Source organism: Quercus robur, chromosome 12 (genome assembly GCF_932294415.1).
Source record: "Quercus robur chromosome 12, dhQueRobu3.1, whole genome shotgun sequence".
Taxonomy (NCBI): domain Eukaryota; kingdom Viridiplantae; phylum Streptophyta; class Magnoliopsida; order Fagales; family Fagaceae; genus Quercus; species Quercus robur.
The window spans coordinates 10,394,825-10,456,320 of record NC_065545.1 but is presented as its reverse complement, the minus strand read 5'-3'; the positions used below and the strand labels follow the sequence as shown (position 1 = coordinate 10,456,320).

Sequence of the window (61,496 nt, the reverse complement as noted above, 5' to 3'; positions counted from 1 at the left end):
CGATGATATCGATTCCCCATTGTGCGAATGGCCACGGGGAAACTATCGTCGTCAGTCTCTCTGCCAGAAGTCGCTGGACATTCCCGTATTGCTGGCACTTGTCACACTTCTTGACGAGCTCCACTGCGTCCACCTGCATAGTAGGTCAGAAATAACCTATTCGAATGACTTTGTTTACCAGGGACCTAGGGCTGGCATGGTCACCACAAATCCCTTCGTGGATTTCTTCTAGTATGTACCTGGCTTTTTCTTCGTCGACACACTTCAAGTAAGGTATAAAGAAGCCTCTCTTGTATAAGGTGTCATTGAGGATCGTAAATCTGGCCGCCCTCTTCTTGTTCTTTTTAGCTTCTTCTGTATTCTAAGGGAGGTGCCCGTCCTGGAGGAAAGATATTATTGGTGTCATCTAGCTGTTTGCGCTCTGGATTGTGAATGTTGGAACTTCTTCAATGCTGGGGTGTTTCTGGACTTCCATCGCCAAACCCATGCTAATCTCCCCTTCTTCTGACGATGCTAGCTTCGAGACTTCGTTTGCCCCCATATTCTGACTTCTTGGGATCTGTACGAATTCCACCTTATCGAACTCCTGAGTCAGATGTTTCGTCAGCCTGAAGTATTTCTGCTTTCTCTCTTCCTTTGCTTCGTACTCCCCCCTGATCTGCCCGATCACTAGCTTTGAATCATTTTGGACTAATAGGTTCTTAGCTCCAAGTGCCTTTCTGAGCCTTAATCCCGTCAGTATTCCTTCGTATTCAGCTTCGTTGTTGGTAGCCGAAAATTTTAGTTGAACTCCATACTTGAGTATCTCTCCGTCAGGGGTGGTTATGACAACCCCTACTCCCCCCCCTCCTTTGGGCTGACGAACCATCAGTCTGTATGGTCCATCACTCTACTTCGTCGGTGAGACTGTCCTTGTCCGGAAAGGTGAACTCTGCGATGAAGTCTGCCAAAGCTTGCACCTTGATGGCTGTTCTGGGATGGTACTCAATGTCGAATTGACTGAGTTCAATTGCCCACTGGATCATTCTTCCGGCTGCCTCAGGTTTGTTCATGGATTTTTTGATTGGTTGGTTCGTCATCACCAGGATGGGATTCGCCTGAAAGTATTGCCTTAACTTGCATGAGGCTACTATTAACGCAAACGCGATCTTTTCAATCCTTGGATACCTGGACTCAGCCCCTTGGAAAGCTTAACTGGCGAAGTAAACTGGGAGTTGTTTCTTGCCTTCTTCTTTAATCAGGGCTGCACTCACTGCTGAAGCTGATACTGCCAGGTACAAATATAGGTCTTCCCCTTCCTTGGACGGGCTTAAGAGGGGTGGACTACTCAGGTAACGTTTGAGTTCTTGGAATGCTGCTTCACATTCGTCGGTCCAGGCGAAAGCCTGTTTCAAGGTCTTGAAGAAGGGTAGGCACTTGTCCGTAGCTCTAGAGACGAACCTGTTTAAAGCTGCAATCCTTCCTATGAGCTTCTGGACTTTCTTGACGGTCCTGGGCGATGTCATGTTGATTATGGCTTGCACTTTCTTCGGATTTGCTTCTATTCCTCTTTGGGACACCATGAATCCCAAGAATTTCCCTAAAGCTACACCAAAAACACACTTACTAGGATTCAACCTCATCTGGTATTTTTTAAGGGTGGCAAACGTCTCATTCAGGTCGTCCAAATGTGTGAGTTCTTCCTTACTCTTGACGAGCATATCATCCACGTATACTTCCATATTTCTGCCAATCTGTTGGCTGAACATTTTGTTCACTAGTCTCTGATATGTAGTTCCGACATTCTTTAATCCAAAAGGCATTACCTTGTAACAATAGAGTCCTTGACTCGTGATGAAAGCAGTCTTCTCCTGATCTTCTTCAGCCATCCTTATCTGGTTATATCCCGAGAAAGCGTCCATGAACGTCAGTAACTTGTGTCCGGCTGTAGAGTCCACAAGCTGGTCTATTCTTGGTAGAGGGAAATTGTCCTTCGGGCATGCCTTGTTCAGGTCTGTAAAGTCTACGCACATCTCCATTTTCCATTTGCTTTCTTCACTAGGACAACGTTTGCGAGCCATTCAGGATAGTACACTTCCTGGATGAAGCCTGCCATCAACAGCTTGGTAACTTCATCTGTGATTGCTTAGTCTCGTTCTGGGGCAAAGACTCTTCGTCTTTGCTGGACGGGTTTTCTTTCCGGGTTCACATTCAACTTATGCTGGATGACTTTTGGAGCTATGCCCGGCATGTCCTCGTGGCTCCATGCGAAGACATCTAGATTTTCTTTGAGGAACTGGATGAGTCTTGTTCTCATCTCAGGGCTTAGCGTCGTCCCTATCTTCGTCGTCTTGTTTGCTTCTCCTCCAGCCAGTTCCACTGTTTCCAAAGCTTCCATTTTGCCTTCTTTCTTCTCTTCAATCATCCATGTATGGTTCTCCTTTGCAGCCAGGATGGCCTGATAACACTCTCTAGCTAAGACTTGATCTCCTTTTACTTCGCTGACACCATTATCTGTTGGGAATTTCACCTTCAAACAGTAGGTGAACGTGGCTGCTTTCCATTTGTTGAGCGTGGGCCTCTCAATGATGACATTGTAAGATGAGGGGCAGTCTACCACTAAGAAGTCTAATTGACAGGTCAACTGCATCGGGTAGGTCCCCACTGTTACTGTCAACGTCACTATGCCCCTAGGATATACCCTGTCTCCGTTGAAGCTGACGAGGGGAGAGTCAAATGAGCGCAGTCTCCTTGGATCTAGTTTCAGCTGCTGGAAAGCAGGGAGGTAGATGATGTCTGCGGAGCTACCATTATCCACGAGGATCCTTTTGGTATTGAATCCCTCTATATTTAGCATTATAACCAAAGGGTCATTGTGGGGCTGCCTCACTCCCCTGGCGTCCACTTCACTGAAGGACATGTCCCAGTCTGTTTGTTGCTGCTTTAATGGAGGTATCGTGTGGACGCTATTCACTTGCCTTTGGTACGCTTTCTTAAGGGATTTAAATGACCTTCCTGAGAAGGGCCCTCCCATAATCGTCTTTATCTCCCCGATCACATCCTGTGGAGGTTGGGACGGGCGATCGTCACTCCTGGAAGAGGACTCATGTTGGCTCTTATTGCCGTCTTTGAACTTACTATATTCCCCCTTCTTTACATATTTCTGTAATTTTCCTTTCCGTATCAACTCCTCTATTTGCTCTTTTAGGTCCCTACAATCTTCTGTGTTATGGCCGTGATCCTTATGGAATCGGCAGTACTTGTTCTTATCACGGACGTTAAGGGATGAGTGTAATGGTCTCGGCCATTTGAGATAGTGCTCGTCCTTAATTTACGTTAAAATTTTGTCAACAGGCATAACTAGAGGAGTAAATCTTACCATCCAAGGACCTTTATCATCCTTTCTTCTGTTCCCGTCATTGTTCCGACAATTTGGGCGCTCCCTCTTTTGACCCCTACGCTCGTCTTCCTTCTTTCCCTTGTCTCCTGGCTTCTTTACATCCTTTATGGCTGCTAAAGCATCTTCAACATTTACATACTTTTGTGCTTTCAGGAGCATCTCTGCCATCGTCTTTGGAGGATTCTTCGCGAGTGAAGCCACGAGATCTCTGGATCTCAGTCTCGTTTTGAAGGTCGTCAGCTGTACCTTGTCATCAGCTTCGTCCACCTCCAGAGTCTCCCGAGTAAAGCGTTTCACATACGACCTCAGGGTTTCCTTCTCTCCCTGTCTAATGGTGAGTAAGTGGTCTGCCGGCCTTTATGGACGCTGCCCCCCTATGAAGTGACGCAGGAAGGCATTGCTCAACTGCTCGAAGTTTTCAACGGACGATGTCGACAACTTTGTGAACCATTCCCTTGCAACTCCTTTGAGAGTGGTGGGAAAGGAACGACATAGTATCTCGTCGGGTGGCTGTTGAAGACCTAGCGTTGTCTTGAAGGTATTAAGGTGATCCTGAGGGTCTCTGAGTCCGTCGAACGACTCAAGTTGAGGTAAACGAAACTTTGACGGCACGGGGCATTCAAGTACCGCCGCGGTGAAGGGCGAATCCGTGGCCCTTACCATTCTGTCTATGTTTCGATCTGTCTTCTCCTTGATGGCGTTCCTCAATTCGTCCATCTCCTTCTTCATCTCTCGAAGGAGATCTGAATTCTGCTCGTCCGAAGTAGTTGGTCTTTGATGAATACTCCTCCTATGGCTATCCCCTTCTCCCTCCATGTTATCCTTGGACCGATTCTCCTCTTGTGGAGCCTGTTGAACCTGTTGAAGCCGTAGCTTCATTTCCTGATTTTGTTTGGTGAGTTCTTCAATGGTGGCCACAAGAGCTTAAACCTGTTGGGCCAAGGCTGCAGAATTTGGATTGGGTTCCATCTGAATGTAGAAGTTGATGGAAACTACATTTTCAAATATAAATCTGAAAATGTCGTTCCCACAAACGGCGCCAAACTGATGAAGCGTGAGTTCGTCAGTCAAAATAGGCAAATGGAACCAACCTCCAATCTGCGTGAATGTATCCTCAAAGATGGTCACCGGTGTGGTGCCTGCCACAACGTCTCCGATGCCAAAGTTAGAGTAGGAAAGCACTTTGTGAAATGAAACAAATTAGCAAGATAATAATGAGTGTTTCTTAGAGTGTGTATATGTACCTTCTGTTGATAATGTGAGAGCTTTATATATGTGGCTTTGGCTGCTAGCCGTTGTGGTCGTTAATGCCTTTCTCAGTAACGCCTCCTGCCTAATAATGGGGCTTTTAATAGGCTCCCAACGATCTGCATGGCTGGTTTTGTAACTGCCAAAGTCATTGATTGACTATATTGAATGATTTCCCTATCCTTGTCAGTGGTGGTCGGTTTCTTCGTCATTCAAGATGACTTCGTCATGATTGTTGGCTTTGTCTAGGAGACGTAATCTCGTCATTCCCATCAATAATCAAATTAAAATTTTATCAACTTAGAAATTATAGAAGAAGAAAAATTATTTATATATATATATATATATTAATCTAAAAAAATTTCTATAATTAAAGATGCATTAAAGCATGTAGTGTAGTAATTAAAAAAGAAGAAGAAAGTTGTTGCTTTTTTTTTATATAATACACTACATGTAAAAAAATAAAGATTAGATAAAGAATTTAGATTGTAATCAAATTAAGATTAAATAAGGATTAGATGGATTATATGAAGAATTTGAATTGTAATCAAATTAAGATTTTTATCAATTTATAATTATAGGGGTATTGGGCTCAGGAGCTCATTATCCATGTATGGATTGGGCTAAAGCCCAAGCCGAGGACTAGAGATCATTCGAGAATGAGTAAACATTATCGAAGGAGTCTGTGTTAGTAGATGACGAGGTCAGTTTTGGTTATAATGGCACAAGAGGGCAGGCCGAGGACAAATGTCACCTTGGATAACCAAAGCCAAACTCCGAATAGGTGGTCTGCCGTCCAGGGAGACGTTCCAAGAAGTTCTGCTGGCACGGATAAGTATTGCAAAAACAAAGTACAAAGGGGAGTCTTAAAATATATAAGGAGAAAGCTACTACCACCGCATTAATTGTTCTGTAGCTAACTTTCTAGCCGCATTAATATGGAGGTGATACCTGAACAATGGCTTTCTACCATACAGCTACTACCTAAAGATTTTAGGAAGGTGCTGATGGGACAAGTATCAAAACTAATCATTTAGCCAGCACGTGGAGGGTGGAGATGAATAGAGAAAAGGGTATAAAAGAAGAAGGAAGCAATGAGAGAAGAGATCGGAAATTTGTAAGAGAAAGCACTGTAGCAGCTTGAACTATATCTATAACCATTTTCAATCAATATATACTAGAACAGACCTCCTCGGATTGTGCCGAGGACAAATTTACTTAGATAACTCCAGTCCATTTCTGTTTGATTATCTTTTAAAATTCATTCTAACTGTTATCCCATTTATTAGAGCCTAATTTTTTAACTCACTCTCTACAAATTCATTGTATTGGGCTTATTAGGCTTGGATCCATTCATACTTTGGGTCTAGTGTCCAAAACACGTCTTTACAAGATTTATAGGGAAAAGAATTATATATATTTTTAAAATAAAAAAAAAATCTAAAAAAAATTATGCAATTTGGTGAAGCCACTTGGCGCAACCACCACGTCTAAACCCAACTTTTATTATATAATATTATGCCCGTGTGTTGCACAGTTTTAGTTATAAACTTTTAGTATAATTTTACTGAGAAATAATAAATCAATAATCACTTGAATCTAGATTATATAAATTGCATAAAAATTATTGTTCTTAAACGTATCAAGCAATGACACAACATATTTATATGAAAAAATTCCTAAATTTAATAATTAAAAACACATGGAAACTTAACCAAAGGTATTTCATTTGCAAAAAAAATTAACATAATTCTCTTCTAACTTATCAGTTGTCTTATAATGATATTTTTGTAGCGCACACGTTTAATATTACTAACAACAAAAATAAAAATGAGATATGGTAACATAAAAATTTTACTATTCAAGAAAATTAATTTAATCTAATAATGTACATATAAGCATAACTCAAATACAACCTAGAAATAATAATTAAAAAAGAAGAAGATGAAACCCTTGTTGTAGGAGGAAATACAAAATTTGATAATTCTTAAATAATAAATAGATAAAGCCTGTATATATATATATATATATATATATATATATAAGATGAGTACAAATAATTCATAAATGCAAAACCAAACAAAAGAAGAAGAAAAAAACTAAATATATTTTTGTAGGATAAAAATGAAGAATATTATAGAGATAGAAGGATAAATCTCCATACCTTTAAGTTTAACTGAAATAATAATTGATGCGGACAAATCATGAAACTGAAATATTTATAAAAGAAGGTGAAATATTTATAGAGATTTATATAGTAGATTTCATGGATTTAAATTACCTTTTAATGACTAATAAGCAAAACCATTAAAAAAAAAAAAAAACACACACACACACACACACTCAAAAATAACAAAGAAGAGAAGCATACCTGTAATAATATGGATGGTGGCCTTGATAAAACATTCTACTACAAACAAAACCAACTCAAATAATAACTAATGACGGACAGATCATGAATGTGAAATATGTATATAGGCTTATATATGAATTTCATGGATTTAAAATTGACTTTATGACTCAAACAAAACCATAGATAACAAAATCAAAGATAAGAAACATACCTTTAATAGTGTGCATGGTGGCTTTGATAAAATATTCTACTACAAACAAAACAAACTCAAATAATAATTGATGCCTGACAAATCATAAAGGTGAAATATTATAGAGGTTCATATAATTGATTTCATAGATTTAAAATTGCATTTATGACTCATAAGCAAAACCATAGAAACAAAAACAAAGAATAAAAACATACTTGTAATTGTGGTTTTAATAAAGTATTCTACAGTCTGCTGCAAACAAAAAGAGAGATACAAACTTATTATTAATAATGGGGAGAGAAAAAAATTGATGAGAACAATAAGTAGTGTTTCTACCTCCAAAAAAATCAAATTAAAAAAAAAAAAAAAAAAAGAAGAAAGAAAGAAGTCGTTACTGAAGAAGTTGTGCATATAAATATATAAGAATACACTAAAAAAACCGTATATATAGAGAATTTTCAATTGTGAAGATATTAGATTTCTAATCAATTTAGGAATTATAAGAGAAATAGAATTATTAGGAAAAATATATATGTATTAAAAAAATTATCACAATTAACGTTAAAAACAGAAAACAAAAAAACAAAACACAAAACGTAAACACTAAATTCATCACTCAAGATGCATGTTTATCCAAAAAACTTGGAAGTTAGGATTTGGGAGAGTTCTAATAGACATAGAATTCAAATTATATTGAAGTTAAATTATAAGAGAAATTATTAGATGGTTTGGAATTAAAGAAACACCCATCCTATATGAAATTCTAATCAATTATATATTGTTAAAAATGTTTCTATCCAAAAAAAAAAAATTATATATATACATATATAAACGTGTATTTTTTTTTCCTAAATTTAGTTAGTTAGTTAGTTAGTGGCATACAACTACTATATCTAAGAGAGACCAAACTAGTTTGAAAAACAAAAACAAAAACTATTTATCTATATCTTTTCTAATTTAACGTCTCATGGACTTTTTTTTAAAAGGGTCTAGAAAAGGAAGGATACGGGTTGTCTTGGAGTCCAACTAAGGAGGGATACCTTTTGAATGGCTCCAATGACTGCAAGATTTGTACTTTGGATGTGTCTGCTAATCCCAAAAAGAAGGTGCTTTTTGCATTGCATGTTTATAGGGTAATTTTCCTATCTCAAATTTTACATATTGGTAGTTGATAAATTCTTTCAAACTTATCATTTTCTCCTTGGTGTTTTAACAAAAAAAGCAATTTTTTTTTTTTGTCATATCAAACTATTTTTTTTCTCTACTTTTTTATTCTTTGGATAAACTTCAAAATTTAATATAGAATTATGATTAATGTTAATATAGATATAGATTTCTAAATACATGAGGCATAAGTTAATTGATAAACATGAGGCTTTTTAATCTAAGATTTTTCGGATTAAGTGCCTGAAATACAATTATTTTGTTTTTATCTACAGAAGAGTTCTGATTAATTGATATGAGAAATGATATGTCCACAACAATTTCACAACAAATCTTAAGTGGCAAGTTGTTAGTGGTTGTTATTGTTGAAGCAAAAAAGTAATCTTAGTGTTAGGTTCAATTCGAATCAATAATAACTAACCACCTATGATTTGTTGTGAAAATGTTGTGGACATAGTATTTCTCAATTGATATACGTGAGGTTTGCCTTAATTGATATAGGGCATTTCAACTAAAACTTTTCAGATTAGGTGTCTAAAATATTTTTTTTTATCTACAAATTTTATGTTAGACGTTGTTCGGGGGCCTTTTTCGGTTCCTCAGCCACGTGTGGTCCGTTGGAGGGATGGCCTTACTAGGCCCGGGTTCTTTTTGGGGAGTTGCCTCCGGAACTCAACATTGGGCCACGTGGTCTAATGGCTACCGATGTACTTTTAAGCCTACAAAACCATTAAAGCCAAAGTCTAAGAATCACGATAATGGTCGAATAAATATATAATATGTATTTGATATAATAGCTTTGATTAGTAGTTGTAACATTAGTTGAAATATAGTATTTATTCAAAAGTAAAGTAATCATGTACTTAATGATGTAAATTTAAAGATATGGAAGCAAAGTTACTTATTTCTAATGGTTTGCAACCCAGCTGTGTAGCATCCGTGAGGTGATGGGATTCCAGCAGAATGCTAGCAGCAGAGGCTAGTTAAGTTTGCCCCTCTTATCATGCATTTAAATGAGTTTAAGCCTTGGTTAATAGTTGTAATAGTAGTTGGAGTAAAGTAATATGTATTTAAATGTGAAATAATCATATACTCAATGATGTAAATTTAAGGATATTGAAGCAAAGTCACTTATCTCTGATGGTTTGCAGTCCAGCTGTATAGCATCAGTGAGTTGATAATATCCCAGCAGAATGACCCCAGTGGTAGAGAGGTAGTTTGCCATGATAACTTCAAGATTGAGGGGGGAAAATTGGTGCAACTGGAGGGAAAGAGAGTATGTCCAGCTGTGTGTATGGGCCGGCTGAGCTTGCCCCTCTTATCATACACTTAAATGAGTTTTCCCCTTTAACAATGTTCTTTTAGTTGTTGTGAAGTTATGAATAGTATTACTTTTCGTGAGAAGGGCTTTTGTAAGATGTAATTTGTGCCTTCTAAGAGAAGGGCTTTTGTAAGAAGCAGTTATGCCTTCTAAGAGAAGGGTTTTGATATGAGATCTTGATGCCTTCTAGGAGAAGGGTTTTAGTAGTAAAAGTTCATGCCTTCCATGAGAAGGGCTTTTAGTATGAGTGTTTGATATCTCTTGAGAAGTGTAGAAATGGTAAAAGATATAGATGTTTTGTGGGATGTAGTATTTGTGATATGTATGATATATGGAAGTATGAGAGATGTGGTGGTTAAAGACAGTAAAAATATGAGATTATAACCACTGGAGAAGTTATAGAGATTGCTTTCCAAGAGAAAAGATTTTGTAAGAGAAGAGTATGGAGATGCGTTTAGGTATTTGGAGATAGGAGCAGTAAGATAGATGTAGAAGAGTATTGAGATGTGTTTATGGGTAGCAAAACAATAAAATTTCAAAGTGAGAGAGTATGAGAGTGGAGTTTAGAAGAGTTGTGGTGTGTTATATGTAATGGTGTAGTAATTGTGTATAAGATTGTGTAAGAGAGGTGAAGAAAGAGATGTTTAGAGATATGGGCAGTAAGATATATATATTTTCAGAATATGGAGAGTGAGATAAAAAGTGTAAGAGAGTAATAGTATTGTAGTGTGTTTAGCAATGTTGCTGGGATTTTCTGCTAGGATTGTATGAAGGCTTATGAATGGCATTTATGAGCTAAGGGCTGAAGAGTTTACTTCCTAATTTAGAAACTAAAAAACTCAGAAACTTAGAACTTCATTAAGATCTTAAGAAGATCCTTAGAGGGAGAGAGAATAGAGAAGTTTTTTCGAGAGTTCTCCTCCATTGGTGTCCCCTTTTAGGTGTTGATGAAGGGTTCCATTTAGCTGAGTTTAAAGAGGTATTTTAGCAAATAATATCAGCCAAAATCTGTCTCAAATAGTAATAAATCTTCAGAGAATCCATCTTAAGATTTGGCCAAAAAAGGTATGTTTAGCTTTAAGGTATTCTTGCTGTTTCGGGTAAGAGCTGCTGGGGAAAAAGCAACAGAAAAGGAAGGTATTTTAACAAGAGAAAGGTAGTTTCAATAGTTGGTTTTGGTTTTAGCCAAATGTGGAAAAATCAGTAATGTTTAGGTTGTTGGGTCAGCTGTTACAGCTGTTCTGAAAAAGGCTGTCCTAACTATCAGGAAAAACTGTGATAGCTATGATGAAAAAACTATCCTAGCTGTCAGGAAAAGCTGTGACAACTATCATGAGACAGTTGTCATAGCTGTCATAAGATAGCTATTTGCTTTGGGCAGAAGCCAATGAGGTCAGATGGGTGATTTCAGACCGCTGGGGAGGTCATTTCCTGGATTTGGCTAAAAAAATTTAAGATCTCTATAAAGTGGTGGGTTGTGCTAGTAGTGTTGGGCTGCTTCCTGCTGCACTTAGGCCCAAGTTTTCTGGATAAGGGAGTTGGGACCGGTCCAACTGCAACTCAATTTGGTCTTATTGAAGAAGCCACTTGTTATGAGTGTAAGAGAGGTAATATGGGCCGTGAGTTTTGATTCATTGCTTAAGCTCAATTCATATGTTGATGTTGATGATGTCGTGGGGTTATGATCCCAATTGATGAAGAGGAAATGTGGACCATGAATCCGCCTCTTGAAGTAAGGATCTCGTGGGCCATGTGAGCCCAATCCATGTAGTTGAATGAGATATGAGTTTATTTTGGGTTTTAAATATATTTACCAAAAAAATCAATAATATGTTGATGTGGCATGGGTTCCTAATGAAGTAATGTCACATGGGCCTCAAAAATGGTCCTCAACAGACGTTAGTTTAGATTTTGCTATTTCCTCTCATCACACGACACAAAATTTTGTTCATATCAATTTCTTCAATGTGGAGGCGTTTTGTTCATATAACTTCTTCAATTATATATTGTTAAAAAATGTGTTTATCAAAAAAAAAAAAAAAAAAAAAAACAGTGTGTAATTTTTTCTAAAATTATTTTTTATCTATAATTTTAAATTTTAAATAAAATACTAATGGTTATACTATCCTAATCTAAGTAAATTAGTTATCTTATCCATGTTTCTAAGGTTTTTTATTTATTTATTTATTTATTTTTATTTTTTTAATACGTGTCTTATCATTTAAATATGAAAAAAATTCTACAATATTTATTAGACTTTTATTAGTAATACATTCTACAGGTAAAAAAATAAGGATTACATGGATAAGATGAAGAATTTGGATTGTAGTCAAATTAAGATTTTTATCAACTTAGGGATTATTGGAGAAGAAAAATTATATATATATTTTTTAAATCTAAAAATCTAAAAAAAAAAATCTGCAATTTGGTGAAGCCACTTGGCGCAACCACGACGTCTAAGCCCAACTTTTATTATATATTATATGATTTCACCAAATAAATTTCCTAATAAAATGTTTACTCTCAAAAGTTTTGACCTTTTAATAAGGGAAATTATTGATTTCATATACACCTGTAATTTTGTTTTGTCATTTTTACATGCAACAACATATTTCTAAAACACTTGCATGGAGTTTTTCCTCTTGTTTTAATGGAAAATATATATCCCTACTATGCTATATTTATGGGTAAAGAAAGTACTATTAAGAGTTTCATATCTTACAAACAGTATAAGCTTGTAAGGATAATTAACGAAGATGGCTAGACTATTGTATCTTGGGAGTGGCACGCAAATGTTTAGTCTACTACACTGAAAAAACCCGTAAATGCGTGTATCATCTCAAGATAGTGACTTGGTCCACTCCTCAATCCTGCCATCTAAAAATATATATGAACTTACGGTAATTTGCTTCTAATGTTATGAGACTACTTTGAAGCATCATCAAAGTAATATCTCTCATTGTTCTCTAATTTTATGGTAAATTATAATTTATACGATATGTGATTATTTAATTGATATTTTGAAGATTATTTATTTGTTAATTATTGTTCTTAGGAACAAAAAAAAGTAGTTCCTAGCAAAGACCCTCGCACCCCCTTTTGTCAAAGTGAGTTTTGATGCAGCCATTAGTGAGGATAGAGTTTTGCATAGTAGCAGTGGACAAAATCACACCCCACCCACCCCCCCCCCCCCCCCCCCCCCCCAAAAAAAAAAAACACTTATCTTTGCTTGTACCAAGATGATTCAAGACCAAAACCATCCAAAAGTATAAGCCAAACTTGAAGCAAAAAAGCAACGGAAATGGGGTTCGACCATGTGATATGTGGAGGAGAATCTTTCACACATGATTTTTCTGCTACAAAAATTTACTTCCGCTCGTCATTGCGCTATTCAGCATATTATAATATAGATGGAACTTTGTCAGTATTGAATTATTTTGATGAGTAGTTTGCTAGCCACACTTTTAGGGAGGTTAATTTTGTAGAAAGTAACAGATTTACAATTACTTCAACTGGTAAATTTTTTTATGGTTATATAAGAAATCTAGGGTTCAATCTCCTCGCCTACACTAAAAACTGATTGGTCTCTTGGTCTAATAATAAAGAGTTATTATTAGGAGTGGACGTCATAAGTTGAAACTCTCTAAAAAAAACATTTCGTAGAAAGTAAATACAAATGGAAGTAAGAAAAATTATTTTGATGAGTAGTTTGCTAACCGCACTTTTAGGGAGGGTAATTTTGTAGAAAGTAAATACAAATGGAAGTAAGAATAATCTAGTTAAAGAAGAATATTATGAAGACAAAAAAAAAAAAAAAAAAAAAAAAAAAAAATCTATACAAACTAAGAGATAAAATTATGAAAATATTTGCAAATTAATCATGGAAGATGTTTTAATGTATTCATTGAGTTCTTTCCTTCACACGACATTTTTCTTTTTTTCAAAAGACCAAATTAACAAACTATATATATATATATATATATATATATATATAAACACTCTTAAAATTATATAGGTAAATGATTTGGAGTACATTAAAAAACTTGAATTGTTTTAAAGAATCAATTTGGGTTGAACAAGGCATAAAGAACCCACTGGATTTGAGTAAATTTGACCTGATTATATGCTTAAACAATCTAGTTTTTTAATTAAATTGATCTAACAGAACCTTGTTGCTTAACCGGTACCTTATAATGTTTCAAACGAGATATCCATAATTCAATTATCCACCCCAACTATCCACACGCACACAAATTTGATCTAAAAGTATCAAATCATTAGTCTATTTGGCGAAAGGACTTATGAATTTACTAAGGATGTGTTTGAATACCGCTTATTTTGTTGAAATTGAAAAATTATTGCTGAAAGTACCGTAAATAAAGGTAAAAGTTAGTTGAAATAGTACAGTGGAGCCCATAAATAGTACAAAAAAGTGCAGTGAGACCATAAATATAAGTAAAAATAAGCTGAATAGTGAAATAATTTTTATTTTTAGTCCTAATCTAAACGCGCACTAAATATGTTCTAATGCAAATAAATAAGCCTCCACCTAAAAGGAGAAATAAATATTTCATTTAAGTCCATCCTAATAGAACATGTCGGTCAATATTCCTGTTCCTCTGCTACATTGTTTTCAATTTGTACAATATGCGCTGTGTGAGTACGGTGTTTTGCGACTGTCCATGTCCATCAACCATCATCAACGTAATCGTCATATTGATAAATTTTTGTTGAAAAATAGCGACATACAATACAATACCATTCACAACCTCAATTCTCTTACATGGTCTCATCTAAGCCTCAAATTAAAGACCAGTAATGTACTAAGTACTAGAGTGCATTAATAGACAGAATAGATAAGAGCCTTAGTACCTTTGGCTCCTCCTCATATCGAAATTGCTTGGAGGTTAGAGAAAAAAAATGCTAGAAATTTTTTTATTCAAGCAGAAATGATGTTCTTATATGAATCATAAATATATTTATTCACGACTTCATATGATGGAGATTTAAGAGAAATTTCCTAATTAAAATCACAGTTCATCATCGCATATTTTGTTAATTCGGTGCTCGCACAAAAGCAAGTGGAATTTCCAAAACAATTAGAATTTAGATGCATTGTTTGATTTATTTCTGAATAATGCCTCTTTATTGAAGGAAAGAAATACAAAAACCAAGAGACCTGCAAAAAGATTGAAGTAGAGGGAAGGGAGCAGTCGAGTCTAGATGCAAAAAAGAGCCCAGTTCAGCTTTTAGATCTACTGTTTACAAATTGCTTCATTTCCCAACACGATAAACTGCTTACCATGATACCATTAACTTTAATAACAAGAAATACGGATGGAGCCTGAACTTAAAGTTAGGGGACAGTTTTACTGTTAGTTGTGTGTGGTAGCTCTAGCTTTTAGGTCAGTTGCTTAACAGCTAATGAGTTTTTTTTTTTTTTTTTTTTTTGTGTTTTTTATGTGTGCATCCAGGTATGGACAAAATTATTTTGTTTAAAATTTTTTAAAGGGTCAAGTTGTTTGTTTTAGATAAAATTAGCTTTAATATTGGTAATTTTTGTTGTTGAATAATTTTTTTGGGCTTGTTTATTTTGTTTTAGATTTTAGATCTGGCCTTTAAAAGGAGGAAAATGCTAGAATTACAAACTTTTTTTTTACAAATTATTAATGTAGTGAGTGGTTATTAGTAAATAAAAATGCGATGTAAATGATGAGTCCATATGCAAACCAATAAAAGTTTACTACTAAAACAATTTGTAAAAATGTTATAGAAAATTTTGTGGGTCTCTAGTACTCCTAAAAGAATCAATGATAATATTAAAGGGGTAAAGTGTGATTTTATAGAACAAAATTGCTAAAATTGGTGACTATGTATATATTAATTAAAAAAAAATTTAGGGGGGGGCCATTGCCCCCTAGTCCAAGTCTCCCTCCATCCTTGACAAGAAATGTTACGTTTAGAATATTTTCATAATATATTTACAACAAATCTTAAACGGTAAGTTGTTATTGGCTATTGTAGAGTGATCATCACGCTTTTGGCGTGCACAAGGATTGACCCAAGAAGGCCCCTCCTCCCTGGTCCTAAGAAAAAAAATATTGTATTAGTTATATTTTTTCATATTTGCAGTCGGCCATTTTCCAAAACTTTAGACCCTACAGTGCAAGATTGTGATTGAAAGAAGATCGTGTAACTATTATAACACATAAAAGACATAACTAATCTTTTCAAACTAATCGTGTTAATTGTTCTCACCTATCAAATCACTCGTTCTATAAGAGGTCATCATCATTGTTGTATTCATTATAGCCATCAGTTCTGGCTTAACCAAATTATTTTCCTTAACTATATATCCTTGGATTTCCCCACTGAAACAGCTCAATATTTGTATATGGTACTAGAAGTCATTAATTCATCATTAATTTTGATTACAACTTAACCTGAAAGCAATACCATCCATCTTATGAAAAATGATGAGAAGTCATCATTGTCCCATAAACACAGAATTGTGAATGAATTTATTACCCAAAATTGTGACGGTGACTATCATTGTCAATGGCCCATTTTTGAATTGAGCATTAATTATTAGGTTCAAACATGGGTCCAAATTACAGACTAGAAACCAGTAGAGCCATAAATATGGTAAATTACCACTGCACCTATTTTTTTTTTTTTGGCTTTTAACTCACATTGAAAATTGAAAATTCAAAAAAAGGCAAATTTGAAGTTTGTCAAAAATCTAGTGTAAGGACAAATGTTCTTTTCAAAACGATACAGGCTTTAAGGTGTTAATTCATTCTAACCCGTTTTGGAATTTGGATTACCTAAGACGACAACGTTTCTGCAAAATCTTAGAAAAGGAAAAATCTTATATCACACTTAAAAACGACATTGGTGAAATGAAAACAAAATGGACATAGGCCTATCATGTTTCTTTTATCAAAAAAAAGTGTAAGCAACTAAACGACACGGTTCCAACTGTCAAACACCAAAACGAACACAGATGATAAGAGTTGGACTTGGACATGCAGGAAAGGAAGGTGAGAATTGCTGTAAGAGAGAGAGAGAGTCTGTGTGTGTGTCTGTGAGTGAGTGAGTGAGTGAGTGAGAGAGAGAGAGAGAGAGAAATGGGGAATCAAAGAGACTTTCCTTTGTGTTGAAAGCTTTTCCAATAGTAGTCATTGCTTTGTAATTCACTGGTCAATGTCACAATAACTCCTTATCACATCACACTCGTATTCTCTCTCTCTCTCTCTCTCTTTTTGTTTTTCATTTGTTGGGCTTCTCTTCCCTTACTTTTCTAAGTTTTCTTCCTTTCTCACTCTCTCTCTCTATATCTCTTCCATTTTTAACTCCTAGGCCTCTTCATATTCTTGTTCTTTCTTGATTGAGCGTTTTATATACTCTGCTTTTGTCACTTGGTTCCTGAAGATTATGGACGTACAGAAGATTAAACTCTTGGGATTTTTACTCTGACTAAAAGGGTCACTTTATTTTTCTTCATTTTCTGTGTTTTCAGTCCCAAGCATTAACCTTTGCTCAACCTCAAAAATCAAAATAGAGGTTTTTTATTACACGAGGTAACTCACTCACTCTCTCTCTCTCACTATAGTGGTCTTGTTTTCACAGCACTCAAGCTTGTATCTTTTTTACTTTTAGGTACAATATAATGATAGTGGTACCTGGGATACTTGGCATGGCTTACACAAATGACAAAACACTAAAATTTTGTTAAAAACCAAAGAAATTGTTCAAGATGTTTAATTTTAAGGTTGGAATATTTCATAGAAAGATATTCTAATTTTTCATTTTTTTTCTTCTTTTTTGGAAACTTTAGGCTCACTTCAATAAAAAAGAAATCATGATGTGTTCGGATAAGAGACAGGCAAACACATTTATTAATTATTGTTGTTTTTTGTTTTGTTTTGTCTTTGTCTTTGTTTTTTGGGTTTCTTGTAATTTATAAGTTGAAGAAATCTTATTGGGTATTGAAGTAGCTTACAATTTAAGATTTTGAATATCATGTCCACTAGTCTCCCTTGTTTTCATGTGTTTGGTACCACTTTCAAAATTTGCTCAACAGAAATGTTTGTCGTTTGCAGAGGCCAACCTATTCTTTAATATTATCACATTGTAAGTCTCCTTTATATTTTTTTGTTGTTAAAGAATTAGGTATACATACAAGAGTGTGTGTGTGTGTGTGTTTGTTTAAGAGCTCGCATACCTCTTTGTGCCTATCTATTTTGGATAAACTATTTTGTAGAGACAATTGGTATGCTCTTTAGGCGATCCTCTAGTTTCTCATTATTTCTTTTCATTCTAGAGATTTGATGCCATCATAACACTTTGGTATGTAATTGGACGAAAAAACGCATCACAGCTAAGCATGTCATTCACTCCCAATCATATGGCAAGGAAATCACCAAAGAGCCCTGTGCCAGTGGTATGTGAAAAAAATCATTCAGGATGCATGTATAAATGGGGTTTATATAGACTCTTTGAATTTCGCCAAGGTCATTCCAAGAGGAAGCTGCTATCAAATAGGAGGCATTTGAGCCGTCATCCAATCGGTAAGAATTCTTTCATCAAATTGTACAAAGAATAATTTGATGTATAAGTTTTTGTGTTTTACCATGGGGCATCATGTGAAAATTATATAACTGTTGTTTTTTCCTACAAGTAGCATATCATATCTAACTTCTTCACAACAACCCAAGCAAGCATATATGAATTGTTTTCTAGTCACTTACATACTGCGTTCAATAATCAGGAAGAACTGTATTAATATTTTCCAGTATTGAGGAATAGATGGAATAATTACTGGAGGACATTTCTCTTTTTAATTGGTCATTTTGCAACATGCTGTTAGTGATAGAAAAAAAAATGCTGAAATGTATAGGAGAAGTATTCGTTGAATTTTCTGTGCATCTTTTAAGTAACTCTATCGTTTTGGTGTTACATTTCCTTTCGAAATCATCAAATCATCAAATTTTAGTATTTATCTGCAGGCGATGTGAATTTAAGGAGCAAGCTTGACACGCATACCAAATTTAATGAGAAGTGCCAAGCCGTTGCTGTAAGTTCCAGCAACCTACTATTTTTTATCAAACCTTTCAAATATTTCTGTTTAACCATTTGTTCCAATTTTCTCAAGGCAACAAGAAGTAAAGAGTTAAGAAAATTTCGATATTGTTAGTTTTTATTTATTAAAGAATGTTGGAGTGAGTATTTAATTAGGCTTCTGTTAAAATAAACTTACTAGTCCTGTTTTTTCCTCTTCTTACATTTTGATTTTGTAAAATCAGATTTTCTTATGATTGAGTGCAAGAAAGTATAGATGCTGATTAGCAACTTTTAATTTATCCAGGATAGTAAAGACAGCGAAACTCAGACCATTAATACTGATAAGGCAAGTTTAAAGAGACTTATGGAAGAAGAGATACCCTCCGAGCAGCATTCAAATAAGAAAATTGCCACTGATAAAGTGAACCATTCACAATCTAATCCTAAACTTGTTGATGAATTAACAATAAACCATGGAAAAGCAAGCAAAAGTTGTCACAGGCAATGTCAAATGCCTGTTCATGGTTGGAAAGATGCAGAGAATAATGAGCATCATCAACCATCACATCAGAATGTTGTGGATAGATCTTTAAACAAGCATAACCCATCAGCATCAAAAAAGGTTTTCTTCAAAGAAGTGCACCCCAGAGATAGAAGATCTTGTGGTTGTAAAAATATCAATAGTGTGGAGCATGACCAGCTAAAGGAGATTAATCTCCAGCTAGTGCAGATAAATGAGGCAGAGGAAACTGGAAATCAGAAGTTCACTGATGGAAAATGTCTCAGCAGAAATGGGGTGGGCCACCAGTCTAAACAATTGTTGGGTGCATTGGAGATTTTAAATTCGAATAAGGAATTATTCATAGAACTTCTGCAAGACCCAAATTCCCTGTCAGTAAAACATATCCAAGACTTAAGGAATTCTCAGGCAAAAGGACAGCAGACTAAATCTTTCTCTGGAGCCAAATTGTCAGAATACCAGACAAGTGTTGCAAGACAACATGAACAGCCTACCTGTCCCAAAAGGTTGGAATCTTCTGATCGATACCTTTCTAAAGGCAATGGTGATCCTCAATCTTCAGACAGAATAGTCGTCTTAAAGTCTGGCCTAAGAAGCTTGCAAAATTCTTCAGACAGACTCAGCCCCCCCAACTCTTCTTTGCATTCTTCTTATTACTTGAGGGTTAAAGAACAGAGTGATAGGCCTACACCTTTTTCCTTTGATCATATAAAGAGGAAGTTGAAAGATGCTATGGGTGTTAACAGAAAAGAGCAGCACTGGATGTCAAGCAATGGTAAATTAGAAAAATATCCCTATGATTGCCAGGGCTCGGATGCTGGTGATAGGGGGATAAGTGTAGAGATAGATGGAAGTAATTCACCAAGTACTGACCTTGATATTGGCCATAACGTGAAATCTTCTCTTGGCGTCAAGACAACAAACAAGATAGGAAAGGCTAAAGACTGTGAATGTAGTGGACATGAAGCTGCTGCAACCAGTGGAAGTGGTTGTAGAAACTCAGAATTTTCAATTGTTGGCCATCCAATGCAACATGAATCTGACATATCTGCCACGGAGTGGGAACATCTCTCTGGGATATTAAACAATGGAAATGAGGATGTGGATCTTTTAAGAAAGCAGGTGCCAAAAGCCTGTGGGAGGATGTCATCTTTCCCTGAGCATGGTCTTCTGCCTACACTCAATCCTGGAAGGGACTGGGAACTCGGTTTTGCTACTAGACATATGAGCTTTTACCCCTATAGCAATCATCAAATGGTCTATGAGAACAAGTACAAGTTTCAAAAAGAAAAGAACAAAAGATGCTTAAGTTCATTAAAGCAAAACATAGAACCTCTATCATTTGCTGATACTGAGAAGCCCAATGATCCATTGCAAATTTTTGACACAAAGCCAAATATCTCAGAGAATAATTTTTCAGGCATGAAAATTAAAGATGATTTGAGCCCTACAGGTATGATACTGCTAACTTTTTAACTTGAATTTGGTCATATATTCTCTCTTCTTACCTGCTAATGATACTCCATAACCAGGTGAAACTAATGCTTTGGAGATGCCCTTTGAATCACTAAGCACACACCAGGCTGGCCCAAATCAAAGCACTGACGGAGCCAATGATTGTGGGAAAATTGGATCTTTGGAGTCCCCAAGAGAGGTAATTTGCTCTTAGTAATTTTCTTTCTCATTAAATTTCTTACTAGTGCTTCTATCTGTCACCTATAGTTTGTTGCCTTTTGTTTTACACTTCTCAGTCCTCATTAATGTGCTTAATTAACTTTGGCCTTTTTCAGCATTCACCTTCTGAGAATCAACCATCAAAATTTGTACCAGGAGAATTTTCTTTGTCTAGTCCTTCAAGCCTGCAGAGAGTGGAAGATTCTGAAAACCTGAAAGATCAAGTGGAGCAGCCTAGTCCAGTATCTGTTCTTGAGCAGAATTTCATAGAAAGCAACATAAGTCAACCTGGTAGGCTTTCATATCAAGAATTGTTATTAGTTCTCTACTTCCTTAATTCTGCATCTGAGATAACTGAGTTAAACTTCTGCAGCTCAGTTGCCCATTGAAGCACTACTAGTTAATGCTGAAGACCACTATTCTGCTACACTAGATAGTCCCCTTTTGGGCCCCACAATCAATATAAATACTGCTAAGGATGGGCATGTATCCTTCTCTGAGTACATAAGTGCACTGTTTGGAACTTCTGGCTTGAATTGGGATGAATTGTCAATGAAGTGCCATTCATCAGATCAACTGCTTGATCGATCCTTGTTTGACAAATTGAAGATGCCAGATAGTCAATTTTGTGGTGATTGGATGCTCCTATTTGACTTTATTAATGAAGTCCTAGCAGAGATTTGTCAGTATAATTCTGGATGCTCCCCTTGGGTGTCATGTATCAAACCAATAATTGGACCACTTCCAGTGGGCAAAACTATTATTCATGAAGTGATAAAACGTGTTGATTGGTATCTTCTCTCACAATCACCACTGCAGACATTGCAGCAGATTTTTGAGCAAGACCTCACAAGATCTAGAACATGGTTGGATATCCGAAATGAAAATGAAGATACTGCTATTGAAACGGCAGAAGGTGTTTTAGAAGAATTACTAGTGGAAATTGTATTTGAATTGGTTCTTTGAAGCATCATATATTTGTCCATATTACATCAGTGAGATTACACAGCTTGGTGAGAGTATGCTCAAGCTTTGTGTATACTGTATAGTTTACACTCAATCTCCAAAATCTATCAATTATAGGGTTCTGATGGGATTTCATCAACCGTTTCCTTTTTCGTACTCTAAAAGCATTGTTACAAGATGTAATACTTTTCATCAATATACTAGTATGTAAAATTTTTCCATTTTTTTAATGCTGATCATAGAAGTTCTGACTTCTGACTTGTTCTAAACATTGCTATGATATGATCGGTTTTTAAGTCTTAATTTACTGTTGTTTGTATGGAAAGAAACTTATGCATTAATTGTTAAAAAAAGTGTTCTAAGCTTTTGAGTGAGGTTGCTTATAAGCGATTATGGTATTTTCTTTATGGACTCTTAACAATCTGCTTTCAATTCTTTATTTTGCTTTCACGATTCATCATTGAAGTTGCAGTAGATATGCTAAATCTGCCACATATTTACTTTTCATTCATACATGCAGTAGGTGTAATGCAGAAATGCGTAGGGACTTCTTTTGCTGTGTATTAGTTGTATAGCAATAGTATGTTTCCTGGTAATTCTTGATAGAGCTGCTGTGTAGCTGTACAATAAGTAAGCTAGTCTTGATGGCATATGCTACTTTAAGTTAAGCATTCAAAATATCAACTGTCCATTATTTTAATATTTGATTTTTTTGTCCCAGGATTAATCCTTTGTAATGATCCGAATTGATTTGTATTTTGATTTTTTTTTCTAAACATGATGTTTCATTACTTGGTAGCACTTTTATTTCAAATTCTGCTCAGAGACTTTCCTGCAAGCCAATATAGGTCATAGCAAGGAGTAGGTGGACTGCTTTATGTGGAAAGTTTTAAGTGAAACATCTAGTGCATGGTCTCATGCTCTTATTTGTTCACTTGGATGTCTAGTCTAGTTGTTTTATTTTCTTTCTTTCCTTTTTGGGATCTCTTTTGGAAAGTTCAAGCTTTAGAAGCTGAATTTTTTTTTTTTTTTGGTTTCTCTTGTATACTTTTTTAAAGGGGCTTCTCTTGTATACTTATCATATACTAGCTATGTGCCATTTTCTTTTCTATGAATTTAATTTGCTTCTTCAGAAAAATAAAAATGAAAACATAATATATTACTTTTTTGTAGGTTATTTTGGTAGGTTGTATACTTATCAAATACTAGCTGAGTTTTGTAAAATAAGGAAAAATGGATGCTGGATTCAGGACAGTGGCTGCTAAATATTTCAAGAACACAATCTTTCCACTGCTAGTTAAATTTGCTTTGCTTTTAGATTCAGATGCAGTCCAAGGATGGGGAAGATTATCTAAGGAAGAAGATATGGAGCTGGATAGACAGCTCAAACTTATAAATAAACCTGCAATCAAGACTTTCCAGGTAAGGATAGGATTTTTTAATTTGTGCCATCCTTATTTTAATTCTTTGAAGCAGCTATTTCTTTTGTACTTGCGTCAATTTTTCTTGTTAATTGTTATTCACTAGCCAATGTTCCACACAATGTGCGAATACACTATGAGTTCATTTTGAAATATTTTATAAGAAATTATCTTTGTGGCAAATTCTACAATACTTATTATGTGGTCTAATATTTAGGAACCAATTTCAATTATATTGCATATTATTAAAAAGAAAAGAAATGTAAATTATTAAGATTTGTATAATTAAGATTATGAACATGCCTTTTAGCAAAAAAAAAAAGAATATGTATGTGCCAAGAGCCTTCTAGCTTATTGACATTGCCTAGTTTTCCTCATGAGGAGAACTAGGGTTTGAATCTCCCTTTTCTTGTCGTAACATTTTTTTTTTTTAATTTATAAAAAGAAAAGGATATAAATGTATTACTTGAATTAATTTAGAAATATTTAATTATTTTGATTAAATTATGTATAAAATTATGTTTTATATTCTTGATTGCATGTGTTATTATATTTTCTTTTTAGCTTTAGCTGTTTTTGTTTCAATTATTGTTAAAACAACTAAACTTAAGCAAGAATGTCATATTCTAAATCTAATATTTCTAATTTAAATTTTAGAAAAATAACTGTGGGGGAGGATTTTGTTCCACGCCCCGCAAGCTGTTTGTCCTCTTTGGGGAGCCAAGCCCGCAAGGTTTTGTTCTCAGTACCAAGTGTGGGGTTTGGGATTTTTGGGGTGCTTTGGCCTTGTGACACCCTAGTCCCACATCGGCAAGAGATGCGCCTCACTCCTGGTTAAACCATATAAATTCAATTTACATAGATTTTTTTTTTTTTTTTTTTTAAATTGAGATGAAAGGTAAGCTGATTTTGTTGATTAAAGTCTTGAAGAGAAACAGAGATCAAATCTGGTGGTAATTCACCCATCCAGACAGTTAAGTCATGAGCATCTAGAGCTTTCTTAGCCAAAGCATGAGCCACAACATTTTCCTGGCGTTTTACATGAGAAAAAAGACATGAACTCGGCGGTCACAAGAGCTTGTGATTTGCAATGATAAGTCCATAGGCAGTCCAGTTCAGTAAAGATGATTGAATTGCACAAACTACTATCTTAGAGTCTCCTTCAATGGTAACAGCACCCAACCCCAGTTCTTTCACTAATCTCAGAGATCATCATGCAGCTAAAGTTTCAACTGCTTCAACAGTTTTTTTTTATAATTCAATAGCTAGGGGTGGAGGATTTGAACCATGGGTGTCTCTGTTAGAAACATTAGTAGGTGCCAACTAGTTGAACTAGAAGGCTCTTGGAATTTCAATTGCTTCAACACTGGAAAAGGGACATCCCATTGTGTGGAAAAGGGACTTTTTGACTCAGTGCCACCGATACTTCACCCTTACAGTTCCAAATAACCACTCCTAAACCAGCCCGCTGCTCCTCCTTACAAATTGCTCCATCAAAATTTTCTTTGTCGGTGCCTACAGCTGGTGGTTGCCATTTGACAGTGTGTTGGCATGGATGGTATTGGTCTTGGGTAGCCATGAGCTTGTTAAAATTCCTGTAAAAAGTCCATTACCTTGGCTGTTAGGTCCTTGAAACTTATGTGCGGATGGTTTAAGAGAGTTTTGTTATATCCTCCAAAGAAGGATTTCTAGATGAGATTAAACGCCGATGGGACTTCTCGGGCAGCCAGCTGTGATTCCATGGCTTTATTAGTCTACCATTACCCACCCGCCAAACCACACCATGATTAATAACTCTACGGGCTTGGAGAATGCTCTTCCATGCAAAAGATCCCCTTTGCTTATCACTAGCATTCATGATAATCCCATTAGGAAAGAATTTTGCCTTTAAAACTCTATAGAGCAACGATTCGTGGTTATGTAGAAGTTGTCGTACTTGTTTGCCAAGAAGTTCTTTATTGAACTTTCTCAATTCATGAAAGCCCAATCCACCTTGAGCTTTTGGTTGACAAAGCCAACTCCACTAAAGCCAATAGATTTTCTTGTGATCTACTTCTTGTCCCCGCCAAAATTTCCGAGTCATTGGTGACTTGATTTCTCTATTTCTTTCATTGCTTAAATTAGTTTGCATCACTCGTATACGAAAAACAGCTTATCAATTTAGCATAGCTAGTACGAAAATTATGAATGGTCCTAAAAAGCAAATCAACAGTACACAGGCTGGGTGAGGAGTAAATAATCACTGCATACTTTTTCCCCCTCTTTCTGAGTAAATGCTCAGTTTAAAATCAAAATTTTAGTTAGAATCCTAAGATATTCCTGAGAATCCTTGACAATCTCTCCATTTTTATAAACTAGCTTGTAATCCATGTATAAACCTAGTTGGATTTAAGACACAACTCTTCATTCCTTTTGCTTTAAATTTTATGTCACGATATTAATATCTTAATGCTTATCATCTTTTATTGCCTTTACACTTATGCAGGTTAAAGATAAGCACAACAGCAGGCAATATACCTACTGGATGTAAGTTTTTAACCAAGTATTTCCTGACTTCTTTTGGGTTACTTTCCATGTTGATCCATATGTCTTACAATAATTCTTTTGCTAGTATGTGTTCTTACCATTGTTGTTGTCCCTTTCGATGTCTTTGTAAACTGGCTGCTTCAATGTTCTTTGCCCAGGATTTATACAACTTACCTCGGACATTACCCTTGGCCTCACTCTTCAACCATCTACTTACAATGGTCCTCAAAATGACATGCTAATCAATTTACACCAGGTGAAAAAAATTGCCCATTCTTTTTACTCATATATGTTGTAGAACATTTGAATTACTATTTTTAAATATTTTCTGATCATATATTGTAATTTTTGTCTTAGGATGTTGCTACGGGGAATTGGTGGTTCATATTTCATTATAAACATGTAGGTTACTAGCCATAGTCAATTTTCACAAATTTTTCTGAGGGTCATATCATTCAGGGGGGGGGGGGCGGGGGGGGTGTTGGGGGGCGTAGAGTTTTTACAGCCCAATAACAGAAGAGAGCCTTGCAATGAGGAATGGCCATTTTCCACAAGAAGATCATGGGAAAGTCTGCCTATATCAATCAGATTCAAGTTGTAAGTAATACACTGATTTATTTGTTAATCCTATGTTTATGCTCTTGGAATGTATGTTGACAAACCTTATTGTTACGATGCGATCCATAATGTGTGATAATTAATGGGGACATTATGTTTATTTTGCAGGGCTGGGAATTGTAGAGTAAATTTTAGAGAGGGCTGGGTTTCATGCCTTTTTTTTTTTTTTTTTTGATAGGAAGACTGAAACTTTTATTACGTAAAGGATAAGTACATAGAAAGATTCAATTATTGGTGGACTTTCCTCCTAGCAAGTTACAAAACCATGGATACCCTTTGCATGTTGTGCCAAGGCATGTGCGGATTTTATTTCCCTGTCGAGTGTCGCCTCACATGTTGGACTTTGACGCTACTAAAATCATGCAACTTCTGCTGGATGCTCTCAAGGACGTCAATCACCGTAGCTGGTGGAATGGTGGAGCCCGACAGAGCAGTGAAAATCACGTGGAAGTCAGTTTCAAAAATAACTTTTTGTACGCCAACATCCCATCCCATGCAAACGAAACCGCTACGTCCATCGCCTTTGCTTCAGCCTCCAACCAAGGGACCCAACGGCAAAGTGCAGATGCTGACTGAGGGCTGCGATCACTGTTCCTGCATGGTCCCGAATCACTGTACCGATGCCCACTGTGCCGAGATTCTTGAACCACGGATTTGAAGGAGGAACTTTCATGCCTTTTTAGTCATGATAATAATGTTCTGAAAAATTCTGCTAATAAAATATAAGGATATATTTCTGAAAATTTTTAAGAGAAAATATAGGGACACAATTTTATTTTATCTTTTTTATGGGTATAAGGACAGAATTTTTCTGCCACAACTCTGAGGTGGGGAAAAAAAAAACCAGATTTTCGGCTTTTGAGTTTATTTTGGTGGGCCTTGTACCAAAACTTTCCCTATTCATTTTTCATAGTTTTTTTTTATTTAATAATTACAATATACTATTTCTACAGCTTGACCCCTTTTATCTTTTTTTTTTTTTTTTTTTTTTTTGGTAAACAAAGGAGTAGCATAAACTAAGAAACAGAGCTCTCATGACACACCCTGGAGCGGTACATTCCACTAGCCTCTTCCTCAAGGGAAGTTAAAATGTTCACAGGCGGACTTTGGAAAATAATAAAATCTACAGACGGGTTTGCTCCTATCCCAGCCAGCTTATCAGCACACCAATTCGCCTCCCGATAACAGTGTTTAAAACAGATGCGACGGAACCGAGCAGCCAACGTTCTACAGTCATCTAATAAGGGAGACACGATCATGTTAATATATTCATGTTAATAAGGGAGACACGATCATGTTAAAAACCAAGTAATTCAAGGCTAGAAACAACTAATGCCAGCCCTCTCAGCCCATTCCACTCGCAGAAGAACAGAACCCCAGCTGTACAAACTTATTCAAAAAGCAAAAGGTGTAACTTTTAATTCCTTTTGGCAAAAGTAGGCAAATCTATCAAATCCCCCACCATTCACATATTCCCTTTCCCATAAATAAATATATATATATAAAAAAATCAAATAGTGAATTTTCACATTAAATTTAGCTTCTCATATATCATCTCAAAAACCGATCTATAATTCACAAGCTCCTGTCAAAGATTGATAAATACTATGAAAAATAATAATAATTGTTTGATCCTGTTTTAATGCATTCAAATTTACCACTAAAAAAAATCTCACCAATTAACTTGTTTATTGACATTATCTTGTTTAACCTAAAGAAATAAATAGCTATCTATATCTTTCTTCTAAATAATAGAAATACATAATAAATAAATGAACAATTTTGTTTATTGAGATTAGAGAAACAACAATGCCATACCATAGTCACAGTAAATTTCACAGCTACTCTTAGTGCAACGTCGCTTTCATGTGTGATTATGATTTTAATATCAATTTTCAATTCAAACTTGTCATTTGAATAATTATAAAATTTATTATGTTACAAGACTTATTGTTAGAAAAATCTTTGATACGACAACCACCTTAAATCAGTGGCAGAGTCACCCATTTGGATATAGTCCATCAATTTCAAATTCAAAAGCAACTAATTCCATCACCTCAACCATTTTCATTCCTAGAATGAGGGATACTAATTTTCACAATAGTTAAATCAATAAGCTTTTACAAATTTTAATTAACATTCACGTTACTTTTTTATTTATTAATAATAATTTATCATATTAGCCGAATGTGAAATTTTTTGTGTTTATAAATAGATGGCCCCTGGAAACCAACTTTAAAAGTTAAAAAAAGCCATAGAAAAAAGTAAAAGGTACAACCCACTTACCTACCTCCAATTTGGCAAGTATGCAAAACGAATCAATTAAAAATCCCCCAGCATATTCTCATTCCCAAGGAAAAGTTTAAGAGGATCCTTTATGAGTCATTGACACTTGACAGCGTAAATTGCGCCACCGAACCATGACTAAATTGTAAATTACACCTTTAAATTTTAGGTATTTAAATTTTACATTTTAAAATTTGAATTTTATTTCATAAGTTTTATTATGTTTGTGTTAGTAGTTTCTCCATCCATATTTTTTTGTTAAATGTCATATAAGCATGTCATAGTATTTAGTTGATCTAATAGCCATGTCATTTTTATTATTCCATTTCATTTTTAATTATTTAAATTTTTTTAGGCTACATAAATATGTAGCATCATTTTATTTGATAAATTGAACACTTAGTGGCAAATTTATGTGACACTTAATGAAAAATATAGATTGAGAGATTGCTAATGCAAACATAATAGAATTTTAGAGAGTAAAATCTAAATTTTGAAATTTTAGGGTATAAAATTCAAACAACCTCAAATTTTAAAGGAGTAGTTTACACTTTACCCTAATAATAATTAAATCCATAAAAAATAAAATTGCTCATTCAATCCACATGTCTTTTAATATGCCTGTCATCCTTTGATCCATTGTGAATTTGCTCATGGGTTGTGGAGTGAAGTTTTCCTATTGATTTAGTGAGTGATGCCAAAGACAGTCGCATCTCTTATTTTTGCTTGGAGGAATTAGTTGGGAAAACATTCTTCTTGGGAGAACTTTGGACATTTTGAAGTCATTGGTAATCAAGATTTTGTTTGAGAGGTCTTAGATTTGGGTTTTTTTACTATGTACTACCCTTTTTTTTTTTTTTACTTTCAACATTCTCTTATAATTTTTTATTGATTTTCTTGTATTTGATTCAAGTAATTTATTTTCATCATTGTAAATATGAATTACTTTTTCTTTAATCAATAAAATTTCTATTACTTATTAAAAAAAGTATTTGGATGAAATTATTTTTATTTATTTATTTTGCTTAAAAATACGTCACAAATTACATTTAAAAAATAGTACAAACTTTAAAAAGTTATATCACAAACAATAAAAAAAAAAAATTATTCAAATAGAATGGTCAAATTCTTGAATGCTTAAACCCATATAATATGGTTTGGTTTGAAATATATATTTTGAAATTTGTTAATTCAATTGTTGGAAGACAAGGAATTTAAATTTTGAATGTTTCCATTGCAAATTCTAAAAGATGCCAATCGAGTTACAAAACTCTTGGCACAAATTTTGATTTAATCATGTGAACTAACGTTTTGAGTTCAAACCATCAAGTGCACGATTGTGGTTCACTCGTGATATGAATTAGGGCTAGAACGATCCTAGTTCACCCCAATTAGTCAATTTATAATCTTTGTTGAGTTGGTAAATTGTGATTGATATATAATCACAATTTTGTTAATGAGCAAAGATGAACTTTCACTTAACAATAATAATAGTAATAATAAAAACTTACCAATAATAAATCGAGAAGTCTACCTATACAGCAAACTTGACCCAAAAAAAGAAGAAGAAGAGTTTTGTTGATTTGATAAATTGTTAATGATAGGTAAAACAATGATGCTAGTAATGAACTCAAATAAAAAGCTAAATTTTCCAACTAGCACAATTTTAGCAAAAACGCATCATGACAAAGTTATTTAGTTATGTAGCATATTTTTTAGATTCGAGTTCCAAGCAACTAGCAAGTAGGAAAGCCCATATTGCTTGAAAACTCGAGTTTGAATTGAAATTCGAATTTGTAGTAATAGATAAAAATGTGATGTCAATAATAAACTCAAATAAGAAGCTAAATTTTCCAAATAACACAATTTTAGCAAAAATGCATCATAACAAAGTTATTTAATTATATAATACAATTTTTGTAATTCGAGTTCCAAGCAACTCACAAGCAAAAAAGCCCATATTACTTGAAAACTCGAGTTCTAAAAATATGTTACATAATTTTTGCCACGGTGCTTATTTTTTTTTCTTTTTTTCCTTAAAATTTTGCTTAAATCATGCTATTCGACATATTTGGCAGAAATAAGAAAAAGCAAAATCGGCTGATGATAGTATCGAATCTGTTAGCCCCACTTCCCGCCAATGCACCATCACTAAAATAAAAATATCCCTTTAAATATTATTCTCATTGCCTTTGCCTCTCTTCCTTAAACCATAACGCTACCTCTAAAACCCTAGCCACCCCCAAAAAAAAAAAAAAAACAATGGATGCCAATGCAGTGAAATCCGACCTCGTTTTGATCCTAGACTTCGGATCCCAATACACCCACCTCATCACGCGCAGAATCCGATCCCTCTCCATCTTCTCCCTCTGCATTTCCGGCACTTCCCCGCTCGAAGCCATCACCTCTCTCAACCCACGCGTCGTCATCCTCTCCGGCGGACCCCACTCCGTCCACACCTCCGATTCCCCTTCGTTTCCGTCTGGGTTCCCCGAATGGGCGGAGGCCAACGGCGTCGTGGTTTTGGGGATTTGTTATGGGCTGCAGCTCATTGTTCAGAGGCTCGGCGGCGAGGTCAGGGCCGGAGAGAAGCAGGAGTATGGGAGGATGGAGATTGGGGTGGAGAAGAGCGCCGCGCTTTACGGGTCGAAGCGGGTTGGGGATAGGCAGCTTGTGTGGATGAGCCATGGGGATGAGGTGGCTAGGTTGCCTGATGGGTTCGAAGTCGTTGCGCGGAGCCAGCAGGGTGCGGTGGCTGCGGTTGAGAACCGGGTTAAGAGGTTTTATGGCCTTCAGTACCATCCGGAGGTATAATTTGGTTTTGTGTGATTGAATTTCAAATGGTAATTGGGTTTTGCTTGTTGAATTTGTGAGATATATGCATGCATTGTTTGAGTAACTGGCTTTGCTCTGCTTTTGTGATTGAATGTGTTTTTGGGTTATTTTCTGTTTGTGGAGGAACGGGTTTAAGTGTTGGGTTTGCTCTGCTATGGTAATTGAAAGTCTTTGGCATGTTACTTTACATACATGGGCTCTGTTTGTTCTGTGCATAGAAGTAGTTATTGAAGAAATTGTTTTCGGTGTGTTTTATTTGCTTATTTGATTTTTTTTTTTAGGGGAAAAAAGTGGCTCATAAGATTTGAGTTTCTGGGTTAAGAAATGTGCTATGGAATATTGTCATTTTTACAGAAGTATGTTTGGTTTTGTGGAGGGTTGAGGGTTTTAGATGTGTAGTGAGTACTTTCAGTTCCTATAATACCAAGATGGAAGTAATTGGGTTTGCTTTGATTTCGTGATTGAAAAGGGTTTTGGCATGTTAATTTTGCGAGTACTTACATGGGTCGTGTTTGTTTTTTTCAGATTAGTTACTAGTTATTATTGAAATTATTTTTGGTTTGTTTGTATTTGCTAATTTTTAATTTTTAATGGATTCAGAAAGGGATATTGTCATTTCAATGAAGTATGTTTGATGTCGTGGGGGTCTTTTCGAGTTAACTCAATTAGTAAAGTCTCTAGTCGTTGAATAAGAAATATGGGGTTTGACAAGTGGTTATGACAAGTGGTTACCCTCCTCTTTTGCTATGTGCATAATAAAAGAGTCCTTATGATATTATAAATACATCAAAAGTATAGAGTGAATTCTACTCTTGATGAAGCTCTATTAAGTTTGAATTAATATTTTGATTAAAATTCCATCATTTGAAGTTTGAAAATTTTTAAAAGAAATTATTCTTATTATTTTATTCATCTACCATAATTTTTAGTTTTGATAAAAAAAAAAAATCATTCTCACATGATAAGCTTCTGTCATATAATTTAAGTTCATTTTTTATTAATTATTTAAATGATGGATTTCACTAATGTTTGTGATCTTTCTTTATTCTACCTAATTATTTAAATGATGGGTTTCACTAATATTTGTGATCTTACTTTATTTGACCTAATTATCTAAATGATGGGTTTCACTAATATTTGTGATCTTTTCTTTATTTTACATCTAAATTTTAATTAACTCATGCATTGCACTAGCATAATTCTAGTTCCTATCAGAAAGTGAGATTATTGAATCTTGTGTAGGTGACACATTCACCCGAAGGAATGGAGACACTGCGGTACTTTCTGTTTGAGGTTTGTGGAATCAATGCTGGATGGAAGATGGAAAATGTTATGGATGAAGAAATAAAAGTGATCAAAGGTACAGTGGGGCCTGAAGATCATGTAATATGTGCCTTATCAGGTGGTGTGGATTCCACCGTTGCTGCTACTCTTGTCCATAAGGCAATTGGAGATAGGCTTCATTGTATTTTTGTTGACAATGGTTTATTGAGGTAACAGAGCAAGCAGCTTTTTCCTATAGTACCAAAAAGATAAATGGTTCCATACTTGTCTTTTCGAAGATTTATATAATAGAGGACACAACACTACTGGTCAAACATTTATGTATATGTTATAGACCTTAATATATCTCTTGTGTCTCTTCGTCACAAGGTTTATTTTTATTTTTTTTAAGACTATGGTTTCTGTTTCCTATAGGTATAAGGAGAGAGAACGTGTGATGGAAACATTTGAAAGTGATCTTCATTTACCAGTTACTTGTGTTGATGCGACGGATCAATTTCTTAGCAAGCTGAAAGGTGTGGTAGATCCTGAGACAAAAAGGAAAATTATTGGGAAGGAATTTATTTCCATATTTGATGACTTTGCCCAAGAGTTGGAGCAAAAACTAGGAAAAAGGCCGTCTTACTTGGTCCAGGGGACTTTGTATCCGGATGTAATTGAATCTTGCCCACCACCTGGGTCTGGAAGAACCCACTCCCATACAATCAAGAGCCACCATAATGTTGGAGGTCTTCCTAAGGACATGAAATTGAAGCTCATTGAACCACTTAAACTTCTATTTAAGGATGAGGTGTCCATTTCAGCCTTCCAAGTTGCTTGTATGTACTTATCTGCATGATTTTTGTCATAATCTGATGTTATTTGGCTGTTACTTTTTAATGTTTAAAGGTCCGCCAACTAGGAAGGATTTTGAATGTTCCTGAGCCATTTTTAAAGCGCCATCCATTCCCTGGGCCTGGCCTTGCAGTACGAGTGTTAGGTGATGTAACTCAAGGCAATGCCTTAGATATCCTCCGCCAGGTACATATGGTTTTTATCCATTCATGGACTTATTGGCTATCTTGGTTTACCTTTTGATATTCATCTCTTATGAATGTCCCTCCTCTCCAGGTCGATGAGATTTTCATTCAATCAATCAAGGATGCTGGGCTTTATGATTCAATATGGCAAGCTTTTGCTGTCTTTTTGCCAGTAAGATCAGTTGGAGTTCAAGGTGATCAAAGAACACATTCTCATGTTGTAGCTCTGAGAGCTGTTACCAGTCAAGATGGAATGACAGCGGATTGGTAAACCTTTTTTTGTTCTTTTTATGTTCTGCTGCTATGCATTTTTTTTTATACCTTCTAGCAACCCTTTCTGTATAAGTTGGGAATGTGGCTGCTTGAAAATATTTTCATGTCAATTGTTGGATAGATGAATATTCTAGGATTCATAGCTACCACCCTTTAGTTATGCATGTGTGTAGGAAAGTACCCTAGAGGTTTGTAAATTATGAAAGAGCTTAAGCTTTTGAGAGTGGCCAAGAGTGGCCCCATTTCTGTCAAGCACTTAAGCTTTTGAGAATTTCTTACATATACATATATGGCTTATACATGGAGTCTCCATTGTAATTGTAGGTCGCTATTTTTCCTCAGGTTTTGTTATTTTTTTCTAATCCATAGGTTGGAAATGCTAGCAGAATACGAAGACTTTGGTCTGGTCTTCAACCATTTAGACAGCTCAAGATTGAGCAGCTTGACTGTTGTTAGATTTGTATTCATATATGCACATTGGCATATATTCTAGAAACGTGAAACTGAGGTCTGGCGTGTGTTTATATATATATATATATATATATATATATATATTTTGCCTTCTGCCTCAAGACTGGTAATTGCAATTTGCAACAAGTGAGAGTGAGATGGTGCAAGTGATGAACGGGACATTAGATGTGTCACCTCATCTCATGTAGCCTACCCATCTCTTCCCACAACTATCTTACCCTTCTATGCTCCATTCTTGCCATAATGTATACCATCATCCATGGTAGTGGACAATTAAGTACCTCATGTTGAATTTAAGAATATTCTTGCATGCTTACTTTCTAAGAAAATATTTACACTATTGTATTCACTGTTGCTGTGCAATCTTCCCAGAAAATTAATTTAAGGTTGTAATCTTTTTTTCATCTGTGCAATTTTAAGTGCTCCTCTCTGTTGTATTTTACACTATTTTTTCCCTCCCCTGCCTTTGAAAATTTGAAATTCCAGGTACTATTTTGAGCACAAGTTCCTTGATGATGTGTCGCGAAAGATCTGCAACAGTGTTCGGGGGGTAAACAGAGTTGTTCAAGACATTACATCAAAGCCTCCATCAACAATTGAGTGGGAATGATGCCATGTCAAATGCTTACGGCTTAATGAGAAGTGAGTTATAATCCCCATGTTTGTACATGGATCTAGGTGTTGACCATTTAGAAAGGCTTAATTATTTCCTCCAAAATTATTAAGGTTGGCTGGAAGGGATCTGTCAAGCTGGATTTACGGTGCAAGTGATTTGGTCTGAGGTCTGTGCTCATAGAAAATATTACCTGGTAATGGACAACATAAATATTTTTGTGGAACTTAATGATTATAAGTTATGGTTCTACATTTTGGCAGTCAGTGTTGGTTTTTGAAATCTTGTTGGCTTTTAGAAGTATGTCATTCTTGTGCTTAATTTGCATATGTGAGCGCAAATTTTGGTTTTATACACAACGTAGGCGCGGTTCTATTTGATATTTTTCTAGAGTTGTGATATATAACATTAAGAACTGTGTTGGCAAGGGCTGAGCTGTGTACCCGTTGCCACCTTCATTTCTCTGTTGCTGAATGTGGAATAGTGCTTTTCAAGTTCCCAAAAAGCACATGTGTAAGATAAAGTGAGTCTTCCCTTTATGGCTGTGGTTTCACCAGCATGTTGATTATTATATAGCTTATAATCATACACAAAATGTGTTTTTTTTTTTTTGAGAAGTTAACAGTTTAAACACACACACACAGGGGAATTGGGAATGAACCTTTAATATCACACAACTCACAACCAACAAAAGCCGGTAACTCTTGAAGGTTGTGTGAAGGCTTTAAAGGGGAAGACAGACTCAACTCTAACCGATGTGGGATTTACCCACGTTATTTTTCTTTTGAGAAGTTAACAGTTTAAACACACACACACACAGGGGAATTGGGAATGAACCTTTAATATCACACAACTCACAACCAACAAAAGCCGGTAACTCTTGAAGGTTGTGTGAAGGCTTTAAAGGGGAAGACAGACTCAACTCTAACCGATGTGGGATTTACCCACGTTATTTTTCTTTTGAGAAGTTAACAGTTTAAACACACACACACACACACAGGGGAATTGGTAATGAATTTGGGCAACCGTTAGAAATTATTAACATGGTATTTTTCATGCCTTATATATATATATAAATTTGGGCAACCGTAAGTCTCTTCCCCATCACTTTCTCTCTTTGCCTGACATATAGTCAAGTTGGTCTTTGGATTCCATCTTTTGAAAAAATGTATATATTTTGGTGTTAATATGTAAGAGTTGAAACTACTTCTATCAATTCTAATTAAGGCATTATTTTGCAACGACATAATCTGTTACAAATATTTACCATCTATTTCTTTTTATATAAACTCAACACTCTGCCAACATTCTAACGAACAGGCTGTTGCATTTTGGCATATAATAACGTACAGATTCCAGATTTCTGTATAGAATATCGAGGCAAAGTGATGGAATTATAAAAGAGAAATATGGAAGTTACATCAATGAGTCATGGACTTGGTTAATGGTTATTAAGTTAAACTTTTCTGAGTTGTATAGCAATAGTCTATAATCGTCATCATTTGTATTTGAGGATGGTAAGTTATTGGCCACTGACGAATGCAATAAAAGGAGAGTCTGAAAGGGCTTAAAGTGCACAGCACACTGACTTGAGTAGTAGAGCAATAGTCCATGACGATGAGTTAGGGTGGTCTCCAAATGATCAACCCATGTGAGAGTTATCTAATAGTTGACTATTGACATTTGATATCCGATGTATGCGCAGAGCAATGGCAATTGAGATCATCTGAGCACTAAGTTATTCTGAAGCACTTTGTAGGCCATCTCTCTCTGGCTTTGTTTCGTTCGTTAATAATGAGAAGGTGATCTTGGCCCAAGAAAGTTGTGAGTAGTAAACTCAGAAAATTTACCAATCTTTTACTTGGATTAAGGCTGAAATTCTAGTGCAACCCAGCCTTACTATGTAGCATGTATGTTAAATGTCTTGGCTTTTTGTTGATTTAACTATATAAAACAATTGAAATTGTTGGAATTTCACCTGGTTGTGTTGTAAGAAATGGCATTTCTTAGTGAGAGAAATTATGTTCAACATGTTCAGCAAAAAATAAAATATATGTTAAACTTGTTTTGATTTCCAATTAGGACATGAACGTTGTGGGGCTAAAAGTGTGAATGGATCACCCATGAATTCTTGTTTATAAGAGTGGGCGGTCGTGTTATGTGTGTTGTGTGTTATTTAGTGGATCCCCTTTTTTACAATTGTTTTCTTGTCTCTACTTCATTAGAATAATTGCTTTGACTTTGGAGATTTGGAGATAATGTTTTCCTCCTCATTTTCACGCCTACTTTGTAGAAACAAATTGCAACTTACATCATTTTGTAGGAAGAAAACACAAAATCATGGTATGAAAGGACCTTAATTGGGGCCCCAATTTGAGGATCTTGCTTATCATTGGGCAAATGAACTTTTTCTAGATTAAATGTATTGGTGTATCCGTTAGACAGATTAAAAAATTTGGTAAGATCTTAAAATTCACAATGATTCATAAGATTATATTTGGTTTGAGGGAAAGGGAGAGAAGGGAAGAGAGACGACTCATTGTCATTTGTTTGGTTAGGAGAGAAGAGAGGGAAAAAATAAAAAGTGGAGAGAAAATATTTCTCTGAGTCCTACTAATTTTTTATTTTTAACTTTCCATCTAAATCTATAAAATTACCCTTATGCCCTAATTTTTTTTTTGACCTTTTATGTAAAATTACATTTATATCCTTATTTCTTTATAAATTATAAAAGGATAAAAGTGTAAAATACATTCTATTTCTCTTCTCCTTTACATCCAAATACATTTTTTTTCCTTTATTTTTCATTTATCTTCCCTTATACTTTTTTCTTATCCTCTCTTCTTTTTCCTCTAACCAAACATAGCATAAAGATTGTTATTGTGATTGCCACTTAACTCTAATGAATATAGAGATTAGACTGAAAATTAGAGGTAATGGAGACAAATTCATGATTTACAAGAAAACAAAAAGGCTTCATTTCCGGGCCATCCATGTGAAAAGACAATCGATTCAACTTTGAAAAAAGAAGACTGGCAAGAAGAATTTGCCTTTGAGACCACAAAGAAGAACAAAAAACATCCCTTTAGTGGTCTAGACTCTAATGTTGGACTTTTGCTCTCATTATTATTATTTTTAAATTTTTTTCCCCTCCTCTTCACGTCTTTGGTTGCTTTGAAAATCATTTTTTTTCCCAAAAATAGGAAAAGAAAAGGTAAAAAATTTATTGATATTCTCAATGGTCTTTTCCACATCTTTTTAAAAACTTTGATAGGTTATAATTAAGTGCCCCTTTTAACACGGGTATGACCTTGTGATTAAGTTAAAGGAGGCTCTATCTCTAATCTCTATGTCACCGAAAAAATAATTTCACCTTTATGGCTTTGCTTGTAATTGTAATAAGCACTTAGCAGGCCTATGATTAGTCCTGCTTTTGAGAATGAGAAAAATGCGCATGCATCAACATATGGAATAAAACAATCTAGGGTTCAGAAAACCATAATTAATTGCATCTATTTCATAATATTATCATCTTTTTGTTTTTAAAATGTGGTTGCACAACATCTTTTATGTATAGTATATAATGAATAAATAAACAAATGTTTAGGAGACATTTTGTGTTATCCTCATTGAAGTAAATAAAAACTTATATGGATTGTTGTTAATCTAAAAGTAAACTTATACAATGTGGCTCACAAGCTCCACCAAAAACAAAATTTTGAATTTGTTGAATTTGGACAGTTAAGAATTAAGATTGGCTCACCTAAGTTCCAATCCGTGTAGCAAAGTACTAATTCTTATTTAGGAAGGAAATAGTATGAGTTTAATATGAGGGACATAAGGGATTCTAAAGGGAAATACTATCCCCATTGAGTCATTTGTGTGAAGAAATCATTTATACATCTGATGTATCATGCTTCACTCTCACATAAATGTATATCTCATGTATTAGATTCTCAAATATGATCCACCTTTGCGTGAAATGAATAAATATGAATAGATTAAGGGTCTGTTTGGATAGTGCTTATTGTTGAAAACTGAAAACTAAAAACTAAAAACTAAAAACATTGCAGTAAAATAATTTTTAAATGTGTGAATAGTGCCGTGAAACCTAGTTTTAACTTAACATTTGCTAAAATCCGTACTTGTGGGTCCCGTAAACAGTGCACGGGACCCTGCCAAAAAAACATAGACGCGCAAAACGCTGGGTTTGCTGCTATCCAAACTCATACTAAGTGTGCGTTTGAGATGAGCTGAATTTTTCAGCTTCTCTCCACTTTCAGCTTATTTTTGCTACTATTCATAGGTCCCACTATATTTTTTAATACTATTTATGGGTTCCACTATACTATTCAACTTATTTTTTTAACATTTTTTCTACACTTTCAACAAAAAGTTTTTAATTTCAACTAAATAAACTGTTCCAAATGGACACTAAGTGTACAAAATAATTTCACATAATATTATATTTAATTAATTGGAAAATAGAGATAAAAATGGTTGATCCAAATCCCTAAGCTATAACAATGTGCATATAATTTGATCTCTAGGCTCTTTTTTTTTTTTTTTTTTTAATAAATTTAATTTTAGTGTAATATGACATGGCAATACAAGTGTCAATTGACGTGACAGAAAAATAATTTTTTATTTGGACTATTAGTTATGTAAGCATTTTCCATCTAATATTTAATCAATTATTTTGAAATTTTAACATAACATCGAAAGGTTAGAGACTAAATTTAACATAATTGAAAGGTCAGAAATCAAATTAACATCAGATATAAAGGTTAGAGACAAAATACTTCTTTTTTTTTTTTTTTTTAGAAAGACTTGGACTAACACACACGGAAGAGTGGGGACCAAGGTTTAATATCACACAACTCACAAAATACTTCATTTATATTATATTTAATCGGTTATTTTGAAATTTCATTCCTTTTTGACTATCCAAATGAGTTGTTACTTTGCTTAAGTGAGACCACTTTTACTTTCCGGGAAAAGTGAAATCAGTATTATACGTTGCTAATCTTGTCCTAGTTAAATAGTATATTTGTAGGGGGATTAAAGCAACCTCGAAGTTATAAAATGAGTTCTTTTTTCTTTTTCTTTTTTCCTTTTCAAATCATAGCAACTTCTAGTTATATATTCTGCTTAGTTTTGGGATTATCATTATCGATTTCACTATTTAAGCACATGCAGATTCCCAATTTTTTACATAAATACTGAAATTTTAAACGGGCATGGTAATGACTAATGAGGACATCTCAAATTTCTATACAAGTCATAAAGTATTGGTTCCCAACTTTCCATGCTGAGGGCTTCAACAAACAAACCTTACACCTTTTGTAGATTATATGTTTCTTTCTTTTTCTTTTGTGTCTGCTATACACTGTTACCAACCAAGTTTTTTATGTCTTATCTCTTTGCATAGTAACCATGTGCAAATCACGCTGCCAACCCCATTTTGTCCATTAGATCTTTTGGTGGGGTATCTCTGATGATAATATATATATTTCACTATGTGTGATGCTTTTCCTATGGTTGAGCTTTTGTCCTAAACATTTTTATGCATTTGTAATTATTTTATATAGATTATACACTTAAAGAATGCAGGCATTGATTGCTACTTGCTAGGGGGATTTTGAAATGGCTAAGAGAGAGCTTTGACCGAGTACTTTATTAGGGTATGTTTGGATTGAGGGGGAAGGAGAGTGAGTGGAGAGGAGTAAAGTAGGGTGGGCTGAATATAAGCTAATTTTGGACCAACTTTATTCTACCCCCTCTACTCCCCCTCTTTCCCCCTCAATCCAAACGGGTCATTAAAGTTGAATGTGCAAAATCTATGTATGCTCAAAATATATATCATTATGATTCTAACCCCTTGTCAGTTTGGGTATTTGTTTAACTTCCTGCCTACTTGGGTTTGTTTCCTTCTAGCTTTTGACTCAGGTTAATGTCACTTTAAAGAAAAACACACCTCTTTGGGAATGGATTACTCTTATCATAAATTTAAGATTGTTGGTCAAGTCTTGTTAAGTACAGACTAATGAAAAAAACTATATATTAGAAAGTTTATTTCTGTTTATTCTCTACCTGCAGAAATATTCCTAGAAGTTATGATTTGGTTGTGACAGCAAAGAACCTTTCGACAATACATATTATACAACAATTGAAGCGAATTCTAAGACAGCCCTAAGTTTCTAGGGAGAAAACAAGCTTTAACACCTCAAACTGAATCTCTGAAGAGCTTGTTTGATCGCCCCTGCTGATGCAACAGCTGATCCCTTGAACTGCACAAAACAAACATACATTGGTTAGAAGAGTCAATTGTTAATAGCACCTAACCATAAAACTTGTATTTAAACATAGGAAGAGTTTAGTGTCATACTAGAAAATAGGCTCGTTAGAAATGGTCATAGTTAAGAAAACTATATGGTAAAACAGGTTTATTCTTTTCAAGAACAAAACAAACTGAAATTTTATGGAATCTTAGTTCATACCCTTGATTTAATGGTTAATGAAAGAATCCCTTCAATGGTGGATGATTGAACCGAGTGACAATCTAATTGGAGTTTGCTTACTGCATCCATGATCTCTAGCAGCACTCCCTCCCTCCCTGGACATCTCATCTCAATTAGAACCGTCTTATTGGTTATGCTGACAATCACATTATCAGTTGACCCACCATTTGATACAGCATAATTTATCTCAGTCTCCATTTGATCAATGTCACAAGCCTTTCTCTTGTTTATTGGTGGCTTCTTGCTGTTATTACTTTTGTTGTTGCCATAGTTATCAGATGTTCTCTCTATAGTATCTTGGGGTTTCAATTTTGTTTTTGCTTCTACCTCTGTCAACTCCTTGCAAGATTCCAAATCCCCAACCCTTCTCTCAAGCTCTTTCAGATATTCTATTGCAGTATCTAGTATAGTTACTTTGTCATCCTGCATAAACAAGATAGAAGAACATGTCAATTAGTAATTATTGTCAACTGCCAAGTAGCAGGGATGGAATTTTAAGTTTCAACTACCTTGAGAATTGAAGGGACCATTGATCTTAGAATTAAAAATCTTTCATTTAATTTTTCCCTTTGCCTCCTCTCAGCTAATGCATGGTTCATGCCAATTTCATCTGCCTCCGGTCTCCAAGCTCCATCTTTGTAGCCATTATCTTCTGGAGACTGAGGCAAGTCACCAACATACATCCGAGGAACTTCAAACAAAGCCTTCTTCAATAGTTTTTGCGGGGTTCCACCTACTGGGTTCTGGCAATGTGCTAAACCTCCTTTATTCCAACTGACAAAACTGGTTTCCTGATGACAATTTCGAAATTGTGGTCCAAGTATCAACTGGTCTGAAGTCTTCAAAAGGGATGAAAGAACACTCTGATAGTGCACATCATCGCTTAGAAGATCCAGTGAGTTCATTTTTTTGTGATTGCACTCTTGAAGGTCTTGCAAACTATGGTTGTTCAGCAGTTCACCCTTAGGAGCAGAGACAGCCTTTTCATGATCTACAAAAGTTTGAGATATACAGTCACTAGAATTCATGGAATGATGGACACAATTACTGAACTCATCATCCATGAACTGCCAGCTTTGTACTTGAGAAGTTCCCCCATTCTTCCCTTCAACCATTAATGAATCCTCTGCTGGTAGATTGGTTTCAAACCCGTTTGAACTGTTATTGGGGGAAATAATATCTAATTCTTCACATCCTAGATGAATTAATTTGTTGTCTAGAATATCCTGATCAAATACAGCACAAGCAACATTCCTGTCATTCCTTGTGTTTCCTGCAGCCACAAATTTCTTGGAAACTATGGGATATGGAGTCTCCAAGAAAGAAGTTTTAATGTGCTGAATGAAACCAGGGTCCTCCAGAACCTTCAAAAAAAATCACAAAGAGGAAGAAGGACTTCTATCAGTATGTAATGTACAAAACAGAAATTTCTAAAAGATTATTACGTCAAAGTGGGAATGTGAGACAAAATGTTACCAGCTCAGTCACGCCCAGTTCGATCACACCTCCCAAAAATGGAAAGCATAATACAGTCTGAAAGTTAAATCAGAAGATAGTATGAGTAATATATATAGCTATTCAGTTAGAAAGTCAATTTAAAGGCATATAACTTAGTATGAGTAATATAGCTCTTCAGTTAGCAAGCATTGATAAAAATTTATCTTTGAATTCCAAAAGAGTTCTTATGATCTTCCTCTTTAACACTAGGAAGAATTTTTTGAACATTATTTTATCTCTGGAGTTTAGAGTAACAAAGTTAATATAAAGGCATATAACTTAGGGCAGAGGAAACCTCATTAGTACCTGAATAGATGCACTCTGTTGGAGACAGTTGTTACAAGTCCATCATGGAATCAAAACCAAACAGAAAAAAATATGTTCAGTTTCTTTAGCAATTTGGAGCATGCTATATTAGAAATAAATTAGTCCCAACAGGCAACAGCAACCTCTACCTTTGCCAGCAGAGAGCGACTGAAAACCTTACTATCTGCAAAATGGGCATTGCATAGCCATATTGATTGACCTTTTGCTAATGTTCTTCCAGGCAACCTAAGAACATTTGAAGCAAGAATTGATAATAGTAAAGGCTTAATGACTAGATCTAGATAGACAGAATACAACATAGTTATCTGCAGTGCAAAGTGATTCTAAGGGAAAAAGAATTACCCTTGTCCAATGTCGAACATAAATGACATGCAAACCAAGTAATACCACTCTGTATCACTGAGATCTTCAGGGGATAATGCCACTGAAGGCCTTCTAGCTTGTGGACTGGCTTCACCAGCTGAGAGGGATTCATAAAGTTCTCTCAATTGCTCACTCCTCTGCAAACCCAGTTGGTCAGCATTAAGCTCCATGGCTTGAATTGTTTTTCTTGTCTTAATATCTCCGTTGTAGTATCCATCACCCCACTTCAAGACCCTATTATATTAACAACAGCATGTTAAGAACTGTAACAATGAGAGGATGCATTTTCCAGAAAACTATTAGTGCCTTTGGTCAAGCACTTCCCCTTTCAGACAAGGCGAAAAGTACTCATCTAATAAGCACAAAAGCAGAATATCTAAGAGATTGAAATACTTGTACAATTGACATATCACATGAAATTTACTTCTTGACAACGAAATTGCATAAAAAATGTTACAGAAAGATATCATAATCTAACTTATGCTAAATTGTAACCCAAAGAATGAATCTTAATTATAATTGCTTAAATTAACGAAGCAAATTAAATTTCACCCGTGTCATCAGCACAGTATCCACATTATGCCAAATTATACAGAATTCAAGAAAAATATTTGATCTTAAAAAAAAAAAAAGAAAAAAAAGAAAAAAAAAAAAAAAGAAAAAAAAGAGAGAGATGAACAGAGTTCTCTGCTAAGATAGACTTCTTTCTAAGCAGAAAATGAGCCTTAAGTCTAAAAAAATTATTAAAGCGCAAGGGAAAAAAAAGAAAAGATAAAGACAGAGATAAAAAAGAAGATGTATAGTACCCTGGTTGTCTAGCTGAAATGGACCAGAAGATTGCGTAGCTCCACTGAATGCTTCTCACAGCTAGAGCAAGTTGTCTCGTTAAGTTTGCTGGCACTCTTTCCTCCATTTGGAGACCAGTTCCAACATATAACTCTGAAGCTCAAAAGTCAAGTACCTCTCTAAAGAACCTGATAAAGATGTAAATGGGTTCTTGATACAGTTCCTGATTCTTCATCCACCAACACCAGAACCAAATCTAGTTCCTTTGGTTGTGCAATATTCTCTTGAGTAACAACAAAACTCACGTGTTCAGCTCAGATTCTTGGTGTCCCCTGGTTTCTGCACCAACAATTAACCATAACTCTAAACCATCGTGGTCTAGCTAGACAAGGCTAAAAAATTCACCAAAAAAAAACACACACACACAGCTGATATTGTGTTTCTATTAATAGAAGTGCAAAGAAGTGGCTTAGAGACAAACCGCTATCACTGGACCAGTAGTAATTACTCTCTTATTTGGTACAGAATCAGAGAACACTCACTTTAATGAAAAGAGAAAAACAATGATAAAGGAGAAATAGTATCTTAGTTCCAATATTGTAGACGGGGGAAGGGTACTTGGGTTTTCTCTAAAAGCTGTAAGCTATAGTCAGATAACCAAAACCAAGACAGTGCCTGTAATGGTAGCAAGAGGTGGGGAGCAGCTCCACATTAACACTGTATTTTCACTTTGCTTTAGAGCTAACGCACGCAATAACCAAGTTAAGAACCAATTAAAAAGATCTAGATTTCACCGACCCCATCAAATAAACACACTTGGTCCTACACCAAGTCCTCTAAGACCACTTTATGTGAAGTAGTGTTGTTTGTTTTTCACCACAAGCATCACAGACCAAGCTCCAAAAACCCAGTCTTTAATGGGAAACAGATAGAAATAGTAAAGTAGCTTTAAGAAAAAAAAAACAAAAATATTGGTTTAAAAGGGTAAACCAAAAAAATATATATATATTATACGTGCAGAAACATGTGGAACTTCTTTACTCACATTTTCCTTCATGGGTTTTAGAGCTACCCCAAAAAGAAAATATAAATAAATAAATAAATTTCAGGAAGGAACAGCATCACAAAGATTCTTAATATTGTTTTGATCCAACTTACATGGGAAGAGAATAAGAGAGAGAGAGAGAGAGAGAGAGAGAGAGAGTGATAAAGTAACAGTGAGATACACATGAATATATACAGTGACAAAGGTAGTCCTATATGCTTTAATGGTGGGATGTGGTAAGAAATAATAAAGAAAAGAACAAGAATAGTTATTAGTCTGATTATGAAAACTTTGAAGTATTTTTCTTATTTCCACTTTCAGTTTTTGCTTCTTGCACTCCTCCTTAGTTGGTAACTGTCGGTGTAGAAGAAAATATGTACTTCAGAATCAGAATGTGTTAATATAAAGGAAAATGCTAAAGCAACAGCCAACAAAACAGGGCAGTTGATATTTATGGGGTTATTAATTATGTTCTATCCAAATCAAAAGCACAACTAATACCCCTTATTCGCTGACTGCTCCCCTCATCAGAGCTATTGTCTGTTCTTTCCTTGCCTGGACTTTTTCTCTTGTTTTTACTTTCTTAACAAGCCAATTGTGTTGCCCATGCTAGGCTTCCTCTTTTAATTTGAAAGGGAACCAATTATGTTGGAAGCTAGTGAATTTGTTTTCAACCAAAAAATATATAATAATAATAATTAGCATTACATTGAAAGTGATTTGCCGGCTCGGCTAAGCTTGATTGTGGTCGACTAAGATTAAAAATCTAAAATGAAAAATAATGTTTTTTTTTTTTTTGTTTGCACTTTTTCATAATTAAAAAAAGAGATGAAATATACTCTTCCTGTAAGGGTAGGGGCAAAAGTGTAAAAACATGAATTATTTATGTTATAAAAAATTCTTAACACATTAAAAATAATAATTGATATGTTACCTTTTTATGGGTTAAACATTAAAATTTTTGTTGTAGTCATATGACTAGCATTTTATTGTTCAAATCCATCTTAAATATATATATATATATATATATTTATTTATTTATTTATTTATGGAGTTGGTTTCAAGTTACACTTGGAATAACTCTAAGCAATATTACATCATCTAATAACTTGTCATTGAATTCATATTTTAAAAATTCAGCCGTTGAATTACATGTTCTATATTTCCTTAGCATGCATACTAATATTCATGTCAATCAATTGTTATTTACTATTCAAACCATATATTCATATTTTATGCATTATTTTAAACTACAAAAATTTGAATTTAAACAATTAATTGATAACATGACTATTGATATTTAATCATCTTGAAATTTTGCAAGCTTGAAGAATGTACGAAAATAATACAATCCAATGGTTGATTTGTTAAAATTCGCATTCAATTAAAGAATATTAAATGTGTGTGTGTGTATATATAATGTGCGTGTTGTGTACGTGCACAACATATGTGTATCTAAGTAAGTCTACGAGTGTATGGAGACCACTTTATAAATCTTCAAGACATTTATCAATAATAAAATTTTTATTTTGTTAAGGTGTGCATGTCATTGGAAAGTAATTCTTAGTGTGAGTATGGATAGCACTGAAAGTGGTTCTCAGTTGTGTTTAGCGTTTTTTTGGGGTCCCACGACACTATTCATGGGACCACCAAACTCAACAAAATGCGCATACCCATGCATTTTTGGGTCCCACAGTACTATTCACACATTTAACAATTATTTTATTACAGTGTTTTCAGCAATAAGTTTTCAGTTTTCAGCAAATAAACGGTATTCAAACAGACCCTTAATTACTCCTCAAGCATGGAGAATGGTGCTCCTTCCTCTCACATTCATAATGGGATCTACTCATTAAATTCATGATGAGGTCCACCATGAATATTAGAAGTGAGAGCACCATTGGATATGATAATGAAATGATCAAAAATAGTGTAGGGGTGATAGGCCTAGTAGTATATATTGGGCTGTAGGCCCTGTCCAAGGACATCTAATAGTCCGAAGACAGGTAGATGTCATCGTGGAAGTCCATATTAGTGAATGAAGATAGGGGTCTGGTCATGAGAGTTCAGGAAAGAGGTTTGAGGACAAATGACACCTCAACTTGTCAGAGCAGATGTCAAAAGGGCGGGCCTGCCGTCAAGAGCAGCGTTCTGGGCAGTTCAACTGGTAAAGATAATCATTAGGAAGGGTTAAGGCAATGAGAAAGTAAGAAATGTCTAAGGGAAAGCTGTTGCCACCGCATTTAATGCTTTCTAACTAACTCTCTGATCGCATTAATATGGAGGTGATATTTGAACAGTGATATTCAGCCTTACAGCTATCTCTAAAAACATTAAGAGGATGCTGATGGGACAAGGATAAGGATTAGCCATCTGATCAACACGTGAATGGCTGAGATGGAGCAAAGAAAGGCAATATAAAGAAAGAAAATCCCATTGTTAGGGGGATCGGGGAATTGATAAAAAAACACTGTAGTAACAAGAACTGAACTTGTAATCAAATTCAAAGGAAATATAAACAAAAACTAATCTCCTCAGATTGTGGCGGGGACAATTTTCTTTGGGTAAACCCAATTTATCTTTGTTTTCTTGTCATCTAGACTCACTATATTGTTATTCAACTCATTAGAGCCTAATTTTTTAACCCACTCTTTACAAATTCATTGTATTAGGCTCTTTGGGCCTAGATCCTTTGACTGTTTGGGCTTAGGAACCAAACCATGTTCTTACAATTGACGCCGTCTGTGGAAATTACTTGAGTTTTAGTGGGATAAACGATCAGTCATGGTGGGCTCCAAGCCAAACCGAGAGGAGTCTATGGGGTCCCAACTTCAAGATCATTTTCTCAATCTTGAGTAAAGAATGGACTGAGAGGTTAGTGTGCATACCACCCACATTAGTAGGAGCCATTCTCGAAATGAGAGTCATATCTCTCATGAAGAGAATACTAGAACCATGCAATTGGAGATTAATCGTTTGCGAAGGAGGTTATGCCGTGAACGACAGAGAAGGACTCCTTCCAATTCTGATTTTTCTTTTGATGATGATAGGGATGGCAGTTACAGGCCCAGGTCAAGGACTCCCCCCAATGAGTCTTTCTTATGTGATGAGGACTACCATCATAAGCGCAGGAATAAAAGCTCGTCTTGCAAAGGCCTGGGGAATGATGCTATAAGCAGGGCGGTAAACCAAATTTCTAAATCACCTTTCACATGTAGAATTGAAGGAGGAAAACTTTCTCAGCGATTTACTCAGCCAACTTTCACCATGTACAATGGTCGAACAAATCTTGTAGAGCATGTAAGCCACTTCAACTAGAGAATGACTGTTCACTCCAAGAATGAGGCCTTGATGTGCAAGGTATTCCCATCTAGTTTGGGGCTTGTGGGAATGAAATGGTTTGATGGCCTGGGAGCAGGTTTTATTAGTTCCTTTAAGGAACTCACTTGGGTGTTCAGATCTTGTTTTGTTACTTGCAGCAGAGTTCCTCGACCTTTGGACTTTTTGTTGTCAATGACCATGCGAAAGGGGGAGACCCTGAAAACATACTCTAACAGATATTGTGAGATGTTTAATGAGATTGATGGGAATTTTGATGACGTAGCTATAAGGACTTTTAAGGTCAGCCTGCCTGCCGAACATGATTTGAGAAAATCCTTAACAAGGAAGCCTGTTAGAAGCATACGTTAGCTCATGGACCGTATTGATGAGTACAAACAGGTAAAAGAGGACCAACAACGAGGGAAAGGGAAGGCTAAGGTTATCTCTCAGGATAAGAGGGATTTCAGGTCAGACAGATACAACAATAATCGGCCTTGAAGAGACTTTGCTGGACAATCTGGGTCTACTGCTACTCAAGTGGTTGGCACAATGTTCCGGGAACTAGTGCATCAAGTTTTGGAAAAAATTAAGAATGAGCCATACTTTAAATGGCCAAATAAGATGGAAGGAGACCCTATGAAGTGCAACCAAAACCTTCATTGCCAATACCACTAGGAGTAAGGACACAGTATAGAAGATTGCAGAACTTTGTGGAGTCATCTGGAACAGCAGGTCAGAGATGGAAAATTAAAACAATTTCTATTTCAGCCCCATGGGCAAAAGGGCCAAGTAGGATCGGGAGCTTGGAGAGATACTTCTTTAAGGCCACCTTTAGGCACAATTAAAGTTATCCTCGCTGCTCCAAGATGATGTTTATGGTTCGGCCTCCTGCCTAGGACTCTAGCTGTCATGTCCCAAACCCGATACCCGGATTTGTGACCATAACCGGCATGCTAATATCAAGCTTAAACCTGATATTAACAAGAACCAACTAAACTTTTAGCACAGCTTCCCTCTTTCATTTCATTCTTATTTCTTTACTTCTTGATATAACTTTTCACTTGATATTCCAAGCATCTACATTGTACTTCAAGGGATGACACAATCCACCAATTATTCAAATTCTAAATTTCACATAATACATCTTTTAATACTTTAAGGTACACAACTTTCATTAGATCTTAAAATAAACAATAACTATAAAGCTAAACATCAAAATGCTAATTTTGGATTTATACTTTTAATACTAAAACCAGCTCCTTCCTAAACTCGACTAAGGCACTCTCTGCTCCAGAATAAAACCTGCTAACTAAAAGAATGGAAGGAGTGAGCTACACAACTCAGTAAGGGTAAGATACACAATAATTTAATAAGAATGCATGTAAATCAAATCATTTCATTTTATAAATATTCAGATAGGAGAACATCTTTTCATGCATAGTATTTTATACTATTCATAATAATAACTTATACGCTCTTCATAGGAAAATAATTGTTCTCATTTTTTTAATCAGAATAATATTACCAAAACCTTTTGGATTGAACTTCTTTCATTTCTTACAAAGTCACCAAATATGATATTGATTATTTAAAATCACATACAACTTAACTTATATAAGATTATTGGTAACTTTGTCTTGAACTATGAACATCTTAAAGAATAACAAAACTTTTCTTTATAAACATCTTTTCGTAAAATATTATAACTTTTATAGTCATAAAACTTAACTTTTCATTAAGAACAAGTATCCGATAACTTTTTAATATAAACTTGTACTTTCATCAGGAGCTTCATCTTTACGGAACACTAAACCCTTTTTATCAAATTCTTTATTTTCAAAACATAACAGAACTTTAGAAACTTTTATCTATAAAGAACAACTTTTCTTTTCATTAGAAACTTATTTTCATGAGAGTTTTTAACTTTTCATAATGCATTTAGACAACATCATTCTCTTATTTTCAATAAAATAGTATAGCTATTCATAACATATTGGTTAATCCATATTTGATAAGTCTGTACTTATTTGGGAGGCTTTTAGCACTACTGTGCTAGGCATCTAGCATTCCTCACAATGCCAGGGATTCCCAAGATCATATCATAATACATATCTTCAATCATGGGGGTTAGTTGGCATCCTCCACAAGTTAGCCGTAGCCAACAAAGGCGGGTACAGCAGAGCTAATCCCACTTTTAATGGCCAATTAGATAACATTTTCCATGGAAAACTAGTAATTAAACTCCTACTGGCTGAGTTCAGATTATCAGAGGACATAACCCGAAAATATTTCATACTTATACATCATACTGAAATTCATAGTTTGCATATCATTTCATAATAAAAGCATTTCCATTGTGTTCTTTAAACATCATGTTCGTAAAATTAGTAATAGCATCAATATGCTTAAATCATATACATAAGGTTTTGAAAACTTATGAACATATCTTTGTTTGAAATATGATTATATGCCATATCTCTAATAAAAACCTTTTAATGCATAATACAATTTAAAAGAACCTCATGACTTACCAAATGCTCATATAACTTATCCTTACCTGAAAGCAGAGGAATCGAAATCCTATAGTCGAAGGAGCTTAGACTTGGGTACTGGTAACACCTAAACCAAATATTAAAACTTATTATTATCAATTATTCATTATCATAAACTTACATATTCATCTCAAAACCTATATCTTAAAATCAAGGAAATCCTAATCCCACCTCAACGAGATTCCACAAATACAAGATACATTCATCAAACAACATAATGTAACAAATCATAGAGAAACCATTATTTTAATGTTCATATTCAGATCATGTCAATCAGCTTTAAAATCAATTCAGAATATATTTGAGATTGGAAGCAATGGTGTATGCATAAACTTACACAAGGCAACATAGAGCATGAACAAAACAGCTTCATAAAAAACACAGTTGAATGATTTAGAACCCCTTCGTTAGAGTACTAAATCTTGAACCAAGTTATACAAAATTTATCTATGATCCAGTCATACCAATTGATAATCATATTTAATTATAACTCAAAACATTCACCCTAATTTCAGAATTAAATCCTCAAATTCAGAGTTATCATTTACTATTTACTGCTCATTTCAGCTGCATATGCCTCAATTGTAAAATACAAATGGGATATCTAAACATATTCAATCCTCATGAAATTTTACAGAGCCACTCCTTTGGATGTCTAGTAAATACCATACCAATTTTAGAGTCAAAGTATAAAACCATAATTTATTAAAAATCATACAAGACAACATGCTCAAATCTGTCCTGACAGAATTTCATGCAACTTAGAAATTAAACTATTATTTTTATATTAATCCAAATGCTATGAGACCACTTCCATTACAACCATATTTGTCTTAGATTTCATAGAAAATATCCCTAGCATCTAAATTCACTGTATACAGTTTAATACATAATTTATCATGCATAAACACAGAATCTGTCACAGTGACAGATTTGCAACATTTTCTTGTAAATTATAAAATGATTGCAAATTGACTTATTATTATATGGGGATTTTTGTACACTCATTAGACATGTTAGAAAACACTTCTATATAATCATTTAACCATTTATAGCAAAATTAAATACAACAAAAATCTCAGCAATAACATCAAATGTACTCATCCTAACTTTTTCTTTCTTCCTTAATCATATGCAATCATTAATTAGTAAAAACCCTAATCTACCTTCAACAAACTATCATCACAGTTTCAAAGCTTCTTAAAACAACATATACATATAAACTTACAAATTCATGATTTCCTAATTTTACAACCCACAAATATCATTACTAAAAATTCCTTGAAGAAATCATGGATTCTAAGATGAGAGTAGCTAAAATCCTTACCAAGTTTCTGGTTCTGAAGGGGAAATAGAAGTAGAATCACTCTTGCATGAAAGAATTTCCCTTTCCTAGTAGCTGAACCCGAAAGTATGAGAGGTAGAGAGCTTGAGAGAGTATTTGAGTCTTCTAGTTTTTTTGAGAGAGTATGAAGAAGAAATGAGATGAAGCTTTATTTTTCTTTTGATGTGTGGACTTGTGGGTTTGAGAAAAGAGAATCAAGAGAGCTTCTAGCTCTTTCCTTAAGAGAAAAGAGAGCAAAGTGAGGTGAGAAATTCTGATTTGTTTGGACCCGTGGGAATAGAGAGGGAGAGAACTTCTTAGATGTTCTAGTTACTTTGAAAAATTTGGGGGAGCTTGTTCATTGCATGGCCATCCAAGTGTTGGTCTTTGGGATTTAAGAAGATAACATGTGCCAAGATGCATGATGCATTGGCATTACTTGTATTGAATTTCAATTGGTTGCATGTACAAGTGGAAACTTGTATTGAATTTCAATTGGTTGCATGTACAAGTGGAAATTCTACTATAACATCTCATGCATCATACTTAATTAAAACACCAACTATGTATCTAAGTATCTAATAACTTAAATCACTTAATATAATTTTGTACATACTTAGTATATATTTATAATACCATTAGCCATTCAATTATTTATAATATTTACAATTCTTATCCAATGACATTATAACATAATATATTTATTAAATACTTTTCTATTAATTATAAAAAGAAAGTGGCTTAAAATAATAGTTAACCATTCAAACACATAATTTAACTATAAAGTTAAGTCGGGGTGTTACACTAGCCCTGAGCCAAAAATGGGTAGAATGGAGGTTCAACCAACATTAAGTTTTTCTAATGAAGACAAAGTTGGAAGCTTATAGCCACATGACGATACCCTAGTGGTCACCCTTAGGATAGAAGGGTATGATGTGAAGAGTTTGTTGGTAGATCAGGCCAACGATGCAGAGATCATGTACCCTAATTTGTATGAAGGACTAAGATTAAAACCTGAAGACTTGTCATGTTATGAATCACCCTTGGTGGATTTCGATGGGAAAATTGTTATTCCAATGGACCAGATTAGACTACCCGTGCAAGTAGGTTCAGAAGTAGTGGAGGTGAATTTTATTGTGGTGGATGCTTATTCTCCCTATACTGCCATTGTAACAAGACCCTGGCTTCATGCCTTGGGGCCGTTTTCTCCACCCTACACTTAAAAGTGAAGTATCATCATGGGATGGGGTCGAATAGCTAGTTGGAAGCTAGTTTATGGCTAGGCAATGCTTGGTAGCTGCAATTAGACATCAGGTTGGAGGTGAGTCCTCGGCTCCTACTGGACAGGACTTATAGCAATCAACGATGCTAATGCTACCTAGGGGTATGGTGATAGAAGGGGCAGAGTGTGAGGAATTAGAAAGAGTTATTGTTGGCAATGATAAGGAGAAATTTTTTCAGGTCAGAGTCCAGCTGCCTTCTTGGAAGAAGGAAGAGTTGATAGTCTTTCTTAGGGAAAATATTGATGTATTTGCGTAGGATGCTTATGAAGCTCCTGGGGTAGACCCAAATTTCATCTATCATCATTTGAATGTCAATCCATCTGTCATCCCCAAAAAGCAACTACCTCGGCACTCATCTAAGGATTATTCTGATGCCGTCAAGGAGGAGGTGATCAAGCTTAAACGGGCTTGAGCCATTAAAGAGGTGTTTTACCTCGAGTGGTTAGCCAATACAGTGGTGGTGAAGAAGAAAAAAGGAAAGTGGCGAGTATGCATAGACTTCACAAATTTAAATAAAACTTGCCCAAAGGACCCTTTCCCCATGCTTCGGATAGATCAATTAGTGGATGCAACTGTAAGCCATCCTCAGATGAGCTTTTTGGATGCTTTTTAAGGGTATCATAAAATACCATTGGCTTTAGATGATTAGGAGAAAACAACTTTTGTTACTCTTACTGGAAATTACCACTACAAAGTGATGCCCTTTGGATTGAAGAATGCAGGGTCTACCTATCAGAGGATGATGACCAAGATGTTCGAGCCACAACTGGGCAAAAGTATAGAGGTTTATATAAATGATATGGTGGTGAAAAGTAAGGTGGTGTTCGAGTACGTGGGCAACCTCAGGAATATTTTTGAAATATTAAGAAGGCACAGGTTGCGCCTTAATGCTTCCAAGTGTTCTTTTGGCGTTGGCTCGAGTAAATTTCTGGGCTATATGGTCACTCGTCGTGGAATTGAAGTCAACCTTGATCAAATTAAAGCAATTAACAATTTGCAACATCCTCGGAATCCGAAGGAATTCTAGAAGTTAACAGGGATGACTACTACTCTAAATTGATTCATCTCCTGGTCAGCAAACAGGTGTCAGCCTTTCTTTCAGTTGTTACATAAGTGGGAGAGATTTGAGTGGACTGAGGAGTGTGTCCTAGCCTTCCAACAGTTGAAGGAGTACCTTTCTCGACCACCTATTATGTCCCAGCCCTAGAAAGAGGAAGTCCTATTTGCTTATGTTGTTGTGGCCTCCTATGCGGTAAGCTTAGTATTGAGGTGATACCTGAACAGTGATATTCAGCCTTACAGCTATCTTTAAAAATTTCAAGAGGGTGCTGATGGGACAAGGATAAGGGTTAGCCATCTAATCAACACGTGGATGACTGAGATGGAGCAAAGAAGGGCAATATAAAGAAGGAAAATCCCGTTGTTAGGGGGACCAAGGAATTGATAGAAAAACACTGTAGCAACAAGAACTGAACTTGTAATCAAATTCAAATGAAATATAAACAATAACTAATCTCCTCGAATTGTGCAGAGGCCAATTTTCTTTGGCTAAACCCAGTTTATCTTTGTTTTCTTGTCATCTGGACCCACTATAATTGTTATCCAACTCATTAGAGCCTAGTTTTCTAACTCACTCTTTACAAATTCATTGTATTGGGCTCTTTGGGCCTAGATCCTTTGACTGTTTGGGCTTAGGAACCAAACCATGTCCTTACAAATAGTATTTTTAGTTTCATGTTCCACTGTTTATATTAATTAAACATCAACATTTTTATGTTTTTATTATAATTTTGATTTTTTAAAATCTTTTTAGATGTTATGTAAATTAAACTAATCCCTTAAAATTTCAAAAAACCTTTCCTATTTTAGAGATAACACTTAGCTACCTGTGGTTGTTGTTGTTTATAAGCATTAATTTAAGATAATTTTGGATGAGAGATTAATATTATTTATATATATATATATATATATATTGACTCAATTGTAATGGATATAAATGGTTATAGGGATTATTTGTTATATAAATCAAAATCCAAAATGGTGGATTGTCATCATTTCTAAAAACCAAAGGAAGTTCCTGAAATTTCACTGAACGTTGAGGGAAGTTATTGTAATTTACCATATGATTTTTTTTTCATTATTTGAATAATTAGATCTTATTCTCATATAACATGTTTATATGTATGCATGGTATATCAGATTTTAAATAAAAAATAAATCATTTTAATTTATAATAATAAGCAACAATACATAAATGGACAAAAAAACTTATATATAAGACAAATGAATAATATTGAGTTTTTTTTTTTTTTTTTCTTATATCTTCTATACAACTCTAAAAAAAAACTTATTTTAAAAGTAATGATAATCCTAATGGACACAGTAACACAATAGGACTCTAATTTGATTAGAAAACCCTTAAAACACCTAAAATTAAGGAAATGAAATCCTAAATCATAAAATTATTAATATTACATAAAAATATAAAAAATAGTAAATGATAAATGATAAAAAAATAAACCTCATACAATGCAAGTTCTTGTGTTCTACATCAATAACATGCATCCTCTTCCAATCTTCGCCTTGTAAGATAACTCTCTCTCTCTCTCTCTCTCTCTCTCTCTCTCTCTCAACGATAATATGACTAATGTTGTCATAATATTTTAACATTGAGACTTTTGAGACCCATATAGGGATATTAAGAATGAGGAACAATGTAGGGATAGGCCAGAAAAAAAGCGAAAGAACGATCCTAGTGGGAGTGGTCCTAGAATGGGAGTGGTCCTAGAATGTAGCCAGTGGACAATGATGCAATGACACATTATTAAACTGGAAATCATTTTACTTTTTAAAAAAATAATGGAAGAAAATTAAAGATCGGTTTGGGTTTGCATTGCCAAGCCCATTTGGATGATTTATCTTTAGTAAAATTTAAATAATGTTTGGATATATTAATCATTTAGAATTCCATCCAAATTAATTATATATTTAACCCTTTCTTTCTTTTTCTTTTTTGAGAATATATATTTAACCCTATCATGATTGAATAAATGATTTAGAAAATTTGTAGTTTTGTACTATTTGAGACCCCCAATATATATTTAAAAGCCTTACTAATATTTCAATCATTTTCAAAATAAATTTTATATATTATCAATTCAAAAAATTCAGTGTTCAACTTCCCAATTATATTAAGCTATTTAAATAATAAAATATAACAAAAACGAACCATCCCAATGGAGTAGTTTTGAAACGAAACCATGCAACTCGTCAGTTTAAAAAAAAAGAAAAGAAAAGGCAATCCAAGGAATTAGGGTTAGTTCGGATTGGCAAGGTCCGTGAGGTTGTGTGGTTGTTTTCAGACATTTATGGCAATATATCTTTAGTGTTAAATTAACAATGTCAATGGAGTTGGCTACATTTGAACTCTGGATCCATTCATAGATGTTCATATAACAGAGAAGCTCTGCACATGTACAATAATATATATGGATGGGGGATTCACTGAGCATGATCGTCAACAACAACGACTTATCAATGGCAACAATTGTCCAAAAATTTTATTTTTAAGAAATTGAGAGGATGTTTAGTACTAGTGTTTAAATAATAGTTTTCAACGTTTAAACAACAATAACACTTCTGACACGTATTTTTATAATAATTAAAGACGTATTTTCACAATACTAAAAACTAAACAACGATAATCTCCAACTGAATGCGTTGAACAATTTCTGGGCTTTTTCCTAGAATCCAAAAATTTCCAGACACGTTTCATTAAATGCGTTGTATTTTTTTTTTTTTTGGACGAAATCATGCGTTGTCAAACTAATGGGTCTGGCTATATTATGAATGATATCACATATATGCAGCAACGTGTTCAATACAGTTGTGAAATTTAAGGCCCAAATACCTAGATAACACTTTTTTTTTTTCCTTTTTTTAAGAAGCAGAAGAGGATGAGAATAACTTTTTTTTTTTTTTTTTTGATAGAAGGATGAGAAGAACTTTGTTTAAAATAAAAAGACTAAATGCTAATAATAATATCTAATATACTGACATTACTTGATATTTCTAACGGAAGCGTGCGTGTAAGGTTCAATCCCCCTCCTTCTTCTGAAATGTATCTAAAAATATATATATAAAATAAATAAACGGTTGTGATTTCCTTATTTTATGGTATATATTAAAAAAAAAAAAAAAACGGAATAACATCTTTAATTTGTGGCCCATGATGGTATGGATTTTTCATCTCTCTCTCTCTCTCTCTCTCTCTCTCATATTTAGCACATTTTTTATACTACACACATTTAACACATACATTACATATCCTGGTTGGCCCTTGATTATTACTAACATTGGCTGAGTCGAGATTTTAATTTATATTTATTACATTTTGTATACTACGCACATACAACACGTACATATGTTACATATCTTGATTGGCTTTTGTTTATTACTAACATTGGTGGAGCCAAGATTTTTTTTTTTTTGGTGAGACAAAATTAAAATAAAAAGGTTGAGGACAAAGTAATTCTAAAATATTTCATTAAAATTAGTAAAAAATTAATTACTCAAACCAAAAAAGCTAATTAACATATAATATATATGTAAATTATATTTTTTTGTGTCTAGTTTCAATTTATTTTTGTGTACTTAGTGTTATTAGAGTTGAAGCTTAGTATAATTATTGTTGTCTTTAATATACTTCAAGTTCTAAGGTCACTATAAGTATATATTTTAAATAAGTAAAGTGCATAAATAAAAATAATCAATATATTAATTATTAGATGAATTTAAAAAAAGTTGACCTAATTATAAGACAATCAAACAAGTCATTTGATTACAGTAAAATGAAAAATAAATTAAATTAGAAATATGATAATACCCTTGAAAATTTTAAAATGCTCTATATATATATATATGCATTGATTTTTTAAAGAGATTGAATGATGATTTTAATTTTTAAATTAACTTAGAAGGTGGGTTATTTCGAAAGAAAAAAAACAGAAACAAATAAAATTTGTAGATTGATATGTAATGGGATGTTGTATATCATTTAATAATTCTGAGCTCCACATAGTTAGGGAGAAAAAAAAAATTGACCATATGTCTATATGGGAGAATTAGAAAATATTTTTATATAAATAAATTTCAAAATCTTTTTTTTTTTTTTTTTTAAAGATTACAAGAAGGGGGAGGGAGTTTTGGATGGGGCCAAGGGCCCACCTTACCGTATCCTTGATGTCTAAAATCAAAGAACATTAAGAGCATTCTTATCAGCTCTCTCATAAAAAAAGTCATTTTGATACACCAAAAACATACTTTATCATTTTAGCACATCATTTTACAATATCTCATTTATCAGATATTTTATCCTTCAATTTTATACATTAAAATAATATTTACTATACATTAAAATAATATATTAATTACTCCCTATCATCCTCATCATCAACAACAACAACAACGGCACAACCACCACTACCGCAACAACGGCCACCAACAACCACTGCCGCAACAACACCGACAGCCACCACCGGCACAAACCCACATCCACTAACACCACCTCAAAAAAAAAAAAAAAAAAAAAAAAAAAAAAAAAACACACAACCAGAGAGATCGGCATAAACCCACATCCACCAAACCAAACAAACCCACCGCCGACACAAACCCACATATCCACCACTGGCACCAACCCACATCCACATCCACCACCGGCACAAACCCACAAACCCGAGATCGGTGTGGCGAGAGGGCGATGAGAATGCCAAACAAAGACGTAGAACGATGGCGTCTTCAGATCAGCAATGATGGAGTCTTCAAATGAGAAGCAATGGCGGCGGCTTGATCGATGAGGGTGGTGACTTGATCGGTGATCGGCGGCTTGATCAATGAAGCCGCTATACCGTTGATTTAAGGATGAGGGAGGGTGATCTGAAGAAGAAAGAGAGAGAGAGAACATGGGTTGGAGAGAGACAAATCAGTGAGAATGGAGAGAAAATGTTGAATTAAATATTGAGAGGAGAGAGAAAAGGTTGAATAAAAAATTAGTATTTTGATTTGGCATTTGTGTTCGTACCGTCTCATCTCATATTTGAGACGATACTGTAGTATGTTGCAAAATTTTAGAACATTTAGAACACCTTATGAAACTTGAACAGTAGTGTCTGGTGTGCCAAATGCCAAATATTTGGCATTTGGCACACCTAATGAGAATGCTAATCATCTTATCATTTTTATTTATTTATTTTTATTTTTTATTTTTTTTAAGTATAGATTCATAAGTCAACTTTGGTGCCTATATATTTTCAGCTTCTATTAACATCTTGACACACAAATTTTTTTCAAAATTATTGTTATTCCTATGTTCACTCTTTTAATTCAACATTCGGAGTGACATAATAAGAGTGGATGGTTCAAAAAAAAAAAAAAAAAAAAGGATAAAAGAGGGAAAGCTCTCATTATCTCATACAATAATTATAAGTTATAACACCCCTATGAGACCCACAAATTGTAAGGAATAGATTGTACTTATATTATGTGTGCGTATAGTGCGTTCCAGCGTTTAGCTAAAACAATGGTGGGTCCCGTGCACTGTTCACGAGACCTACAAGTACTTTTTTTCTTCATAAAAACAACTTCAAAACTGGGTTCCACAACATTATTCACACATTTAAAAATTATTTTGCTACAGTGTTTTCAGTTTTCAGCAATAAACGGTATCCAAACAGAGGCGGCTTTATGCATTTGGGGGCCTAAAGCGAAAATTGATCATCTTGTTTTAGATGTAAAATTACTACTAATTAACATGAACTATGTAGAATTTTTCTTTTTTTAGAAATTTTATTGACAGAAAAAATTTGACAAATTTTTTCATACTTGTTGATGTGGTAGACTAATAGTGATAAGTAAAACAGTGGTGTTAGTGGTAGACTTAGATGAAAACTGGTAAAAGTTTGCTAACTAAAATCTTATTATTATTCTTTTTCTTTTTTAGAAGTGCAACATTCACAATATTTTTTACAACAAATCCTAGATTTTAAATTGCTTTTTGTTTTCTATTTGAAAATATCACTATAATTATTTCTTTGCCATCAACAATAGGCTGTAACAACCTGCTACTTAGCATTAGTTGTAAAAGTGTTGTGAAAAATATTGTGGACGTTACATTTTTCTCTATTTTTTTATTTGTTTTTCATCTAGTGAAAAAAAAAATTATTTTATTTATTGATTATAAATAATCCTATTAG

General features: G+C 34.5%; 4 protein-coding genes and 1 long non-coding RNA gene across 14 annotated transcripts; 3 read left to right on the top strand and 2 right to left on the bottom strand.

Moving 5' to 3' along the window:
- Window positions 1-2,125: 2,125 nt before the first annotated feature.
- On the bottom strand, window positions 2,126-3,547 carry LOC126708120 (uncharacterized). Its single transcript, XM_050407937.1, has 2 exons — window positions 3,359-3,547; window positions 2,126-3,304 (listed from the first exon to the last, which is right to left on the bottom strand). The coding sequence occupies exons 1-2, from the start codon at window positions 3,545-3,547 to the stop codon at window positions 2,126-2,128; spliced, it is 1,368 nt and encodes a 455-aa protein (XP_050263894.1).
- A 13,168-nt stretch (window positions 3,548-16,715) lies between these two features.
- On the top strand, window positions 16,716-22,037 carry LOC126708600 (uncharacterized). Of its 5 annotated transcripts, none has more exons than XM_050408403.1 (8): window positions 16,716-17,238; window positions 17,761-17,791; window positions 18,039-18,228; window positions 18,667-18,734; window positions 19,026-20,694; window positions 20,774-20,895; window positions 21,032-21,206; window positions 21,289-22,037. In XM_050408403.1, exons 3-8 carry the CDS (start codon window positions 18,045-18,047, stop codon window positions 21,879-21,881), a joined length of 2,811 nt encoding a protein of 936 aa, XP_050264360.1. In that variant the 5' UTR covers window positions 16,716-17,238; window positions 17,761-17,791; window positions 18,039-18,044; the 3' UTR covers window positions 21,882-22,037. The 5 variants fall into 5 exon arrangements, with proteins under 5 accessions (XP_050264360.1, XP_050264356.1, XP_050264359.1 ...); XM_050408399.1 differs by having other exon boundaries at window positions 17,982-18,228; XM_050408402.1 differs by lacking the exon at window positions 17,761-17,791.
- Window positions 22,038-26,302: 4,265 nt separating this feature from the next.
- LOC126708601 (uncharacterized) lies at window positions 26,303-27,226 on the top strand. The gene is made up of 2 exons (XR_007649202.1): window positions 26,303-26,425; window positions 26,555-27,226. It is a non-coding gene; the product is annotated as an uncharacterized LOC126708601 (long non-coding RNA).
- A 3,701-nt stretch (window positions 27,227-30,927) lies between these two features.
- LOC126708551 (uncharacterized) lies at window positions 30,928-35,493 on the top strand. Of its 2 annotated transcripts, XM_050408335.1 has the most exons (7): window positions 30,928-31,540; window positions 32,810-33,060; window positions 33,266-33,641; window positions 33,740-33,871; window positions 33,962-34,137; window positions 35,101-35,256; window positions 35,341-35,493. In XM_050408335.1, the coding sequence occupies exons 1-6, from the start codon at window positions 30,995-30,997 to the stop codon at window positions 35,222-35,224; spliced, it is 1,605 nt and encodes a 534-aa protein (XP_050264292.1). In that variant the 5' UTR covers window positions 30,928-30,994; the 3' UTR covers window positions 35,225-35,256; window positions 35,341-35,493. The 2 variants fall into 2 exon arrangements, with proteins under 2 accessions (XP_050264292.1, XP_050264291.1); XM_050408334.1 differs by having other exon boundaries at window positions 35,101-35,493.
- A 5,714-nt stretch (window positions 35,494-41,207) lies between these two features.
- Window positions 41,208-46,284, bottom strand: LOC126708980 (transcription factor EGL1-like). 5 transcript variants are annotated; one of them, XM_050409041.1, is made up of 9 exons: window positions 46,268-46,284; window positions 44,742-45,060; window positions 43,915-44,169; window positions 43,701-43,797; window positions 43,552-43,566; window positions 43,225-43,281; window positions 42,258-43,112; window positions 41,728-42,171; window positions 41,208-41,517 (listed from the first exon to the last, which is right to left on the bottom strand). In XM_050409041.1, the coding sequence occupies exons 2-9, from the start codon at window positions 44,846-44,848 to the stop codon at window positions 41,446-41,448; spliced, it is 1,902 nt and encodes a 633-aa protein (XP_050264998.1). In that variant the 5' UTR covers window positions 44,849-45,060; window positions 46,268-46,284; the 3' UTR covers window positions 41,208-41,445. The 5 variants fall into 5 exon arrangements, with proteins under 5 accessions (XP_050264998.1, XP_050264996.1, XP_050264997.1 ...); XM_050409039.1 differs by lacking the exon at window positions 46,268-46,284 and adding an exon at window positions 45,880-46,101; XM_050409040.1 differs by lacking the exon at window positions 46,268-46,284 and adding an exon at window positions 45,767-45,860.
- Window positions 46,285-61,496: the final 15,212 nt, after the last annotated feature.

What these genes read in the sequence shown, in the direction of transcription:
- LOC126708600 (XM_050408402.1), top strand. Translation starts at nt 18,045, where the DNA reads ATGTCATTCACTCCCAATCATATGGCAAGGAAATCACCAAAGAGCCCT. An exon ending in TTTGAGCCGTCATCCAATCG is followed by an intron (nt 18,229 to 18,666) that starts GTAAGAATTCTT and finishes ATTTATCTGCAG; the next exon opens with GCGATGTGAATTTAAGGAGC. An exon ending in AGATGATTTGAGCCCTACAG is followed by an intron (nt 20,695 to 20,773) that starts GTATGATACTGC and finishes CTCCATAACCAG; the next exon opens with GTGAAACTAATGCTTTGGAG.
- LOC126708980 (XM_050409041.1), bottom strand. Translation starts at nt 44,848, where the DNA reads ATGGAGGAAAGAGTGCCAGCAAACTTAACGAGACAACTTGCTCTAGCT. An exon ending in ATTTCAGCTAGACAACCAGG is followed by an intron (nt 44,170 to 44,741) that starts GTACTATACATC and finishes TTAATATAATAG; the next exon opens with GGTCTTGAAGTGGGGTGATG. An exon ending in CATTAACCATTAAATCAAGG is followed by an intron (nt 41,518 to 41,727) that starts GTATGAACTAAG and finishes TGTTTTGTGCAG; the next exon opens with TTCAAGGGATCAGCTGTTGC.
- LOC126708120 (XM_050407937.1), bottom strand. Translation starts at nt 3,547, where the DNA reads ATGGCAGAGATGCTCCTGAAAGCACAAAAGTATGTAAATGTTGAAGAT. An exon ending in ATGATAAAGGTCCTTGGATG is followed by an intron (nt 3,305 to 3,358) that starts GTAAGATTTACT and finishes ACGTAAATTAAG; the next exon opens with GACGAGCACTATCTCAAATG.
- LOC126708551 (XM_050408335.1), top strand. Translation starts at nt 30,995, where the DNA reads ATGGATGCCAATGCAGTGAAATCCGACCTCGTTTTGATCCTAGACTTC. An exon ending in CCTTAGATATCCTCCGCCAG is followed by an intron (nt 33,872 to 33,961) that starts GTACATATGGTT and finishes CCTCCTCTCCAG; the next exon opens with GTCGATGAGATTTTCATTCA. An exon ending in GATGGAATGACAGCGGATTG is followed by an intron (nt 34,138 to 35,100) that starts GTAAACCTTTTT and finishes TTGAAATTCCAG; the next exon opens with GTACTATTTTGAGCACAAGT.